The sequence below is a fragment of the Phascolarctos cinereus genome, unplaced genomic scaffold, assembly GCF_003287225.1.
Source record: "Phascolarctos cinereus isolate Bilbo 61053 unplaced genomic scaffold, phaCin_HiC Scaffold_5;HRSCAF=322, whole genome shotgun sequence".
NCBI lineage: Eukaryota > Metazoa > Chordata > Mammalia > Diprotodontia > Phascolarctidae > Phascolarctos > Phascolarctos cinereus.
In genome coordinates, this window is record NW_027555958.1 from 51,130,111 (window position 1) to 51,202,199 (window position 72,089).

Here is a 72,089-nt window from a genome sequence, read left to right on the forward strand (position 1 = left end):
CTACCTCAATGCCCCTCTGGTTGGTTAAACTCAGAATGTCTCAAACCCAATTCATAATTTTCCCTGTGAAATCTGTTCTTCCCCTAAATGCTCTCTCTGTTCCTGTTGATGGCATCAGCATCCTCTCGGTCGCCCAGGTTTAAAACCTCAGGATGCCCTTTGATCCTTCCCTTTTCCTCCCACATTTCCACTCAAACTGCCTCCAACCAAATGCAGGCCCCTCACTTGCTCTCTGAGTCTATTCTAATGATCCCACCTCCAATCATTTCTCCACACCACCACCAAAAGCATCATTCTATTATGTAGGTCTGACCATGTCTGCCCTCTGCTCAAACGTGATTTGATGTTGTTTACTTTAAAAAGGCTAAACTCATCATCCTGGCATGCAAAGTCCCCCATAAACTGCCTTCTCCCCACCTTTCCAACCTGACATCTTATTATTCTCACACTAAGGAGGCAGCCAGTGGATAGAGCTCGGGGTCTGGAGTCAGGAAGACCTGAGATCAGGACTGACCTGAAACAAATCACTTAGCCTCTGCCTGCCTCAGTTTCATCAACTGTAAAATGGGGATAATCACAGCATCTTCGAGGGCTGTCATGAGGATCACATGATATATTTGTGAGGTGCTTTACACATGTTGACTCATGTTAGTCATGTCCAATTTCATGATCCCGTTTTTTTTTGGGGGGGGGCTGGGGCGGGTGGCAAAGATCCTGGAGTGGTTTGTCATTTTCTTCTCCAGCTCATTTGACAGATGAGGAACTGAGGCAAACAAGTTAAGTAATTTGCCCAGGGACAAACAACTAGTAAGTTTCTGAGGTGAGATTTGAACTTAGGTCCTCCTGACTTGATTGCCAATGCTCTGGCCACTGTGCCTCCTAGCCTCCCCTGCTTGGCACATAGTAGGTACTCAATAAATATGTGTTTCCTTCCTTCCTTCCCCATATTTGCAACAAGCTCCTGCCGCAACTCAGTCTATTGACATTCCTACCTTCTTTAAAAACCAATTCCTCTCCCTTCTCAATTCTTTTTTTTTTTTTTTTGGTGTATGTTGGGCAATGGGGGCTAAGTGATTTGCTCAGGATCACACAGCCAGTAAGTGTTATGTGTCTGAGGTCACATTTGAATTCAGGTCCTCCTGAATCCAGGGCTGGTGCTCTATCCACTGAACCACCTAGCTGCCCCTCAAAGTTTTCATAGGCCCACCTCCCCACCCTCCATTTTAAGGGAAGAAGTGGGTATTTCAAAACTGGACAAGTGTATCCTTTTGGTTCCCTCTTCCTTCCTCCTCTCAGAGGATCCAGGGAGGCTGTGTTTCTGTCCAATTACACAGAAGAGAGGGCTATAAGATTGACCTGCCTCTGCTGTTCTATTCAGTATTTTTCTTTGATTCTCCTCTACCTGCCCCCCTTGGTGAAGCCCTCCCCTGTTACTCCAGCCCACACCCAGTACTCCCTTCTCTGGTCTCATAGTCCTTACCTGTGACACCACACAGCTCCCAGTTACATCTTGTTCACTAATCCTTTCTCAACTGATAACTCTTCCTTTCCCAATGAGACTACAAACATCTTCCTGGTGGGAACTGGGTCTGCTTCTTTAGAATTCAGCAAACAATCATTAAACGCTTATCTTGTATAGAGAGGCATCATGGGATGGTGGGTAGAAAGCTAATCTCAATGCCAGGAAGACTGTTTGGAGCTCAAGGCCTGCTTACTTAAGCCTCTGACATATAGCTAGTATGACTTTGGACGAGTCATTTCATTTCTTACTGATCTTGGCAACTCCCTAAGGCTAAACTGGGAGCTGTTCACCTGGTTTTCCTCACTCAGGGATTCCATACACTTGTGAAATCATGGGTCCAGTGCCTCTCTTTATCCTATTATGCACAAGGCTAGGTTCTAGAGATACAGATTAAATAAAAAACAGTTCCTATCCTCAAAGAATTTGCAATCTGTTGGGGGAAGGGCAGACCAAGGCATGTACACAATCAATTTAAATAGAAAGCAATACCTAAGAAATGGTAAAACAAAAGATCTGAAACCCTATGAGAAGGGAAAGACCCCCTTCAGCTGATGTGGAGAAAGCAGTTGTTTTTATTGTAGTTCATCCTTCATTTTCTGAAGAGTAATTGGATTTATGAATTAGATTTAAGTGAGGCAAAGCTTCACAAAGTCATCAGCCTCACTCTCTCCTCTGGAGTCATCAAAGTCCAGTGGCAAGGCAAAAGTCAAGATGACTCAGAGGTCAGATAGGTGATGCAGTGCATAGAGAACCAGACCTGGAGTCAGGAGGACCTGAGTTCAAATTCAGCCTCAGATACTTACTAGCTGTATGACCCTGAGTAAGTCACTTAACCCTGATTGCCTTAAAAAAAAAGAAAAGAAAAAGATGACTTGGAGAAGCAGGTAGTAGGGGGCAGGGAGGTGGATATATCCAAGATGGCTTTACCAAGAAGGTGACACCTGACATAAGCTTTTAAGGAAGAGGTGAATAAGTATTCATCCTTCTTCCTAGCATCCTGGGACCCTCTCAACCACTCACTGATTTCATTTTTCATCCCACTTGCTACCTACAATTTACTCCCTACTTCTTTCAACTCCAGGGCAAACTCTTACCTAATTATTCATGATATGATGGAGCACACAGTTGTTTCGGTAGGCTGAGAGACTTGAACTAAGTGGGCTTTAACAGCCAGGTGATTGTTACTAACCCTTTCATGTCTCTGAGACTTGGTTTTCTCATCCATGAAATGGGGATGTTGATATCTTGTGCTACCTACCTCACACAAATTGGTTGTGGAGGAAATATTTTTAAAACCATAAAATGCTACATAAATGTAATTTCTTATTTTTGCATAGGTATACGTCTGTGAGTATCCTGGATATATGTCTGTACAAATTATATATCTGTATATATACTTAGATGAATGAGTGTATGTATAAGTGAAACTGAGAAAAATGGTCCAAAAATAAACGGATTTGTTCATTTGCAAATTTGTAGAAGCTTTCTGTGGATTTAAAAGCAAAACAAAAATAGCTTGACTTAAGGCGTAAAAACAACAAAAGCAATATAAAATTAGTCTAAAATCAATGAAGTTAATAAGTTTTATCCTTTAAGATCTATACTTTATATAAAGTAGACTATAAATTGATTTCTTTTTTACATCAATGGACTAACTTAATAAAAGTGGCAAGTGGTTGTGAAAGAGAGGTAAAGGCAAAGGACTGGGAATCCCTAAGGGGGTTTCACTGCACAGAGTAGAATCCTACCAAACCCACTCCCAAAATATGCATACATATATGTATGTATATGTGCATATGCACATATATATCTGACATATAAAGCTATGGGTTCAAGCATCCAAGGATTCTTTATTTTGGCAGATAATTGTCACAGTCAGTAGAGAGAGCTCTAGCCTAGAAGTCAGAATGACCCAAATTCAAATTCTGCCTTAGCCACTTACTAACTGTGCGACCATAGGAAAATCACTTAACTTCTTGCCAACCTTAGTTTTCTCATCTGCAAATCTTTAGATCCCATATAAATGTTAGTTATGGGCTATACCTATTTTTTCTTTTAGTTTTACTGTTTTGTGGGCTTTGATTTGAATTTACTTTTGATGTACGCTACCAGATTTTAAGTTTCTTGAGGATAAGAATTACGTCTCATACAACTTTCCATTTCCCTCATATTTCTGCAGAGTACTTTATGTATAAATGTTTTGTATATATTAGTGAGTAATCTCTTAAAGAGATCAAAGAAAGAGGAAAAAGACTCATCTGTTAAAGAATATTTATAAAAACTCTTTTCTGTTGTTGCAAAGAATTGGAGACTATAGGGATATTCGTCAATTGGGAATTGCTCAACAATTATCATATATGAATATAATGTGCTATAAGAAATTATGAAAAACCATTTCTGAAAAACCTAGGAAGACTTGTCATGTAGGCATAAGAAGTATTATTATTTCAATTTATTTATAGATGAGGAAACTGAGGCTCAGAGAAATTATATAGACAGTAAGCAGGAAAGGCGTGATTTGAACCCATGTTCTGACTCTATAGCCAGTCCTATTTGCAGTGTACTATGCTGCCTGTCACCCTGCCAGTGAGTGTCTGAGTGTGTGAGATTAGATTTGAACCCAGTTCTTCCTCATTCTAAGTCTAGCACTCTTGCTACTTGGACAAGTTTTTCTCTGAGCATAACTTCCTCATCAGCCTACTTTACTATGTTGTTTTGAGATATTCCGTAATTAAGAAAGTGCTGTATTTGTTCAGTCATTTTCAGTCCCGTCTGACTCTTCATGACCCCATTTGGGGTTTTCTGGTAAAGATACTGGAGTAGTTTGCCATGTCCTTCTCCAGCTCATTTGACAGATGAGGAAACTGAGGCAAATAGGGTTAAGTGACTTGCCCAGGGTCACACTGCTGGTAAGTGTCTGAAGCTGGACTTGAACTCAGGTCTTCCTGACTCTAGGCCCAGCACTCTACCCACTGTACCACCTAGCTATATAAATGTAAACTAGTGTTGACTATATTAATATCTGGATACTAAATATCAAAAAACTTCCTACTTTATATAACTATTATTCACTATTATTTTATTACTATGGTTTGAACTATAATGAAACCATTACATCAATGTACTTAACTTCCCAGTACACTCTCCTATGGTTTCTCTACTTTGGCTATCACCTTCATCTCCTTCCCTCAGGTGATAAGGACTTCGAAACCCTTGGAGTTAGCTCTGATAAGTGAGCTTTTACTTTATCTGACATAGGCTGTTGCTTTATATGAAATATACAGTTCATCTCAGGCCAAGGCAGCCCATTGTTGACAGCCTACCAGGAGGCATACTTGCAGCTCTGTTTTCCAGGCCTGTTCAAGAGGAGGGAGGTCCTCTCAGAAAACACTGAAGGACTTCAAGGAGCCAGTCAGAACATCTTTATTAGGAATACATTGACCTTGACCATGACTGTCCCTCATTTGCTACATTTTTCAGGGAGGACCCCTCCCCACCCCAAATATGCCCCAGGCCAAAGATTCCTGGTATGAATTTCCACCACAGGGAGATTAATGGGAAGAATGCAGTAACACCAACTTCATGAAACCAGATCTCCCCCTTGGACTGAGCAGCTGTGCTGAAGTCAGTGGCATCTGAAGAATGGGTCATCGGTATGAGAAACATCTCGTACTATAATTCCCCCATCATCTTACTCACCTGTCAGGTGGACAACATGATCTTTAAAGTCCCTTCCGGCTCTGACATTCTATATTCTCTGGTCCCAAGGCCCTTCCACTATGCAAATGATGAAGCACAGGCCATTGGCACCTTCTCTAGGAGGACGCTGCCAGTTCCTCTGGAGAGGATGATACAGAAAAGACCTCATTGTACTGAGAGAGAGGATCATTTGGACATGGGCCCTGGAAAAATATTTAGCAGGCCATTCCGATAGGAGCAAAGGAGCACAGGTATACTCAGGAACCTTGATATATGCAAGTACAGATTAGAAGAGGATCTGGAGACTCAGACAACAAAATGTGAGGTAGCATGGTGCAGTAGAAAGCCTAAGGGCTTGTTGCAAGGGTTAGCTTCATGGGTAAGGAAGAGAGAGGGATGTATTTGGAGATAAATGTCAATAAAAACAAAACAGAGAGAGGAGAAAAAAGAAATCAAGGTATCTGGGGCATGAAGTCTGACAACTGACATGTCAGTTTTATACAGGGTTATCTCAAAAGTCTTAGTGTAGTTTTAACCATGAAAGTGAATGTATGTATATGTGCATGTGTGCCCATATATCCATGTATGTGTGTATGTAGGTATATGTGTATGTGTACATACATACATATACTGTTAAAATGTCCACATGACAGCATATAGCCAATTAGTTAATTTTTATCTTTTAAAATTCTTAACATGTTAAAAACAGTTTTTTAAAATTTATAAAGCAAGAGTAGTACAGGTAGACCTTCTACTTTTGAATAAGATCTTTTATTTGTTTTATGGGAACTGAGTCAAAACAGATATGAAAAATTTCAAATAAAGAAAGATGAAATGGACCCACACAAAGCCAACTGCACTAGGAGTCCAGTTGGCTTGGGTTTAGATTTTATCTCTACAACTAACTCGTGTGATCTTGGACAAGTCATCTAATAAGAGCAATGTAAAGTCACACTTAGGTGCCACTTTAGTTTACAAAGTGGTAACCTTAAGGTAGGCAGTGCAAAAAGTTGTCCCCATTTTACAGATGAGAAAACTGAGGACCACATTATGAGGTGTCTCACTCAAGGCCACATAGCTAGTTAAGTGGGAAAGCAACATAAATATAGCTCAGCTCTCAAGCTGCTTTCACTTTTCCTGAGCAGGCCAGACTAATCGATCTCTAAACACCAACCTTCAATGATTCTATGGGAAATGATTTCTTTTACTCAGGAAAACAGTTAAGTTAAGATGCACCTGCCTTCAAAATGGTCTCTAGAAAGCCAGCCAAGGCGTGCATTAGCATGAGGCCAACTGCATAAACTAAGGATTAAAAGCACCTAAGCTTTCATGCTTCCTAATCATTGAGCTGGGGAGGGAACATGCTGCAGCGCCTGGGGGCGAGGCCATTTGCCTAACTTTTCAGCTGTGTGTGCTTAATTTCCAAGAAACTTTCCGTGACCTGTCTAACTTTCCTGGGGTTTGGTTTGTCCTTTTCAAAGCAGAGCGCCCCGGGGGCAGATGACTGCTTCTGTTTCTTGGCCCATAAAACCAGTTTTCTGCCGTGGCTGCTCAGGCACACAAAATATTCCCCTTGCAGCTGAGAACCTTGGGATCTTCAAACCTATGCTGGATTGAATGAGTGATGATACTGCTTGGACTCCCAGTGCATGATAGTGAAAAGTGCCCTCTGCACCTGGATCTAGGTTCAGAATCTGCTCCAGAAACTGGCCACATGTCTCTTTATCTGCCAAAGCCTCAGTTTCTCCAACTGGATGATAGGGATAATAAAACCTCACAGGCTTGTTATAAGAAAGGAGTTTTGCAAACCTTCACATGCAATAGAAACGTAAATTATTATCTTCCTTTCTAAGTGTGGAAGCAGGAGAAAGTAAAATCATTCTGTTAGCAGAAGAAAGGAGAGTTCTAAGAATGATTATAATAGCTGGTTGTTAAGTGTTTATGTGTTGGGCTAGGTGCTGGGGACACAAAGAAAGGGGGGGAAAATCAGTCCCTGCCCTCAAGGAGCTAATAATCTAATGGGAGAGGCAACATACCAGCGGTTGTACCACTTGAAATGATCAGTTATGATTATTACAACTCTTGCTCAACCACTCTTATTAGTTCATGTCCATGCAAGCTTTAGGTTTGCACAGTGCTTTACAAAGTGCTAGGCAGGGCCTGACCTGGAGTAAGGACAAGATGTAAGGATGAGTTCAGATCTGGTCTCAGGCACTTACTAGCTGTGTGACCCTGGGCAAGTCATTTAACCCTTGACTACCTCAGTTTCCTTCTCTGTAAAATAAGGATAATAACATACCTCTAAGGTTGTTGTGAGGATCAAATGAGATATTTGTAAATGATGGTTATTGTTATTATTTTCTAGGGTGAACTTTGTAATGGGCCTGTGAATTGGGTAGTGTAGGATACAATCAAATAATTTCAGAGTGGAAAGCAGCCCCAGAGACCATTCAGCACAACTGAATCAGAATGGCTTCTACAAGAATTTGTTTATATAGCACCTACTATGTGACAGGGCTGTGCTGAGCACTTTACAAATATTATTTCATTTGTTCCTCACAATTCTGAGAGGTAGGTGCTGTTACAATCCTCATTTTACAGATGAAGAAACTGAGGCAGACAGAAGTTAAGTGACTTGACCAAGGTCACACAGTCAATAAGTATCTGAGGTGAGATTTTAACTCAGGTCTTCCTGATTCCAGTCCTCATGCTGTAGCCACTCTGCTTTTATAAGAAATGGTCATCCAATCTCCCCTTGAAGACGTCTTGTGATGGCTACACCAAGTAGCCCATTTCTCTTTGGGATGATTCTATTCATTAAGAAGCACTACCACGCATCAGGCGTGAGTCTCTGTGCCTGTAACTTTTACCCATTTTAAAAATAATATTTTATTTTTTCCAATGACATGTAAAGACAATTTTTAACATTCATTTTTTAAATAATGTTTTGAGTTCCAATTTTTTCTTCCTTCCCTTCTCTCCCCAAGAGGGCAAGCAATTTGATATAGGTTATATGTGTGCAATAGGACATGTTTCCAGATTAGTCATGTTGCGAAAGAAGAAACAGATCAAAAGGAAAAAAAATCACAAAGAAAGATAAAGAAAATGAAAATAGTAGGCTTTGATCTGCGTTCAGACTCCATCAGTTCTTTTTCTGGATGTATTATCTATTGTTTTTAGTTCTGACCTCTGGAAGCAAACTGAACAAGGCTAATCCCTCTTTCACATTTTGACCCTCCAATTAATCGTAATGATGATGATGGTGGAGATGATGATGATGATGGTTACCATCTAAATGCTTTGATGATTGCACTTTACACATTAACTCATTTGAATTACTTTAAAATAACCATAATGAATGGATGAATGAAAAAGTCCTTATTAAGTGCCTACTATGTTCAATGCAAAACAAGTCGGCCTCACTGGATCAGTAATACACCCCGAGGGAGAAACAGAACCCCTGAGCTGAGAGAAAAAGAGTACTCCTGGTATACTCCTTCTACCCTGGGTGGAGATCACTGAAATTCAAATCAATCCATATTTATTAACTAATTATGCCATACAACATGTGCCCAGTAAGTTCCTTAATCTTCCTGAGCCTCCATTTCATCATCTACAGAGTGAACATAGTAATATCTGCACTCCCTCCCTCCCTCCCTCATAGGATTGTTGTGAGATTGAAAAAAGATAACATGTGCAAAAGAGTTCTCAAATTGTAAAGTGTTATTTTTGTTGTTCTCAAATTGTAAAGTTTTGTTTTCTTGGCAAAGATACTGGAGTGGTTTGCCATGTCCTTCTCCAGCTCATTTGACAGATGAGGAAACTGAGGCAAATAGGGTTAAGTGACTTGCCCAGGGTCACACAGCTAGTGAGTATCTGAGGCTAGATTTGAACTCAGGAAAATGAGTCTTCCTGATTCCAACGCCAGTGCTCTATTCACTGTGCTGCCCACTTGAACTTCATATAAATTATATGAATTTCATTTATTACTCCTTTGGGGGCTGGTCTTAGATCCATGTGCTCGATGCAATATACTAAGAACTAACTTAGTAGAGATGGTATTGGAAGAGAAACCAGAAGGTCAGAGGGTGTAGCCTGGTCCTGACCGATGATCTATATGACGTTAAGCAAGTCACTATCCTTGTCTCCACTCTGTTTTCCCAAATGAGGAGAATTCCAGGCTCAGTCTCAAACTTTGTTATGATCATAAATGTAAAGTGTTTTGTGTAGTTCACAAGCCAGCCTATCTGTAAATACAAAATTGGACATGTTGGGAGCTGCCATATAACAAGAGCCCACAAATAATTATAACGAAAGAGAAATACACACACATACATATATGTATATACACATACACATGCAAAGGTTTTATACACGTGTGTATCTGTGTGTAAAATCTACATATCTATATATCTATCTACATGTATATATTTCAACTCATTCGGGAAAGTACCAGCAAGGATTGGGCCAGCAGGGTGATTCCTACCCTACTGAAGTATTATGCAGATTGGCCAGGCTTTTCATGAGAAATTCTCATTCATTATTCCTTTCCACACACTCTACTTTCTCTTCCTCACACGTAGGGCTTAATCCCCCTCTACGTATTGTGGCTGCTGTACCCTATGCCTGGAATGCTTTCCCTCTTCAGCCTGTGAGAATCCTTGGGCTCCTCCAAGACTTAGCTCAAGTGCCACCTTCTTCAGGAGAACTTTCCTGGTCCTTTCAGGGGCTGGTGCCTTTCCTTTGAAGGGTACCTTACCTCTACTCTGTATGTGTCTTGTATATATACCTATACATGTATAGGGCTCTCTCATTAGAATATAAGCTTCTTGAGGCCAGGGACAGTTTGGCTTTTGTCTTTGCGTCCCCAACACTTCACACAGTACTGGGCACATAATGAGTCCTTAATACATGCAGATAGGTGGTATAGCGGATGAAGTGTTACACCTGAAGTCAGAAAGAGTTGGAATTCTGCCTCAGACACCTGTTAGCTGCATAGCCTTGGGCACATTACAGCCTCAGTGTCTTAATGTGAAAAATGGGAACAATAACCCCTATATCACAGGATTGTTGTGGAGAAGCTGTGAAATAATATATGTAAGTTACTTTACATGCACATCTTAATGTGCTATATACATAAATGTTATCTATTTTTATTGGTTGGTTTTATCCCTCTTCAAAGCCTTGGGATGGGATATGGAGGGAGAGAGTAGGGGCCCTGAGCAGGAGGGGAAAAGAGAACCACTGGTAAACTCTCCCTTCCCACCCCCTATCTCCAAGGTGAAAATCACTGTAATTCAAATCAATGCATATTTATTAACCACCTTTGGTGCACAGAGCACTGTGTTAGGCACTAAGTACCTAGTCTTTGTTTCCATAGTGCTAAATCTAGGAGGGGCTGATACCCACAAATAATGATAACAAAAGAGAAATACACACACATGCATATATGTATACACACATATACAAAAGTTTTATACACGTATCTATGTGTAAAATCGACATGTATACATATATCTAGGTACATACACTGCATATACATATCTATATACATACACTGAGACACATTATATGTATATACATGTGTGTGTTTGTGTATGAAACTCTGTGTTGTGAAATCTGGGGTGTAACGGTGCACATTGACTTTGGGGAAAGTGTTGAGGGAAATCCAGGCTTTCTGGAAGACTTCACATTTGAGTCGGATTTTAAAAGATTCTAACAGTGCTGGGCCCAAGCAACTCCTGTGGTTTCTGGGGATAGGAACAGTGAAGTGCAGGGGGTGTTGTTCCATGGAGCTGGAGCGTGGAATAATACCTCAAGAGGAGCTGCTTAAGCTGGGTTGGAGAGGCCGAGTGGAACCAGACTGTCAGGTGCCCTGAAACACCAGGCTCGAGTTTCCCTCAGGCAGCTATTGGAAGCCACTGTAGGAATTTAACCCAAGAAGCAACAAGGACCAGAACTGAGTGAAAGGCTATTCTGACAAGGCTATGAAGCATGGGCTGGAGTTGGGAGATGATGAAAGCCAGAAAACATCCTAAGAAACTCTCGCAATTGTCTGGGTTGGTGTGTCTAGGCAAACTGCATAGAGGTGGCATCAAACTGGAGGCTGGATCCCATCATAAGGCAGCTTAGAGACCTCAGCCAGAGGGTGTCCTGGCAAGGGACCATTGTTTCAGAATAATGTCTTTAGGCCATCATTGACAAGGCTGAATCAATCTTGTGACAGAAGGAAAAAAGGCTAGACATAAGCAACCTTCTAGGCAACAGTGTAGATGGATAGAATGGAGCAGAATCATTCAAATTCCACCTCCAACACAGTCTAGCTGTGACTCTGGACAAGTCCCCTCTGTTTCCTTATCTGTAAAATGAGAATTTCTCCTCATGGTTGGATTAAATGGGGTAATCAAATTGAATGAGGTAAGCACAAAGAAAGTGCTTACTTAGCTCTATGCCTGGCCCATAGTAGGTGCTTAACAGTCTATTCCTTCCCTCACTTCCTCATAGTATTTTGCTCTGTTTTGTATTTTAAACCAGGCCGGTGATTTCATTGCCACAAGGAATACCTAGGGGTTTGAGACTTCATCAGATCCATCAACATGCATTTATTAAATACGTACTTTATGCTGAATGAAACAATGTGTTTAAAATGCTTTGCGAACTTTAAAATTCTCTACGTCACTATCATCATCTTAGTGTAATGGAAAAAAGTGAAAATGTGAGAAAAACTTAGTTTTTGTTCTAGGTCAGTGGTTCTCAAAGTATAATTTGGGGAGGCCCCAAGGTACCCAAGAAGACCCTTTCGGGAAAAAGCCTATGAAGTCAAAACTATTACATACTTATAATACCAAGATACTTTTATATTTCAAATGTGATAAATATTGATAGACATAATCCACATAAACAAAATCTCTAGGGGAGGGATCCCTCAATTTTGAAGAGTAAAGAGGTTCCTCATACCAAACTTTCGGAGTTGTCAGTCCAGAGTGAGCCACAATGCAGTCATGGGACTGGGCACTGCTATTCACTTCTCTTGGTCCAAGTTTTATCATCTATTCAATGGGAGGGCTTACAGCACATAACTTGTAAAGGTTCTTTTCCAGCTAGAATTTTCATGTATCCCAAGAATTCTAAAGTTTCCATCACCTTTAAGAAATTAACCTTATCTTTACAAAACTAATTTCTTCTGCAAAATCTACAGAAAGTAAAGGATTTTCTAAATCTCAGTCTCTCTGAAAAGGTAGGTTCAAATCTAAGGACTGGGTCCAGCCTCATTACTCTTATCATACTTTATTAGGTTATTCAGTTTAAGACCTTGCTCTTGAGATTAATAACAATCATTTTCTAGACATCTACTTGCCCCCTTGTAAGATTTTTTTTAATGTCCAGACCAAAATCATTTCTTCCTCATATACCCACCTCAATCCTTTTTTCTTCCTTCTTTGATAATGACCCTCCAATTGCCTACAAAACCTTGGAGTTGTCTTATTTCTCTCTCCTACACCCCCCTATCAGTCACTGTAAATCAATACCTATTAATCTTATCTTTAAAAATTTCCTCATACCCATCCCTACCACAATATAATTTCTTTGAGTACAAGAGCTGTTTTAGCCAGGAGAGCTAAGTTTGTTTTTTTCTAGTTCAGTGACATGAGGAAATCCCCTTACCAACAAAGAGTGGTACTGGCTTTGTAACTTCAAAGTTGGAGTTATCTGAGAGAGGAAATGACTTGTCCAGCCAGTATATGGCAGAGGCAGGGCACTGGACCAAGCTTAGCTCTTTGGTTGTATCCTTCCATGTCTATAAGCAGGCCAAATGCAAACATTCATTCCTGGAGTGTGCTCTGCTCCCTATTATCACTATTATCACCAAGGTGCCTTTGCTCATGCGGTTCCTTCCACCAGGAATCAGTGCTCCCACCTCATCCATCTCTTCCATAATTGACCACCTCACTATTTCAGGAAGGGTGCCAGCAAGGCTTCACTTTATTCACAACTCGAGTTCTCAGCAGATACTCTCATCCCAGCAGAGCAGATTACTCTTCCCAATCCCAGTTTTCCCACTGTTTTAGGTGGTGCAGTGGATAGAGTGCTGAGCCTGGAGTCAGGAAGAACTGACTTCAAGTCCAGAGATAGTGGCTTGTGACCTTGAGCAAGTCATTTAACCATTGTTTGCCTCAAGTTTCTCCAAATGTAAAATGGGGATAATAGGATCTACCTCCTGGGGTTGTTGTAATGATCAATTAAGACAACAGTTATAAAAGTGCTTAGCACAGTGCCTAGGACACAGTAGATACTATTTTTATAGTATATGTAATTTTTAATACTTTATTTATATACATATGCTATAAAAATAGAACATGCTATAGTCATTAAAATGTAAGCTCCTTGGGGGTAGAGACTGTCCTGCTTACATTTGTATCCATGCTACTTAACCGATCTCTGTCCAACTGGAAATGATCTCTGCTTTGTAAAGACACATTTTATATTCTGTGTTCTTCTTGGGCCCTTTGTGTTATTTCTGCTTATGCCCTAAACCAGGGGTGGGGGAACCCACATAGGGCCCTCTAGGTCCTCAAGTGCTGCCCTTTGAATGAATCCAGACTTCACAGAACAAATCACCCCTGCCCTAAACTCTTGAGCCAGGTGGTCATAGCACCTGTTGAATGAATGAGTTTTTTTCTACATAGTTAAAGCTTAGTTTCATCTGATTTCTTTCTTATGTAAGGCAGAGTGTGGTTCCTGAATAAAAGACATTCTTTAAAAGTCACTGTTGCCTAGGTAGAAAATGATAACGGGAAGCGTTCTGTGGTGGGCAGTGGACATACCGGAAATGAGGTTCTTTCTCCGCGATAACTAAAAAACACTCAGTTCCATGCATTCCAGTAAGGACATGATAGTCCCTCCTGGTATAAACACATCCTATACCTAGTCTTGGGCACTCTTGCCAACAAAGCCTGGTTACTTTTCATGAGAAACTCTTACCAATTCCTAGGGAAGAAAGGTGACACAGAATGGGTCCTACCTAAATGCTTGGGAAGTCAGGAATCAGAACGTTGATTCTGTTTTACTCCAACTGGGAAATCTGGATTACCATTTTCCTAATGTGCCTCATGTACTCTGAGTGGGTCATAGTCCAAAGATATTCTCTAGCTAGGATTCTTCTGTCAAGGAAGCAGATGTTTCTTAATGATTTCAGTGAAGTTTCTATTAGAAGTTACTTACGTAATGTGGTCAAGTGTGCTGCTAACCAGACATCAGACAATGACAAATAAAGCTAGTTCCAGCACTCAGTACGGTACCTGGCATATAGTAGGTGCTTAATAAATGTCCACTGATTTGCCTGTTCTGCTTAAAAACAATCAAATCAATGATAAAAACCCTAGGAGATTGGAATCCATAGTGAACAGTCCTTAATCCAAGGCCTATAAGGAACTGAGGGAAAAAAGTCAATGTGGTAGATATTCTAGGCTATTCAGATTTGGAAACTCCTTCTGCAAATTTCCTTTTGGGGCCACATGAGCCACATACTATGAAGGAATTTCACTCTTATAAGACTGAATGGATTTAAAGGAACAAATGAGCCCGTATCTCTTAAGACAAAGATGACAACCAAAAATGGGGTCAAGTGAACCCACCCATCTATCCAAGACAAAGTAAGCCAACTCCAAATCTTAAGTATTTGTGCCAAAATCAGGAATCTCTCCCCCCACCCCTAAAAAATAAAAAACAAAAAACACAGAAAAAATTCAGTTATAATCCATCTTTATTGTAAAAATCCAGATATAAAATGTATTCTTTCAGTCTTTCCGGTTTTTCCTTTTTTACAAAAACAAAAAGGCACATAAAAACCTTCCCATAGACGGATGTATACAGGCAGCCCCATCCCCCCTCCCCCCATATCTACATGCTTCATTCCAGGACACATTTGCTTTCCCCACATGCTTTGGTTCTTTCCTACCAGGGTAAAATTCTGAATTCCAAGACTGAATTACACAAAGAGGTGGGTGATGGATGCAGAATATGTGGAATGGCCCACGACATGCAGTACAGGGAGACTAGTAGTAGGTTTCTTTCTCCACCCAGCCTAGAAAAGTACAGGAGAAAACAGACACAGACACACAGACACACAGACACACACACACACGTGGAAAAAAAAACAAGAAAAAAAGCCATGTTAGCTATCTGATTTACAACTTTTGTTAAGTGAAAACAAACCACAAAGAATAGAGGATTATCAGCATAAATAAACAAAACTAAGCTTTAGGCATGGAGCTTTCCCCCACAAATTTAGAGTGCAATCTTAATCCCACTGTCAAATTTCATTTAAAAATAATGAGCTTTCTCTGGAAATAGGGTGTAGGCTGACTAGATAATTGTGAATTCTGACAGCTATCAAATTTTGCCTTGTAGTTACTTTGCATTTCAAAGCCAGTGGATGCTGAACATTCCTACAGATGAAAAAGCACTTAAGAGTTCGGTTGTGCTTGGACATCCTTATGAGCAAGAGTAGGGATTGGTTCCCACTAAACACCCTCAAATTGCTTAAGAGTCACAGGTCTTTGTGTTGAGAAAACACAGACCTTTTAAAGGCAAATCCAAGATGGTACCACCTGCCTCCCACTCGCCCACCATAATAATAATGATGTCCTCACCACCAGGGCTCCTTCTGATGATAAGCTTTCTGACTTCATCATACACGAAGATAAGAAGAGAGTAAGGGAAGGCACAGAACCACCACGTTGGTCTAGAAATAGAATCAAATAAGTTACACACGCTCTTGACTACATGGGGGCAAAGATGAGAGGAAGTGAGTAAGACAGAAGTCATGTGCCTCTGTCAAGCCATGATGAAATCCTTCCTCAGAAGGATACCATAACCACAATCCTAGACACACACAATGAAGAGTCACATTGAGATAGGGTCAAACAAAAAAACGAACAGAAATAAGCAGCGAGCCACATGCCTCAGGCCTGAAAGGATCTCATTAAAGGAAATCAGGTCACAGGGTTTCTTTAGCCCTTTTTGGTTTTATTCTTTTTTCGGTTTATTCTTCATGATGGGAAGAGATTTGGACATACTTGCTGTTGCTAATTTTGTGGCGATTCCACTAAAAATTTCTTGTTGGAAGCTGAACAATGACTTGCTTCATCTGCTGGCCTTCGGAACCTTGGACCTATGGCCCAGTCAACCCTAGTCACAACAGCCTCGAGGGACACAGAGGGACAGGCTTTCTTTCTATTTGTATCCCCAGTGCTAATCAGAGTGCCTGGCACACAGTAGGCATTTGTTAAATGTTCACTGCCTGGCGGGATCCAAATCTGAAGTCTGGACATGCTAAAAGCCATAGGAGACACTGGATGATATGGGAAAATTCAGCGGTGGGGTGTGTATGTGTGGTGGGAGACAAGCTGGTTCTCCATCTCATTTAGTTGGAGACGGCTACTACACCCTTACTTGGCCCCAGCAGCAAACCCTGTCCCTGGACAAAATCCTGGCCAACTTTTAAATGAATGTCCCTCTCTCCTCTATATAGATTCCAGCCAAAGGAGTCCATTTTTAAATAAATGCTGGAGAACTATACATTGTGGCGATAAAAACAATTTATCAGTGTCAGCATAGTAAGGACAGCTGACGTTAATATGGCCTACTGATCACACACACATTTGAAATTCCAGGTATCACTGCCTCCATTTTACAGTTAAGTGACTCATCCAAGGTCTCCCTTAGCAACATCAACAAAGTGAAGGACCTTGAAGGAGGGGTTTTGAAACTATTAATGTCAGAGAGGATTTTTATAATTTCAGAAAAGTGTGACTCCTTCCCCATGCTAGTACAAATAGAATTAGTTCAGGATGACTAAAAGGTTAAGCAAAGACTGATCTCTAATAGGGACCTGCTATTGGGTTCCCCACTCCAGTGCACAAAGACCACTGATACCGCTGCTGTTGATTTCCCATAAGAAGCTCTCCTACTTCTTTGGGAGTTAAGAACAGCAGAATGCTTTTATACTTAAGTCTTGAACTCCTCCTCCAATACCACTCCACTAGGAATTGCATTCGTACTGGCTGATAATCTAGGTGTGCCTCCATTTTGGTCAAAGGTTAAATATGTACCAGATTAGACAGCCTCTGGTTCAAGGAGCTAAAATGGCACTCTGCTTCTTCTGGCAGACAGATGTTCAGGGAAAACCTGGTTTTCTGTTTAGGGAATATGAGTGGCCCAAAGAGTGGCTAGCAGTCCTGTGTAATCAATCAACCCCAAGTTCTAAGTGAGGAGGTCTCAGAGACAATTTTAAGTCTCAGCCTGGGTCATACTCAAAACCAATGTAGTTTAGTTGAGACCATATCAACCTCTGGGTTGGTAGACCTGACAATTAACATTTGAAAGCACACCTGGAAAAACTTTCATAAGTTCTGAAAGTAATCACCAAAAGGACTGTATCTCAAAGCGTAAATTCTTTTGTAGACATCAAATGAGTCTAGCACTTACTTGAGGGGATACATCCTCAGGGCAACACCCATCCCAGGACAGTATGAAAGGAAGGCAGCAAGGGCAGTTTCTTCAAAGAGGCCAAATATTAAGATCTTGTTTCTGGAGAGAGAAAAAAAATTGAATGGGAGTAGGGAGACAATAAGAAAATACTTTTCTAGACTTGTTTTTCACCATAGTAAGGTACCTTAGAAAACTTGAAACTTTTCCCTTCCTGTTACCTCATCTTAGAGACAAGGAGGCATGATAGAAGAGTGGACAATGAAGCAGCTTGTCATTGTCAGGAGAATGCTCAAGACCAGTGGCCCGGATCACTTCAACCTTTGTGTCTAAGGCTGGATTGTGCCCAAACACAAAGGGCTGCTCCCTCAAACCTTTAAGCTATGATGTCTGAAATGTGGAGAGGGGATAGGCCTGGTAGCAGGAAGAGGGCCCAGTTGTTATGAAAAAGATTCTCTTATCCTGATGTACCCAGGGGATGGCTCAGCACCAGCAGAAGGCTGTATTCCAGTGAGGTACTTTATACCAGAGCTCTCCTTTCAGCTAGGACTGTTAGTGAGCTTGTGTTACTTACTTCATTCCCTGCTGGAAGACTGAATTCCTTCTGGTTTTACAAATGATCAAGTCAGCCCACTGCACCACCACAATACTGACGAAGAAGGCTGTGTGGCAAGTGAACTCTACTATTTTCCTCTGTTCATAGGTCTAAAGGAGAAAGAGAGACAAAAACACACGTTGAAACACACACAAGCCACCTGGGCCCTTCTTAATCTTCCCCTAGGCTCAGGAAAGACATTCAACAGGTCTTACCCACTGCTGGCCATAGCTGTCCTCCACATCATTCATCCATCGGTCATCCCAGTCCACTCGGATCCCTAATAGGCCTGAGGGTAGGAAACCATTCTCTGCCAGAATCACAAAATATGTAAAGAAGCCTCCAAGAGCTTGGATCATACCTGAGAAAGGAGAATAACACGCTCTTTTGATACCACACCTTGGTGCTTCACGGGGGTGGTAGCACTTTTACACAATGGATATTAACTTAGGTGACTGCCACTGAAGCCTTGAGAGGTTTGATGGGGGATTACTGCTCTTCCAGAGATAAGGAAATAAGGAAATGAAGTTCTCTTCTTAAGGAATGAGCTACACCTGGACTTTTACCAGCCCACCCTTCTTTTCACTATATCAAATTGCCATTCCAGACGAATCTATTTTCAGATGAGGATGCAGTGGTCACTTGACTTGTTCACTAATATGCACCTAGTACTTCACGACTTATCCAAAAAACATGTTAAGAGTTATGTCCTGGGTGATTTCACAAGAACAAAGTTATTCTCTGTAAGCAGCTAGCTATACTTTACGTGACTCACTTTTTGCCTTTTAAGCATGAGTAAGCTGACCTTTCCAAGCTCTATCATGTTCTTCAACACTCCACACCTCCTTATTCCAGGCATTTTCATGGGCTATCCTCCGCGCTGGAGGAATGTCTGCCCCCTTTGTTCTGGCTTCTTCAGCTTCCTTCAAGTCCCAGCTAATTTAGCACACAAGGAAGCCTTTCCTGATTCCCTTTAATGATAATGACTTCCCTCTGTCAATTTCCACTTTTTCATGTATGTACCTTGTTTGTGCAGTTATCTGTACGTTGTTCCTCCATAAGACTGCCTTTTGCCTTTGTTATCCCCAGTGCTTAATAAATTTTAATTGATTTAACCATAAGTCTGTTACATGTCTGTGAGTCGTCACCAGAAGTACTACTTTCTATTTTTTTCCCTTGGTGGTGGTGGTTGGGGGCTTTAAAGGTAAGGGGGTGTGTGTGTGTGTGTGTGTGAGAGAGAGAGAGAGAGAGAGAGAGAGAGAGAGAGAGAGAGAGAGAGAGCGAGCTTTCTGTCTTTCAGTTCTTAGTTCAGGATTCTGATCTCTAAGAAATGATTATCTCTCAACCTGACCAACCAAATTCTCCAGGCTTTGAAACTAATCTCTAGCATTTATTGGAAGCCTAAGGTCCAATTCAGACTAAGGCTTGTTATTTGAAGACTGCTCCTCTGGATGCCAGGAGATAGAAGTCCTTCTTTCCTGTGCTTCATGAGGTTAGGTTGTCCTCAATTTGCCAGAAAGGCAAGATCTCACCTCAGGAAATTATCAAATGGAGTAAAACCCCAAAACTTCTCTAGAAGTGACCTGGCAAGAATTAAATATTAATCTTGAGACACTTCCTGAGATAAGGAAGGGAAGGGATTCTATAAGGCTTTATAACAAGCCAAGACTTCAATCTCTTCAACTCTAAAAAATGGGGTGGTTGGCACCCAGCACAGACATGATGTTTGCTGCTTACCAATCTGTCCGTAGGCCATGCTGATCAGCCGCTCATTCACCAGTTTGTCGGTTTTAGGATTTCTGGGCTGTCTCTTCATGATGTCACTCTCAGCTTGCTCGTAAGCCAGGGAAATAGCTGGCACCTTGGTAGAAGGATAGAAGGCTTTCATGATTCCAGCTGTGACCAGCAAACGGCATGGCAAAGAGGTGCTGTGTATTTTTCTTGAGCTTTGAAAGGCTAAGGTAACCTCACTGTCCCAACCTGGTTTTAAGTTATTCTAAGAATGAGATGGTGCAATGATCTGGTTACCTGACATAATTTGTAAAGGAGAAAGACGTCTTGGTATCTGATAAAAAGACATCAAAGGGAAAGCTTTCACAATACAAAGTGTTTCTCCCATGCTCTCCCTTTGGGATGGAGGCATTCAAACATGTACTCAACTAAAAATAGAAATGGAGTAGATGACTTCTCGGGTCCTTTCCAACAAGGATTCTATGAAAAATGAGGATGGAGGGACATTATTGAGCCCCCTGGCTTATGTGACTAAGCACATTCTTTTCCCTATGGAGGAGCCATGAGGATAATCTGGACATTTCCCTGCAGTGGGTGAGGACAACACCAGCGCACCCCCCTCTCCCATGATGTTACACTCACCAGGAACAAAATGTTTGCTATGTACTACTTGGAAGTTGTCACCTGAACTCACCATGTCAGTGCCCAAGTCAATGCAGAGAATGGTGACAGTCCCCAAGGGCAGAGGGATATTTGCGATGATAAAGATGAGGAAAGGGGTGATTTCTGGAATGTTACTAGTCAGGGTATACGCAATGGATTTTTTCAGGTTATCAAAGATCAGTCGACCTAGGAAAAGCAAGATCATTCATTAAAAAGCCCCATTAACTAGTCCAAAGAAAAAAAAAAGGTACAAAACATAGGCATCAAAATGAAGCATCTTTTTCATTAGGGAAGATTTGCAGCACATGGCAGGAGCATCAGGGTTTCTTGTACCTTCTTCGACTCCCGTCACAATAGAAGCAAAGTTATCATCGAGAAGGATCATATCAGCAGCCTGCTTGGACACATCGGAGCCAGAAATACCCATAGCGACTCCAATGTCTGCTTTCTTAAGGGCAGGAGAATCGTTCACACCATCCCCGGTCACAGCTACAATAGCACCCTGCCCAGAGAAAAGAAAAGCATTAATGAAGGAGATGCTTCACCTTGGTGGGATGGAAGTAATCAAAAATGGTCTCATGCTTATCCGTTACTCTCCTGGCATCCTCAATGTACCAAAGTAAAGCTTTATTTTTGCCCTAGGAATGTGGTGGCATGGGTTTCCCTGGTCACCTTCATATCAGTTTTCTAAGGGGAGAGATTCAGCTGGGCAGAAGGAATTCCAGTCCAGGCATCCTGGTACTGAACCAGGCTTTCTTTCTCTATTTCCTGACAGCGGTTTGGAAATCAATAAACCAGAAGCATCCCAGGCTCACTGGTGCTGGAAGGGATCTTAGGTCATCTTCTGGCTCTCTTAGTTTGGTGCTCCCCTCCCCCCCTAGTCTGAGAAGAGAAGACATTATACTATGCAAGCCTGATGAACCCATAAGAAAACCTATCAGTGATTCCACCATAGGTACCATACTGCTGCTGTGAAATTTGACTTCTATAGGTGGCAAAGCCCCTGAAACGTCATTGTGAACTATCTGCTCCCCCCCCCCCCCCCCCGTTCTGCAAAGCCTGCCCTCTGACCTGTCTCTGGCAACCTTCCACAATAATGAGCTTCTGCTGAGGAGAGGTTCTGGCAAAGACAATCTCGGTGTGGTGCTTCAGGATGTCATCCAGCTGTTCAGGAGTCATGTCCTTCAAATCACTACCATGCACGACACAGGCCTTGGCATCTCTAGAATTCCAAACAAACATAGCACTTAAGTCCTCTCTGCCTCACTTCCCTCATCTGTAAATGGAGGCAATACCTATACACAGACAACAAATCATATATATAAAAAATCATACATATTTATTATACGTATAATTTAGTATCATATATTTATATATACATATTTTAAATATACACACATACGTTTATAATATAAATATGTAATATTAATAAGCATCAATAAATATCTACAATATTTACATGATTTGTTGCATACAAACACGTAATATATCAACTATATGCATATACATACACACAAAAGGATTATGTATGTACATATGTACAAATGTGATGATATCACACATATCTGTGTTTGTTGTAGATATGCACAAATGTGATATGCATCACATATTTGTGCATATCTACAACAAAATTATGTATGGAAATGTTTTACAAACCCCTAAGCAGTACAGAAATATATTATTACTAATTATTAGCTCACCTGCATGTATTTCCCAGCTCCCCCCACCTCCCCCCCAAAAAAGGCTGATTTGTATAGGTAAAACCAAGTTTCAATATCCCACTTTCCACAGCTATTATGCAGAAAATGGTTACAAGTGATGTTTTAGCTCCGGGGGAGATTCCGATTGGCTGGGGGAAAAAGGACAAACTGACCACAAGATGTCAGCAGCTAAGGAGGGCTATCTCTTCTCCTTCCAGATTTTTAACCAAACCTTCTTGGATGTTTCTTAGCTATGTGACCCAATTTAAAAGGCTGACAAATGAACCAAGCAAAATCAATATCAATGGATAAATGTTTCAGAAAGCTTATTTTTAAAGGATTGGGGATAGCATGGAAAGTGTCATGGAAAATAACATTGCATTGGGAGCCAGGAAATATTGGTTTTCTATAATCCTGCCATGCCTTTTCGGGTTTTTTGATTCTGGGCAAGTCACTTGGCAGCCACCCCTTTTCTCTACAAAATGAGGGGGCTTGGGGCAGCTAGGTGGCGCAGTGGCTGGAGTACCGGCCCTGGAGTCAGGAGGACCTGAGTTCATATCCAGCCTCTGACACACAACACTCACTAGCTGTGTGACTCTGGGCAAGTCACTTAACTCCAATTGCCTCAAAAACAAAAACCAAAAAACAAAATGAGGAGCTTCAGCCATGAAAAAAAATGTCATCCTGTGGTTTGCCTTTACTGATTTGGACTCCTATAACTCAACACCAAGTATTCTAACCAGATCCTGTTGTCTAATTTAGAACGTGCCTAAATTAGAAACAAAAGGGGCTTAGGCAAGTGATTCTCTTTCTAGATAACTCAAGGAAGTTGACTTGCTTTGGCTACTGGAGTATTTTTGTCCTAGAAGGAATTACCTCACTAGGGAGTTCCTATCTATCAACGCAGACCAGCAACTGCCCTCAGCAACTTATAGTCTTAGGGGCTGCTGTCTAGGCAGCCAAAGATAAGTGCCTTGTCTAGGGTCACCCACTTATCAGGAGCAGGACTAAACAGAGTACAACACGGCTTCCTGATTCTTTAGTCAGTTCTAGAATCATTATGCTATACTAGCTGCCTGCATATTTCAGGGAAAACTCAAACTCTCTTAAGGGCTAAAGTTATATGGATAACTACTTCCATTGCATTCTACTTTACTTTCTTATTGTGGTGGACTAGTATTTTTCCTTGCTATCTTTAAATAATGCTTAGGTTGCTTCAAAAATTGTTGCCCTGTCTTTCCCCAACTCCAACTCCCCAAGCAGGACTTATAGAAACGGAGGCAGTTTGCCTGGCTCTAGATTCTAAACAACTTGTCAATTTCTCATGAACTCTGGTTCCCATGTCACTTAGGAAGGTGACACCTTGGGGTTACCCGTGTCTATCCCAAAGATACTTCCAGTGAACAACTGGGAACAGCACTCATGATGATGTCCTGCCAGCTAAATTCAGGGTAACATTTAAGTACATCTGAGCTGCTTTTGGGAGACTGCTCCAAAACCTAGGATTTGTTCCCCACCGGGAACATATGGGGGTGGGGAAGAGAATGCACCAACTACCATGTGGCTGTCATCCTGGATTGCAAACTAGTGACTGCAAAGCTTCCTCCTCTAAACCTCTTAGGAAGCCTGTTCACCCCTGACTTTCTAAACTGCTAAAAGGCTCACTCAAACAAGAGCTAACCCCAGACATTGTTCAGTTATACTGTATGAAGGCTTGGAACCAGAGAGAAGCAGAAACCAGATTACTCGGTCTGATTTCACCAAACAGCCAGCCCAGCCAAAAGAGCTTCTGGTGTTACCTGGCATTCACTTGGCTCACGGGAATGTTGAGACGGGCAGCAATGTCTTCAACAGTCTCATTGCCTTCTGAGATGATGCCTACACCTTTTGCAATAGCTTTAGCTGTGATTGGATGGTCTCCAGTGACCATGATCACCTGGTAAGAGAAAAAGAGGAAGAAATCCATTTCTTATAGTTGCCAAGAGAACAAATGAGAAAATATCTACTTGTGATGGCCAAAAAGACCAATGAAAAAGCAGTACTTTGTTCCCAAGAAGGAGGTTTGGCAGAGAGGACAGCAGGCTGGCCTTGGGAGTCAGGCACAGGAGGGTTGATTCCAACCTCACACATAGCTAGCTGTGTGATCATGGGCAAATAAATCACTGAGACTCTCAGTGCCTCAGATTACTCTCCAAGTTACAATGAATTGTTTATTAGTCAAGGGAGGCTGGGACCAAACAAAAGGGTTATTTAGTAGGGGGTGGGGGCACAGCAACATTATTAAAAAAGAAATTTCCTGAATCAATAAATGTATGAAGCAAAACTAAAACACAAGAACCCTAAATAACAATCACACACAAAATACTCAACTCCACTAGCAATGAAAATTTTAATGGAAAGCTCGACTTACATGCTACACGTATTAAGCTAGCACAAGTTAAAAGCAAGAGATTTAAAAAGCTCAATGTTTGCATATCTGGGGGAAACACTGCCTCACTCCCACTTCCTCACCCTCCAGTCACGCAAAGTCATTTGTAGTGGATCTTTACTTGGGATGGTGGATGGGAGAAGACTACCAAAATGTGCAATCAATCAATGGCCACGCTGTAGAACATTAACACAATCGAATACCATAGCGTAGCAGTAAAGAATTGAAAAGAATGGAAAATATTAATACAAAGTGGGAGAAAAAAGGCAAAATGCTGAAACTGGACACTTACACTGACTATAATTATGTAAAGTATATATCTGCCTGCGTTAAAAAAAATTTCAAAATTTAGAAAGTATACTTTTTGCTCCATTCTCTATCCTTCTAAGACTATGAAAAAAACTCATACAATGGGGCACATGCCTCTTTTTACAGCAAAATGCGGATAGTAGGGACACAGAACAAAAACAACAGTAACTTTAAACCACTCCTAAGACATGGAACTTGACTTTTCCCTTCCCGTGGATGTAGTGAGAGCAGGTGAGGAAAAATACCTTAATGCCAGCACTTCTGCACTTGCCCACAGCATCAGGGACAGCAGCCCGGGGAGGATCGATCATGGAGATGAGCCCAACAAAGCAAAGGTTATCCAAAGGGAAGTTCACTTCATCCGTATCAAACTGGAACCCTTCAGGAAACTGTTCATCAGGTAGGTAGAGGTGACAAAAGCCTGTGGGGGAAAACGAGGCAACTGGAGATTCTTACGAGTACCAAGGTATCTTAGAATCACCCAACAGCAAAAGACCTTGGGTGACTTCAGTCTACAGCCTGATACATGAATTGTTTCTTCTCTATGAGGCCTTTGAATGGGTAACCTTCTTGGACCACCAGCACTTTTTTTAGGGGCTGGAAAGAATGCTGAATTGAGTCAGAGGTCGAGGGTTCATATCCAGATAGGGATATTTTTACTTGGAGCCTCAGTTTTCTTTTGCTATGAAAGGTAGGACTAGATGAGCTCTAACATTCCCTTCATAGTGCCAATTTATGGATGCCATGGAGGGATGGCAATCTCCAAGCACAGTTCTGTCACGGACCCCTTGTCATGGCGGTTTCTATAGTCTGCCTAGCAATATCCTTGGCTGCAGAAATAGGGACAAGCCTGCCCTCTGTCCACTCTACCCACCCACCTCAAGAGAACTGACCCAATTACGCTTTGTTCAGGCCAACATTTTAATATTTGTTTTCTCTGCTAACTCATTCATGGACAGGTGGGGAGGCAAGAGACTATTAGAAGATACCATTCAGGATGAACTCTTCAATGTGGATAATCCAGAAAACACATAATAACCGGCTATAAAATTCCAAGGAAGGGATGCTTAGGAACCAATTGTTGGTCTACATACATCAGGAAAGAATTTTTTGAATGGGTTTAAAATGTAAGTTTGTGTTTATTTATTTTAGATAAAAAGGAAGATTACCCTTGCCACACAGTTTGGGAATTCTTGCTACTCTTGATAAGGAAGGCCCATAGGACACTGTAACATACATAAATAGCAATCAGAGGCTAAACCTCTGAGATAGAGCAACATTAGGACTTTCCCAAAGACTGCCATAATGTGCTAGAGTCCCTCTCCTTCCCCTTGTGGAGTTTATACTTGGGAAGACAGGAACCCTATCCCTATCTCTTTACCTAGCACTCTTTCTCCAAGACCTCCCAGCTCCAGGTAGGCATTCTGAAAGGCATCTTTCAGTTCCTCATCCAGCTGCTGTTCTTTGCCATGGATCAGAATGGAGCTGCAACGGTCCAGGATTCTCTCAGGAGCGCCTTTCATCACCAATAGATGTCGGGGTTCAGATGTGTTCGGGTTCTTATGGATAGACAGCTGAAAGAGCATTGTCCAAGTTAAATTAGATGAAGCATGGAGAGGTGCTGGGCTCAAGTCCCACTCTGTGTATCTGACATATACCAAGTATGTGACTTTAGGTAAGTCACGGAACGTCTGAGTATGCTAAGACAGCTCAAAACCTGTTGCAGAAGGTGCTGACCTGGGAGGCTAATCTGGAGTCCCCTACACCAGTGAAATCATGGTTCCTACCCTCTTACCCAAGTTAGATATAGCATCTCTTATAAGGAGTGCATCAAGGATGTGCTATTAAGGTGGTGGTGATGGCATAGAACCACAATACTACAGATATTATAACCTAGAGAGCAGAGGCTGAATTAGGTCAATTCTTAAATTTTTAAATGAGGGCTCCAATGAGGGGAAAACCAAACGTGGCTTATGATGTGTTATAAACTCGCAGACTTAGAAACCTTATAAAATCGCCGAAGCAAAGACTTAAAAATGAAGTCCTAACAAATATCAACATCTAAAAGAAAAAGATAAACTTTGAACAATAATTTCCAGTATTAAAATTCAAAGCCACATAGCCTTGAAGCATCCTACTTTTCATCCAGGGCAAACCTGAATGCTTGACAATGCAGAGTGACATAATTGTAACTTGTTTTTTTAAGGGCAAAGCAGAAATGGAAAATACTTCCTCCCCAACTATCTTCCTTTTGCCCTCATCCCCAGCATCAACCCACACAAAGAAACCTTCTTTAACCTGGTATTTGTTGGTAGAGTTGAAGGGTATCTCTACAATTTTGGTATATCTGTCTCTCATTTCCTTGACAGAACCACAGCATACTTCAATGCATTTTAAGAGGGCTGATTCAGAAGCATCTCCGGCAACTGACCGCTGCAAACAAAAGATATTATCTGTTAATGACATGAAAAGATTTTAGCATTGAGTAAAGCCAGCCTTGAGAAATGAGATAAATAACTTCACAGACACACTACTGATTGTATTATGTTTCAGTGTACTGGGAGAAATGGAGGAAAGGGAGAGAGTATAGGTGGGCAGAAAATGGGAGAAACATCTCTGTACTGGTGGAATCTCCTGTGATTTTCACAGCTGTGGCCTTATCTGAACCATTCTCTGTTCAAAAGCTGTAGGACAGCTATAAAGGGAAGGTGCCATTTCCCCTTTAGGGCAATTTCTCACTCCATCTTTGACTCACCCTATTTCTAGCTACAGACTTGCAGGTATCCCATCCTAGGAAGTGTTGGCCTATACTCCAGTGCAATTCACATGGCTTTTTTTGGTAAGTGCTCTGAATGTCAGGTAAGCAAGCAAGAGTTCAAGGGCAGACTGAAGGACCTTGTAACTGAAGCATTATCTTAATCATGTAAATTTGTCCAGGTTTAAAGGCTTCAAGCCAAAAGAAAAAAACAAAACATAACCAAAAGGCCCCATGGCTATGCCAACATTTTAATTCAAGTCTAAGATTTCAGATTATCACCAAAGACATTAGGTCATGCTTATATGAGCATGCTGAAAACTTTCCAAAGCTGACTGGTCTGAGCAGAGTAAGAAATTTGAAACGATGGGATCATCTTATCAAAGAAACCTCTAGTTACTAAAAACAGTCAATTTGTGCTGTTTTCACTATTAACAAATTACTCTGATGTACAAACACCAGCATGTGTGATCTGGGTAGTATGTGAGCCATCAAATCTATTATTACCCTCTCAATGTTCTAGTCCAGAAAATTCTTTCCATAACAAAGGGTGTCCGAATAGATCTCTAAGGTCAAGAGTCTAGGAAATTTCCACTTTCTAAAAAAAGTGGAATCTCAAGGTTTATCCCAAGATCAACGGCCTCAACATTAACTTTAGTGCCAGGGGAAAAAAAAACCTCTTTTGTGATAAGGGGTGTCATAAGGCAACACTTAACATTGTGCACCATGCTAAGTGCTTTACAATTATGATCTCATTTCATGAAAATCAACAGCTCTAGGAGGTACGTGCTATTACAGATAAGGCAAACAGAGGTTAAATGACTTGCCCAGGGTCACACAGCTACTAAGTGTAAGGTCACATTTGAAATCAGGCCTGGAACTCTATCCACTGCATTACCTAGCTGTCTCCTAACTAGCTGACCTCATTCCATTATCTAGGCTACCTCTAAAACCCAGGTGGTTACTCCAAATACAAGCCTCAGCTACTAAAATCCCAAGAGGCAGTCTTAGTTTGGAGTCAAAAGTACCTAGGGGGTCTTTGGGGCCTTTTCAGACTAAGGACCCTGGGTCAATTTATGGCCTAAAATTTTCCCTTCTTACAAATAAAAAGAAATTCATGAGAAATCCACTGAACTGAGATGAAAAGACTAAAATAACTATATATATAAAGAAAGGAGTTTGACTAGTAAGCAAATGAAGGATGAGTAAAATGCTCTAACTTCTTAAGCTACTGTAATAGGTTTTCCTCTACCCCCAAGGGATCTAGCCATACCAATAGTTAATTTGTTGGGCTGGAAATCCAACCCGTCTTCAATCAATTCTAGCATTCCTTCTGCTAAAATCTAGTATTCTTTCTACTATACTACATATCAGTGGGGAAGAAGAACCATGGCAGGTCAGATAGAAAGATGGTCTTAGAGTGAGGAAGATCCACTTTCAAGTCATGCCTATGATAGATGTCTTGAGTGATTCTGGACTCTTGAGTGACTCAACTGTCCTAAGCAACTCTCTAATGCTCTAAGTTGTAGGGAGGGGGCTGACCTGCATCAGTAGAGGGTGCTTACTTACCTAAAGCAATGAAATGACAAGTTCCTCTATACTTGAGTATTAATGCTAGGTTTCTTTGGAAAAAGTTATCTTCAAGTCAAGTTTTTGCACTGAGACTGTCTCCATTCCTACGGTATTTTGATTTTGCTTAGTACTTTTTTAAAGGTATAGGAAAGGATTTCACCACACTTGGGTCAATGAAATGCGGTCCCGCCCTGCACCAATTAAAAAGCTATTTGAGGTCTTTAAGCAAAGTAACATCAAGTAGCTAGATCTGATACATTAAATACCCAGATAGTACTTCTTTTGAGCCTACACACTCCCTCAAAATAGGCTTCCCAATGTGTTAACTTCGGGAAGGCCCAGAACCTTCAAAGTATGCTGGGATCCCACAGTTTACCTTCAGAATAGGTAGGTTTTCCTGATTAGCCTGAAACACGGCACGGTTACACAACCCTGCAATTCTGGACAGGGCAAGCCAAGTAGCTGAAGTCTTATCGAAAGAGACACCTAAGGAAGAGAGACAGAGATACTGTATGTAGGTAAAAACTAAGTCATCTAAATGAACCTTAAAAAAAAATCCTGTTCTAAATACTAACTACCCCCTTCCTCTCTTTGGTAGAAGACACATGGAATGTTGCCCATAACCACATTTTGTATGTTTTTCTCTTGTTACAAAGGAGGGATGTTTGTTGGGGTCGAGTGGGCTATTCAGAAATGAATTGGTGTAAACATCAATAAGGTATAAATACAAGCAAACACAATACTTAATGATATGTAAATATAACACCTTCTTAGTTAAGGCCTTCTGAAAAAAGTCTCTAGGCCTACCTGGAATCATCCAAATGTCTGAATGACTTGGGATACTAGCCTAATTTCAGGCAACTTTACAGAAAGTTATTTTTCAATTGACACACTAGAATCCAAATAAGAAAACACATAATTAAAACTGTCATTAGCTTTGGGCAACTTTATTTTAAGATATTTATTTTAATTTTACATACACACACACACCCCAAATGATCTAATGGTGGCTATGGGTGGTGGGGAAAAAAATTTACATGATAATTTTGTATAATTCAAAAAGAATAGCAACTTGTGCATAACAGATTTGCAGTTTCACATACAATCCTCTTTCTAATGGCACGATGTTAGGAAAATGCTTGTTTTATTCCATAAATTAAAAATAAAAAATTTTTAAGGGAGAAAAAAATATAGATTTATCTATCTACCTCAACAATGAGTATGGCTTTTAAACCTAGCTAGGGTGATTGAACACGAATTACTGATGGAATGACTTTCTCTTACCACTCTGGTTTTCTGTAGTATCAGCTTCGTGGATTTGATTGTCAAACCACATGTGAGCTACGGTCATTCGATTCTGAGTCAGGGTTCCAGTTTTATCAGAGCAAATGGTAGACGTGGAGCCCAATGTTTCCACAGCTTCTAAGTTCTTCACCAGGCAGTTCTTGCGTGCCATTCTTTTGGCAGTCAGCGTCAGACACACCTAGGAGACATTTCAAAGAAGACTTAATTAACTTGCCCAATGGTCTGGGCTTGACTTCCCTGGGCTTTCCTTATCTAATAGAAATCTTTCAGGTTCTGCCCCTTTTCCAAGAATAACCATCAAATAACCAATAAAAATTGATTAAACAACCAACACAGTCATTTACTATATTTTTTTGGGCGGGGGAGGGGGAACCAGACCCCCTCCTCCCATGAGTTAAGCTTTCATATCTTATGCAGGAATACTTTGAGAATTAATAACTACCCTCAATACCTCAGAAGAAAGGTATTTTCTTTTTGCATGCTATGAATTAACCCAAAGGTCCGTGGCCCTCTCAATCCCTCTTACCGTGACAGTGGCCAGCAAGCCTTCTGGCACATTGGCAACAATGATACCAATGAGGAAAATGACTGCTTCCAGCCAAGTGTATTCAAGAATCAGAGAAAGGATAAAGAAGGTAACTCCCAGGAACACGGCCACACCAGTGATAATATGGATGAAATGCTCAATTTCTGCTGCAATGGGAGTCTGGCCACCTTCTAGCCCAGATGCAAGTGTGGCAATCCGTCCCATTACAGTGCGATCCCCAGTGTATACAACGATGCCTCGGGCAGTGCCTTAGAGAAGAAACATACCAGTTTGTATGTACTAGAGACCACAAATGTTCTGACCAATAAAAGTGCACTCATAATTTAGCACATGGCAAGGTAAGCACACCCCATGGATCCATTTATTCTTTATCTGTGCTTACAGAGAATTCAAAGGGCTGTTCACTTAAAAAAGTTTTCATAATCATGTTTTGTTGCTATATCCATTAACCGAAAGAAATGCAAACTTTCCATTAGGTCTGTGAAAATAAAGAAGTCATTTCCCCCCTCATCCAAAAGCTTAGAACTCCTGAAATAGATTCATGGGTCCACCTTAGGTGAGATCTAGATCACTAGTTCTCAATTTTTTTTGATCTTAGGACCCTTTGTGCTCTTAAAAATTAAAAGGACCCCAAAGAATGTTTTGTTTATGTGGGTTATATCTATTGAGGCAAGCTATTAACTCGGGTCTGTGTTCGTAGCTAGATGTTCATGCTCTGGAACAGAGTGTACACTTTTGGGAATAAGTGAAAAAGGCTATTTCTGACTGTTTATTATTATGCAAACAGTTCTGACTTCATGACCGCCTGAAACGATAGGAGGGCCCCAGGCCACTCTTTGAGAACTGCTGATTTGGTGATCAAAACCAGAATCCACCTGGATGAGGTTGGGGGAGTGAATTAGGGAAAGAAAACTAGCCACTCAGCATAACACCCTAAAGTGCATTTATTGGGCTGCAGTTACTTTATTCTAGATGTAGACAGAACAGTGGATTGTAATCATAAACCAGTTTCTTAGACAACTGTCAAGATAAACCTCACACTGTGCTTGAATATGTACAATTATTTACAAAACTGTCAAAATGGTCTACCTTCCACGCAGTTGGTGGAGAAAAAGGCAATGTTCCTTGTTTCCAGTGGGTTTTCATTAGTGAAATCAGGAGACCTGGTTTGTGGTTCAGATTCACCAGTGAGAGAAGAATTGTCTACCTGTATGAATGAAAGAGAAATCACTTTTTGATACAGCAGTTAAGAAATATATACCTCTTAGATTCTTGTAGTTCATTAGCAATGATCATTTTTAAAATGGTGGGCAATTTAACGAGATAAACCAAAATGTTGTATGTGAAAACGGTCAGGGTGTGAAAATCTATAGACATTTTGCCAAAAGCATCTGCCTAACTAACCCTAATCAAAAGAAATATGGAAGTGATTGGGGGTATAGGGTAGAGAAGAAGAAAACAAAAACTCCACCTACTTTACATCCATTTGCAGAAATGATTCGGAGATCAGCTGGGATTCGGTCACCTCCTTTCACCTCTACGAGATCCCCAACTACAACCTCTTCGGCATTTATGCTCAGTTTTTCCCCATTTCGAATCACAAGGGCTTGCTTTGAGAGGAAATGGTTTGTATCATTAAAAATGGGAAAAACTCACTGGCTTAAAAACATTAAAGTCAGCAAATTATAAGATCTGAATCTAACACTGTCTTCTGTAATTTCTTACCAAAAAGAGATCCTAAGAACAGATGTAACTGGTTAGTTCTCTAAAATATTTAACTGATGTTTACCCTCTCCTCACTCTCAGAGTTAAATAAATAATACATCTCACTTTCCTCTACAATCCTACTGCTGGGGAGAGTGCAGTAAGCAGGCTAGCATATCACTTTCCAGTGTTAAAGAAAAACAGACCTGGTTTGAAGTAATCCCTGACTATATCTTGGAATCAGTCATGCCTCAATACTTGGAGAACCAGAACGCCAAGGTAGGGAACATTCCTAAGGCTAATCACAGCCCCAGGTGACAGCTTGGAAATGGACTGTTAAAAGGACTGGTTACCTGTGGAACCATGTTTTTGAAGGATTCCATGATCTTTGAACTCTTTGCTTCTTGGTAGTAGGAGAAGCAGCCAGTGATGATGACGACGGCAGACAGCACCACACCAAGATAGAGCTGGAAAGGAATGAACCAAGTGAGCGGAGGGTGCTCAGGGACCAAGTATGTGGTAGCCTTCTGTTCAACTTACTGACAGTTATAAGGTGAAAGATGAAACTGATAGTTAGTGGACAAAACATGAACTAAGGGAGTCCCAAATTTCACTTTTAAGAAAATGGACCCGGTGGTTTGTTTCATTTAGCTGACAGCTTTGATTCACCCTCTATAGCTACAGGGTCCTTAGATGATCAAATCAGTAAGAACTACTTGCCCAGAGACGGCTTCACTATCTTTCTATGATATTTTGGGAAGTCACAAATGAGAAGTAGTGGGTGCAGTGGACTGAGAGCTAGATTTAAATCCCACTTCTGGAACACCTGCGTGACTTTTTTTTTGGGGAGGGGGGCTAGGCAATGGGGTTAGGTGACTTGCCCAGGGTCACACAGTTAGCAAGTGTTATATGTCTGAGGCTGGATTTGAACTCAGGTCCTCCTGAATCCAGGGCTGGTGCTCTATCCACTGCACCACTTAGCTGCCACTGTACTTGTGTGACTTTTGGTAAAAGACTTAATTCCTCTGAGCCTCAATTTCATCATTAACAAAATGTGGGGAATTGGACTAGATGATCTGAATTCTTTTTCTAGAGTTCTATCTCTAGTCCTACAAGCCCCTCCATAGCTCAGTTTCTTCCTCTGTTTTCTGAAAATGAGGGTCTGCTTCCCAACAATATTCAGGGTTTGGGAAGAATGACTGGCTGACTCCAAAAACAGCTGAGACTAAGTGAGATGCGGGCTACTATTTAATAGATGCTTGAATGAGCATAGCTCTTCGACCTGATCAGTGGAATAGCATCAACACCGTTGGGGAGCAGGGGCTGCCTCGCATGGGCAAGGATGCCAGGTTCCAAAGTCATAGTAAGCAGAATGGCTGGTTCACAATGGCAAAGTACAGGGTGAGGTGGAACTTTGTCCGTGCTTTGCAGGATGGGGACGGAAGGGAGTATATGAAGACAGTGATTAGAGGTAGAAGGCGAGAAGGAAAAGCTGAGGGGTCTGGCAGAGAGAGAATGAGAGAGAAAGAGAGCCCTGTAAAAAGAAAGACAGACAAGTTACTGACACTGGCTTTTCACAGAGATATATCACTAACAGTGCTTGAAAATGAGAAGGGAAAAGGGAAGGCAGGGAATAAAGAAACAGACACTGTGCCTTATATGTACCTGGGTCACCCCACCAGGAAATGAAGGGGAACTCACATTATCATTCTGAGGCTCCTCTTCAGTGGCAGCTAAGATCCCATAGGCCAAGAAGCAAAGAACAGCGCCGATCCATAGCAACATTGAGAAACCCCCAAAGAGCTGCCGACAGAATTTGATCCATTCGGGAGTGGTGGGAGGAGGTGTGAGGGCATTTGGGCCATCTCGGGCCAGAATTTCTGCAGCACGAGCGGTTGTTAGACCCTGAGAAGAATTGGAGATGGCATGTTTTTTAAGAGCCGAAAGCAGTCAGAGGACCTAGGTTCACAGGCAGCCTCTGACAAACACTACTTACAAATTATGTAACTTCCCTGAGGCTATTTCCTCAACTGTAAAATGAGAAAGTTGGAGCAAACAAACCTCAGAAATTCCTTCTAGCTCTAGCACTAAAAGGTGCTGAATCCCAGGCAAAATGCTAGGGAAACAACTCCATCACGAGTTCTTCAAATAATGTTAGCACTAGGCCTTGTGTCCTGATAACCTAAGACTAGCCGGCAGGGCTCATCCTTGCCTGTGGTGTCACTGAAGGGCCACCTAACATCAACAGTGATAGGCCTCCAGTACACAGAAAAGAGCCCTCTCCCATTTGTCCTGCTCTGATTTCAAATTATTCATTGTCTTCCAGGTTCTGGGTGAGGAATATCTCTTACAGAGTTGCCTGCTTGCAAAAGGCTCCCGAGAAGAATGCTATCATGTCCCAGAAGCAAAAGGTTGAAACTCCAGAGGCCTAAGGTGGTAACACACTATCCAGTACCTGAGAGAGGTGGACAGACTTAGGGTGCAGAATGAGACATTTTACTTATGACATATATTTGTATAAGGCCAATGAGAGAATTTGGTTTTTTCTTATTTTAGATAAGTAGGGAGGAAAAATGAGATTTTTGTTAATTAAGAAAAATTTAATAGGGAGTGACCAACAGGAGTGAAATACTGCTGGAGATGAGGACACTATCTTGTTAGATTTACTTAATTATTGTACATGGCTACAAGAGATCTCGTATGGCATGAGACTAATCTGTGGATGTGAAGATGTAACCAAAAAAAAAAGTACCAATAAAACTTAATAACATTGCTTCCCTTCCTCCAATGCATAAGCTCCTGGTAAGAAAAACCTCCATTATCAAAGTTAAAGTTATTATAGGCATAATAATTTATATAACATCTTTATTAAGCTATTGTTCTAACTATGTAGAAACAGAAAACTTGACAAATGACTAAACAGTCACTTATGCCTACTTTGTTTCTGGATGCACTTTGTGTTTCTCATATTAGACCAAAATGGGGGAATGGGAGAAGCCAACTCCCTAGAGTTTCTAAATACAACTTAAAAACTCACAAATTTAAGACTTCCTCCTACCAGTGTAGTCTTACTTAACAGTCTTCAGGTACATCTGCATTCTTAGAATGCAAGCTCCTCGAGGGAGGCACCACCCCTAGGACTCAGCACAAATCAAACTGATCTGATTCAGTACATTGGAGCAGGCTTATCTCTGATCTTTTTCATCACTGCAAGGTTTGGAAACATTGCCATGTAATAATACACTTCCAGCTTTTAGTCTGTACAGTCACAGGAATCATTGAGCTTTGAAATTTTTTTTTTCACTTTTGAGCTAATTAAAAATTTTTACTTAATAAGCAAAAGAAACCAAATGCAAAGCTGATTTATTTAAAATACTCAAATATTTTGAAAAAAGAACATATGATAAGAGAGAATATACCTAATAGAGCACTGACTCAAAGGCTGTACTTACCCGGCTCAGGTCTGTTCCATATTTCCGATGCAGCTCATCAAGGCTAAGTTTATGGTCTTCCTGAAAACAACAAAACAAAACAAAAAACAAAAACCAAGTAAATCCTGGGATACATAAGGAGCAAAAATCACTACACAAAACACTGATGAGCTCAGCTAGCAAACTTCCCTCATCCATTTAAAAACTAAGGCTTCAATTTCATGGAAAAAAAAAGTTTATGATGTCAAAGTTGATCTACGTAACTTGTCAAATGAAATATGGTCAAATCTTCTTTCTCAACTGAAACTTGGATCATCCAGAGAGATGCCTTAGAAGTTCCCCCCTATACAAAGATCATAGGGTGCTTAATCTCTAATAGAATTAACTTAGGATGAGAGCCTGAGACCTTTCCAACCCATACATAGAAGAAGCACCCTGGAGGGGTAAGCCTTCTAAATGTTCATTCAGGTACCCAAGATCAATGGCAAACTGCAGTGTATTGGCCAAAGTTGCCATTTCTACTCATAGAGCAATCCTCTTTTTGCCATAATTTTAAAAGTCTGCAATGTGACCTCTAAACTTGAGGGTCCCTTTCCAGGTTCTAAAAGCCTGCAATTCTATTAGAAGCACAGAAACTACCAACTTGGTAGGGATCCCAGAAGCCATCTTGTTCAAGCCATCCATGAAAGGGAATTCCCTGCCTGGACAAGTGCTAATCCATACTCATCCATTCACTAAGAATGCCATACATAAACCAGCTCTGTGAACTGGAAGACGATTTTAAAGGGGGATTTTAAAAGCAGGAGTGTACAATGTCTGTATACCAACCTCCAAAGAATCTTACCATCGAAACTTCTTTTTTAAGTTCATCCATGTCCTTCTCCTTCTTGGCCTTTTTTTTATCTCCATGCTCTGACACCGCTGCGGGCTCATATTTATCACGTCCAACCTATTTTGGGGTAAGGGAGAGAGGGAGAAAAATGTTTTAAAATTGGTCCTCTGGCCAACGCCAAATGGCACCTCACACAGAGGATTTCAAAGTGAACAAGTCCTGTAGATTTTTACAACAGGCTCAGAGAGGCCAGCATGGTGGGGTATAAAAAGGCTGAAATGGTCAAAAGGCCTAAATTACAATCTTAACAGAGTATTGGGTCTCAATTTACTTTGCTCTGGTTTGCTCATCTATCTGTCAAACAGCAGAGTAGATTACAGTCTTGCTATGTTCAATGGTTTATCATCTGGCATCCTGTTAGAAAGAGGTGAGAGTAGCAAACATCCTCTCTTCATTCTAAAGACTAGGACAAGCTGCATGGTCCTCACTTTCCAATTTTGAGCATTGTAGCCATACTGATAGAAGAAATCACAAGTACCAAATAAAAGCTTTTTTTTTTTTTAGCATTCACATGAGAGCAACGTTGTTACTGAAGATAGACTTAAATTAAAAAAAAAAAGAATGATTGAGTCTTTTTCCCCTTATGAAAAGTTTGGAGGGAGAAAGAGGTTGGGGGGGCTGGTGGAGGAAGGAACTCCCCTGCCAACCTGCAGAATGAAAATAAAACCTACAAAAAGGAACATGTTCACTGCAAATGTTTTGACATAAGCAGGATGTAGAAAAGTGTGTGCACTGTCACACAATTCACAGGATCCACCTACATCACTTAAGAACTTAAACAATTTTTAGATGTTGATTCTATAGTTTAAATTTAGAATCTTCCTACCCATCCTTCCAACCCCCCAATGTCTGAGTCTCTTCAGAGGATGTCAGAACCTTTGTCCTCAGCTAAAATTGGAGCAATAGAAGTTAGGCCAAATGAACGTTAGAAGAACTACTTTGGCCTAGGAAGGTCCCTGTCATTGCTCAAAGTTATAAACAAAACCCAAACTCTAAAATCTACACAATAGGGATATATTAAGTATGTGGTAGGTGCTGTAGATATAAGACCAAAAAAAAAAAAAAAGAAGAACCTGCCCTCAAGGAGCTTATGCTCCACTGGGGTGGGGAAGGGGAACAAGGACACATGTACAGGTAAGAAAATACGGGGTGTCCCAAAAGTCTCAGTGCAGTTGAGAGGCAACAGGTAATTTGGCTAGAGTACATGAAGAATACGAAGTCACTCTGAAATGACAGGCCCAAGCCAGATTTGTGAAAGGTTTTATACATCAAACAGGGGAGTGTGTGTTTAACGCCAGAATGGAGAGTCACTGAAACTTCTCGAGGGGAAGGTGAGAAAGACAGGCCAGGTCTACACTTCAGCAATAATCACCAATTGGGCTGCTGTGTGGAAGATAGTTTGACAGGGGAGAGAACAGAGGTAAGGCATGTCAACTAGGAAATTACTTCAGTATCCTGGGCAAAATGTGATGTGTCCCAGAAGGAGAACTCACAAAGCTTAGTGGCTGACTCAACATGGGGGAAAGGAATCCTTCATGGGATGGGTCTACTGCCTATCCGAAATGTAGACAAACTGATTTTAAATGACCAATATTGGCTTGGTTTTAATGAAAAGAGTGCATTCTGATAAGAGCAATCATTATATTGCTTGTGAAATAATCATTAAATTATATTACATGTGAAACAAATATTTGTTGGCTATAGATATATTTTCAATATAAAACCTAGTCTGGAAAAATATCGTGTGGAAGTGTTACCTATTTGAACTTGAGAAAAATCCCTGTATAAATAACCTATGTTCAACAGTCAATAGCCACCCCCCCCAACCCTTTAAGAAAACCAAATCAAAGGGAAAAAGGCCTTGAACTATGCATACAACAAAGACAAGTTAACATCAAAGGGCTTTTACATTTTAAAGGTCAGCAGCTGGGAGTGAAAGTACAGGAGAAGGCTCCTTCCAAAGGAGAGGCCACTTCTCTAGCTCAGTGTCTATCTTATCTGCTAAGAATGAAATGGGTCTAAAGATAGAGGAAACATTCTTGACATTCTTTCCTACAATAGAGCACTGGGGAATTAGGAAGTGAGGACAGCAGTGGGAAGGAATGATTAAGGCAGGATCTTTGGGAAGCCCTCCTGGAGCCCATTGCTTCAAATCACCTGTTCAGAGACAGTTTGAAATAAAAAGTACAATTGAAATGTCTTTAGAAATCTCCAAAAAAGTCAAAATTCTGGTACTCCAATTAATTTTGATGATCTGTTTAATTACTGGGTCCTCCCACCCCCATCTCTGCTGCGAAATGAGGGGAAAGTATTTCAATATCTAGGTTCTAGAAAAGCTGTGGCTTATAGGACTAGGACACAGAGCTGAAGGGAACCCTGAAAATCTAGCTCAGCTGGGTTTTTTGGCTTTTTTTGGTACTATTTCTATTTGGTATTATTTCTATCTGTCTCAGACTGTAAACACCTAAGTAAAGTGGATGGAGTGCTAGACTCTGTATCAGAAAGACTTGAATTCAAATCCTGCCTCAGACTCTGCAAGTTACTTAACATCTCTGCCTCTCAGTGTTCTCATCTGAAAATGGGGATGATCACAGTACCTATATGGTCTTTGTCAGGATTAAATGAGATAACACTTGTAAAGTGCTTTGCAAACCTAAAAGTGCAATAAATGTGACCAGTAGCTGATAAGACACTGGTAGCCTTTACATAAATATACACTCTTTCATTTTAAAGATGAGTAAAATTGAGGCTCAGGGAATGAAATGAACTTGCCTAAGAGTCCTCTGACTCCAAAGCCAGTGCTCTGAGGCTTCTTGGATTTTTAGATTCATTTATAAAATAAGTGACTCTCTCCCAGGATCAGTGAGAAAAATGAGCTCTGAATTGGAATCCAGGAAGCTGTTGTAGCATTCCTCCTTTTCTTTGGCCAGTTCTGCATATTTAAAAAAAGAATGCTTTCCGTAAAACCATTTAAGAAAACAACAGAGATGATTTAGAGGAAAATTGAAAAGTGGTTTTCACAATTATGATTTCTTCCCCTTTCCAATTTAGGTGTATGTCTTATTTAAGTAGATTGGCTCCCAGAAGAAGGGCTGGACAGCTACTCCACTCTCATTGCTTTAGTCTCTGCTCTGTGGCTTGGGGGAAGAGATGAGCAAAACGGATTCTCCATGTTATAAGGATGTCAGTCTCCCAGCATCTCAGACCTACTGGATCAGTCAGCTTGAGGATCAATTGCAAAATCTGAACCAAGGTCTCTCCCCACCTATTACCCAGAAAACCCACCATCCTATCCACTCAAAGCACACCAATGTGTTAGTGTTGGTTTGGGTGGCCATCTCTTACACCCTCTTCTCTCCTGTTTATAGGAGAGGATGATGGGCAAAGGAATGCAATAGAAAGGGAGCTTCAGACAAGTCAGGGTCTAGAATTTGTGAAGGGAAGCTAATTTAGTCAAAAAATTCATTTAAAAATATATCCTCCCCCTTAGGAACTTATATTTTATTAGTAGATATAAAACCCTTATTGTCTTAGTTGTTTGTGGAACATTTCCAGACTGGGGAAGAAAGGGAGAGAGGGAGGAAGGGAATCAGAGAAAGCTCAAGCCTGCTTCCCCATTATGCTGAGAACTTGACAGTCCAAGGTCCCCCTGACCCTCATACTGCCTCTCCCCCAACTCCAGATGGAGGTGGGTAAAATAAATTTATCCAAACAAGAATGTCTACAGCACTGAAGGGAAGAATACAACTAGTACTGAATGAATTAAAATTTGCCCTGACTTTTCATTCAAAGGTCAGTAGTCATTTCTTACTCAATCTGTGCTTTAGTTCTCTCTCATATAAAGGAGGGAGTGTTCCCCAGTTTCTGAAGGATTCATATCCTTAGTTATTCTATGGGATTATTGATTTAGAGCTAAACTCAACCTTTGAGATTTTCAGGAAGAGATTAAGGCCTAGAAGTTAAATGCCCTAACTAAGGTCACACAATTTAAATGACTGTACCAGAATTTGAACCAGGTTGTTCTGAAGATTTACAAGAATAATTCAAGAAATATGAATATATATACAAGACTTAACCAGGGACCTGAAGGTCAAGAAATAGCTGGGGGGCGGGGTGGAGAAAGTAAAGGGCTTGAGATTTCTTCATCTGCAAAATGGAGAGAAGACTTGTAAAAGTGTAGCAAAGAACTCTGAAAACCTTAAGAGTTCTACAAATGTGGATTACTCTGTAATTCTTTATATTCTAAGCCCCCTTTTGCAAAATCACTAACTGCACTTGGCACAAAATTTCTCTCCTCTATAGATGGGGTTCCCAGGACATGCCATCAAGTCCCCATTCCCCCCCCACCCCCAAGAGTGTCCTGGGGAGGATAATCTGGTAAACTCAGAGTAACCTCCCTTTGTTTCACACCCATACAGTATCTCCAGACTTGGGTGTCAGCCAGTCACCCAGCAGGAGACAGAGGGAACAGTAGCTGCCCCAGGGAAGAGAGTAAGCCTTTACCAGCTGGCCCCTCATCCCTAAATAAACATGGTTTATACACAATAAAAATAGTTTGTCTTTAAATTCTTAACTAGCAGGCTCTAACCCCCTTTTGGGGTTTATCCTCCTTAAAATACCACCCCTCCCAAGATTCAGGTTAATTTCCCTAGAGGGATTCTTTTTTTTTTTTTTAAAGAATATGTACTAAAGTAACTACTAAGGGCAAAGTGCTCTGCTACTTGTTGGGCCTACTAAGATACGGCAATTCTAACTCTTCAGGTGCTTAATCATTCTATAACAGGCAAATCAAACTTCTCTTAGAAGAGGTAAATTGTCCCCACATTCTGAACACTTGGCTTCACTGTTTTCCAGATACTCAAAGAATAGTTGAGGCTTATGCAAAGAATGCCCACTGTACACTATCTGTTTGGGACAGAGTTAAGTCAACAAACCTTCAGCCTTCTCTTGGAGACTCAGTTTGCCCTCCTCCCCACCTTTCTCTCTATCTCTTTCAACTTTTGACTGATGCCCAAGATAGCTGCTACTACTCTTACGTAAGAAGACAATGAATCTGTCACTTTCTCAAACGTACTTCACAGAAGATCAGTTTTAGAGCTTCAAGGAACATCAGAAACCATCTAGTGCAACTCCCCTCCCTTCTCCAATGAGGAAACTGACACCCAGAGAGATGAAGTGATGTCTAAAGCCACATAAGGGACCGAGGTTTAGGAGATTTAAGGCTAAATAAATCTTTAACAAACAAACAAAAATAAAAGACAAGGACGTCTGCTGCACTGGATGCTAAAGACATGTTGATACCATGACTCATTACACTAGGCATATACCCCAAGGTCAAAATTCAAAAATTTCATAAACCCTCCCAATATTCATAGCAACAACTTGTGTGGGAACCGTGAAATGGAAGATAATTCATCAAGTGGGAAACAAATAGACAAATTCTAGTACATGTAATGGGCTATGTAAGAAATTAAGAATATTGAAATTCTGAGAATCATAGAAAGACTTATATGAATCAATGTAGGGAGAATGAAGCAGAACTTAGAAAACACTACACATAATGACTATGGTGATGTAAATGGAAACAGCAAAAACAAAACCAAAACAACCCAAAAGAAACAAAACAAAAAAGCAAAAACAAGGATGATAACCAAGCTTGGTCCAGAGAAAAGGAAAAGAACCTTTGCCCATTTATTATAGAAGTGGAGAACCAGTCTCCTCCCTTCCCCAAGGTGTTTAGTTGAACTGCTTCCCCCTTTCTTTAATCTTCAGTACATGGGATGGCTCATTAGGTAGGTAAAGCTGATAAAAAATGAATGTAAAACCAAACAGCAACAGTAAAAAAAAAATTAATTACCATGGATGCTCCTTGGCACCTGGGCAGAAATACTGGGGTGGGATGGGGAATGCATACAAAGCAGTCTCAATGAAAATACACAAGAGAAACACAGCCACGTTCGGCCCTTAGGCTTCTGGGAAACATCCAGCACTATGCAAACACTCTGCCTTGATGGTCAAAAAGTTAAAGACTATCAGAGCAAAAAAAAAAAAAAAGACTAAAGTCCAAAACAAAGGGTTTGTCCAGAGATTGAAATTTGTAATTGCCAGCAGAAATTAACCAGATAATCTTTCTAAACAGACTGCAAATAAAACCTGTTGACATAATTTGTAACACTCAGTTCCATTTCATTCATTCAACACTTTTTTTTTTTGCTAGAAACCAGGGGAGGCAGTTGCTGCAGGATCTGGGTTCTAGATCTGACTCTACTCCTACATAGACAGGTGACCTGGGAGCCAGTCCTTTCACCAACTTCCCTCATCTGTAAAAGGAGCAGTTGGGCCAATGATCTAGGTTCCCCCTCCAGGACTAATATCTTACTAATCTAGGCCAGTGCCTTAGGATCAGAATGTGAAATGAGCCCAGGGGTGGGGGGACGGGTTAGGATGTTCTGGTACCTTCTTGGTTCTATTAGTTTACCCACCCCCAAGTATATCACAATAGATCAAAGAAATGAAAAGACTTATTTTCCAGAGCCTTGAAAAATTTTTTAGTACAACTAATTAGGTGAGTCATATGCAAAGAACATTTTCTCTGCTGACTTCTGCCAAAGCATACACTTCCTCTCATCCAGTCAATTCAAAGCAACAAGAGAAAGTCCAAACTTTAGTTCTCCTTCCTCTTACTCCGGAAAGAAAGAAAACTGAAAGGTGGAGAACAGAAGGATGTTTCCTGAAATTAGAAACTCTAAGCCATTTTTAGAATCCACACCTGAGAACCCATTAGGGCTTGCCATGTACCAAGCAAAGGTATTTTGGACCTTAAGGAGGTGGACTCAAAAATGGGCAAGGGAAAACCTGGATTATGTTTTCCATGAAGCTTGGAATATGGCATATACAACTGAATTCACAATTTAGTGTCCAACCCCAGAAACATAGACACGAAGGCAATGGGAGGAAAAGACTTTTTTTTTTGCTGAACGTTCTCTCCTTGACCAAGTGTAGGCATACCAAATAATTATTAGAGAGGTTCAACTGATCTGACATTAGTGCTTCTTCTCATTCCATTGCAGAAGGAAGCTATATAAAAATATGCTGGCTTATATTCCCAATCTGGAAAGCTGAACAGGTAGCTAAAAAAAAAAAAGAGGGGGGAAGTTTTGCAGACATGTTTGCAGGGGACTCAGCCAGTGACAGAAATACATTTTTAAATCAAGAAATTACCATATCTGAAAATACAAAGATTCAAACCTAAGATATTACTAATAATGATAGGGTGAGGAAACATTAGGCTTTGTGGTTACAAATTGCCTCCCATATCATTTTACTTGATCCTCACAAAAATCCTGTGGCACAATGGGAAAAGAGTATGCATGGGATTTGAGAATCAGGAGAACTGGAATTCAAATCCAGCCTCAGGCAATTACTAATTCTGTGACTCTGTGGCAAGTCACTTAACTTCTCTGTGCCTCAGTTTTCCCTATCTATAATGTGGGGGTAATAAAAGCACCCACTTCACGAGATTGTGGAGGACCATATAAAAATGCAAGTGTTCTGCCCATCTTAAAATTCTATATACGAGCTAGCTATTAAAGTAGGTAATAAGTATGATCAAATGCCTTACCCAAGGTCACAAAGCCTAGTGGCAGAAGAGACTCAAACCTAGGTCTTCTAACGTCAGTTTTTTTCCACTATACTCCTGGATGCTCTTTGAGGTAATGAGAAGCCCAAAATTATCTTCAGGGTTAGGATTTTACTCTGGCCTGACTGACTCTTTTTCCTTTTGCTCTCTTTATCCCATGATGTCATCCTCGTAAAAATCATAAATTTCAGTTAAAAATGAAAGTCCCATCCATTCCTGACTTATGTAAAAGACTGATTATAAACCAGTATCTCCATTTGTTTCCCTCTCCCAAATAGTCTTTTCTGAGTCTGGATCATCCATCCTTCCACCCTTCTCTACATACATTTTTTTTTCCAATGTGGATTAGAGTTTCCAGGGATTATAGATTATAGCCGGAACCTTAGTGAGGTGTGAATGTAGCCAAATAAACTCACAATTAAGAATTTAGTGGTCAAACAAGTTTGCTGTTATTTTTTATTTTAAAGGGCAGGGGCTGAGGAGGAAGTAAGGATGAGTGCCAACTTGAGGACACTTTAGTATTCAACCTTTGAAATGACCAAACTTGTCCCCAGAAGATTCTGCTATGATTAGCATCATCCCTGGGGGCCACAGGGGGTGAAGTCTTATAATGTAGAAAGGGGATGGTACATTAACTTAGATAACCTTCAGATTTTTTATTTTAGTAATCTCTCTATAATCTAGAGGAATTGTATGAATTTAAAGAGGGCTAGTCACTTTAGTGCTACCAAGTTACTGGCAAGCAGTACCACAAAACAGCCAAGGGTAAGTAACCCAGAGCAGTTACACCCTTGCAGAAAGGTACACGGAGAACCCAGGAGGCCAAGGGGCTGTTACAATGTAACACACTGAATAATCACCAGGCAAGTGTGTGATGCAATCTGGAACTCCGCTCCCCTCCACCCCTCAAGTTTGAATGACTAGTTCCTGCCATAACTCAGCTTGCATGTGGCCAGGCCCAGGCAAACTTTCCACTCAAGACTCCATTTACAGTTTTTAGAGTCTAAAGTACCAGGTTTTATTAACAGCCAGAGGGTATTTAGTCACACTTTCAAGTTACGCTCCAAAAGGGCAGCTGATAATGTTACAATACAACCAGGATTTCTGCTGACTCCTAGTCAGCTTGCTTTGGCAATCTTCATAGAGATTTTTTAAATCACTCCTCATTTGGGTAGAATACTTTTCCAGTTAATTATCTAAGTTAATATTCAAACACATAGCCAAGAATTGCAAGGAAGCTCTAACCAAGACCAAGGAATAAAAAAAAGAAAAAAGGCAACCTTCTATAGACCTCAATGAAACATAAAAGATTTTTTAAAAATTCAGTCCCTAAAGGCAATCCATAAACATCTCTCATGGATTTTTTTTACGAAGGGGGGAGAAAAAGAGAAAGGGAGGAAACGGAAAAGTGGCATAGACCTGGTAAGGTAATAGGATCACAGATTCAGAGCAGGAAGGTACTTAGGTCACTGAGTTCAACCCTTCATTTTACAAATAAGGAAATTGAGGCCTGTAGAGTTGTGTGCCCAAGGTCACACAGGTCAGAAGCAGCAGGGCTTGGATTTGAACCCAAGCCCTCTGCTTAGGGCAGAACTATTTAGCCCAAGAGTCCAAAGTAAAAACTTGATAGAATTCAATTTTTATTTGTTTAGGGAATAATGATTCTGTCCTCCTCTAATGGGTAAACCTATAACAAAATCCAGTTCATTGGGAGGCTGGGCATTATACTTGCATGTAAATATTAAGAGCCATTATCTATATACCTTGACCTTTAAAAAGTGGGGCATGGGGGGGGAGAACTGAGAAACGCATAGCTAACTCAACAATGACCTTAAAAAAATTAGCTGCCAGCCCAGGCTTCCTGGTAAACCAATTATCAACAGGCCTTTTAGTCAACCCCTCCACCCACATTTTAATCCCCATATGGAAAAATCCCAAAGCTTCTTCATGAAAGTCTTCTGAACATTTGGATTATCACATTAAATCACTGAGGGGTGGGGGGTGGGGAGGGAGAAGTTGGGGTAGATGATACAAAAAACCTTTTATGCTATCTAACTAATCAAGAACCACCACAAAAAAAAAGTGCCAGTCCAAACATCTCATTCAACTTAGCAAAGCAACAAAAACATCTATTAAAATTCATGGGCCTAGGATCTGATTATCTTCCTATTTAAGAGTTTGGTGTAATGCAAAGAGAGGCTACTCATAAGACACCTGGAAGGAAAACAAGGTAATTCTCCAGCTATATTTTGAAAGGTCTTTTGACACCGAATACTCAGGATCTAAACCTGCAAGGGTGTGTCAGAAAGAACACGGAACATTTCCTGAATATTTTCCTCAAATCTTTAAATTTGTGACCTTTCCAAACATAAACTGCCTTTTGGAGATTAATAATTATAAAGATCTGCTCTTTAAAAAATGCCAAACTTATACCTAGACTTTCGGGGAGGTGCTCATTTACAGGATGACTTGGACACTGGTGTGATATACTAGATAGACAGACAGATAGATAGATAGATAGATAGATAGATAGATAGATAGATATAGACAGATATACAGGCATCCATCCCATCCTCCATGGAACTAGAAAGCAAAAGAGTTTGTTTGTTTTTTGGGGGGAGGATCAGAATTTTTGCCTCTTTGATATGGCTATAATATGTTGTAAACTCCTTGAGGACAGGATTCTACTTTAACTCATCTTTTTATCTCCCCCAGGGCTAGCATGGTGCCCAGGAGGTAATTAGTAGTTGCTTAAGGTTTGCTGAATTGAGCTAAGGATTCGAAAGAAATCTTGGTCATACAGGGCAAGAGGTAGATTCAACAAATTAGAATTCCTTATCTAAGGCTATTAGGACAGATTGGTGCATTCTATTCTTAACACTAGGGATGTCTTTTCCCTAGCCTTGTCTTTTTACAGGCTGTCCCCCTGTGCCTGAAATGTACCCCCCTTCTCACCCCAGCATCCTCTACGGTGCCATATTCTGCATCAGTCCCCACTCCCCCATCAGGAACTCCTTTCCTTAGAGATTACCTGGCATTTATACTGTATCTAGCATGCACATACCTGTTTGCATATTGTCTTTCTCCTCAGAACTTGAGCTCTGTGGCCAAGAATCAGGTGTTGCCTTGCTTAAAGGCAAAATACTGGCACACAGCAGGCACTAAATAAATGCTTAATGAATGACCCATTCCCAGGCACAGCACTGCCTTCCAAATCTGATTGAAAAGGCATTTTTCTGAAGGAATGCTGCTCTAATTAATCTCACCTAATCTACATGCTCCCAACACTCAACAGTCACTTTTGTACTTGTGGGGATAATTCTGGGAGAGTGAAGTTGTTTCACCATAGGTCACAATTAGATGGGAGTAAATTCCTGGAGGGCAGAGACCGAGATTTATCTTTTTTTTTTTTAACTTAATCCTCTCTTCTCCCCAGGGCCCTTATCTCCGCCAGAGGAACGTGGCTAGAGGAGTAGTCAGAAATTGGAACGGAAAGTAAGCTACCCAACGAGTGCAAGGAAGGGAGGAAGATTCATATACAGGTTCTCAGAAGCTTAGACAAGTAAGCAAGCCCACCGGTGTGCCAGCCCCATCTTCTTAGAGCTGCACCTTAAAAGAGATGGTGCCAGTGGGCAGGTCCTGGGTTAGCAGTAAAAGCACTCGGTTAAGAGTCTCAATAAGTATACCTTCCAGGCCACTTTCGGGCGGTGAAGAAGGCACACCCGAGCTGGCAAGAGCCAGAAGCTAGGGCCCAGGGGTGGGGGAGGCTCAGCAGGAAGGGAAAACCCAGAGGTTGTTTTTTTTCCCCCAGGGAGCTGGGGGGAGGGAGAAGGCCTTCCAGAGCAGTTAGCTGGTTCAAGGGGAGAAACGGGACTCCCTCCACTGCTGCCCTCCCTCTTCCCGCTCCATCCAAGCAGCGCCGGGGAGGGGGCCGCGCGTAAAGGCGCGGCGGATGGGGAAGCCAGCTCCGGCCGGCAAGTCAGGCGTCCTCGGGGTAAGGTGGGCGGTGAGAAAGAGAGTTCTCGCCCTCTGGGCGCACCGAGAGGGAAGGGGCGGAGGGAGAGTGGAGGGAGGTGAGGGCGGGGAAACTGGTCATTCAGGGATGGAGGGAGCTGGCAGCCGGCTCCTTCCCTGGGACCGCCCTTGGCCGCCTCACCCGGGAGGCCCCCCTCCCAGCCTCCCGGCCGCCCGGCCGCCTCCACCAGCTCCTAGCCCTGCGGCTGCCCACTTTTCCTTGCTCTCTGGCCCCAGGGCCCCTAGCGTATCCTGCTCTTCCTTCAAGTTCCCACTACCTCCAACCTGCGCTCCCCTTTTTAACTCCTCTCCCCATCTCCATTTCCAAAGCCCTCTCCATTCAAGAGCTACCGCTTTCCCGTTCTGCCCGGTCCCAGGCTCACATCATCTTCCTCTTCCTCTTCCCCCTCTTCCTCCTCCCCCTTTCCTTCTCCCACCCCTCCCCCTTTGCCGCAGTCTCCCTCTCCTTCTCCACTTCCTTCTCCTCCTCCTCCTCCTGCGCGGTAGCTCTGCGTAGCGCTCGCTCCCCCCCTCTTCCTCCTTCTCCTCCCCCGGCGGCTCTGCTCTGCTCCGGGCCGGGAGAAAGGAACGCCACTTACCCCCTTCCCCATGACTGTGGTGTTCTGGTGCCCGCTGTGCCGGGACCTGTCGCCTCTGAATCAAACAGGTAAAGGGATCAACTCCCGGCGCCGGGCCGAGAGGAGCTGGAGCCGGGGCCGGGGCTGGCTAGGGGGCGACCGGGGCGCGGCCCGCTCCCGCTCCGGCTGCCTGCTGCTGCCGCCGCTGCCTCTGCTGCAGTTGCCACGTGTCCGCCTCCTCCTCCGCGCCCCAGTCCCCACTGCAGCTAAAGCTGGCGCCTACTCCTCACTTCCTAAAATATGCAACCTGCCTCCTTGCCCCGCCCACGGCCCCGGCACGTCACAGTTACCGGAGCAACCCGACACCCGGGCTCCGTTCCCTGTCTCCTCCTCCCGGCGCCGCAGCTCCGCCCCGGGCTCCTCCTCCACCGGCGCTGGGCGGCCCTGCCAGGGTCTCCAAGGGCCTGGACCCCCAGGAGCCGCGGTGTTGCTGTGGATGCGAGGGTGCGGATGTTTAAGCTGGCTGCTTCGTTCGGCAGCGGCGCAGCCGCCGCAGATTGCTCGGGCGTGAGCCGATCTCTCTGGGTTAGATTTCAATGGGGGAAATTCATTTCTCCTCCTCTGCCTCTGCTCCCCCTCCTCCCGCTCCCGAATGGCCCTGTGTGACGGGCATACGTATGAGAAAATAGCTGCAGTGGGTCCAGTTAAGCACTTAGAATTGAGGTGCTTACCCAGGAGCTGTGGGAGCCACCCACACCTCCGACGTCCTCAGAGCTGGGATGGAAATCTCCCACGAGCAGGCGGCTTTTTTCCACATCTAGGCTTGGGAAGATCCGTACTCCTTCACCCGGTGTTCTGGCTTCACCCCCGTCTCTAAGTCCGTGTGTGACCTTGGGGAAATCACCTTTTTGCGCCCCAGTCTACTCATCTGTAAAATGAGGAGGGGGGTGTTTTGGTTAACTACGGATTCTTCCTCTTTGAATCTTATGGTCTATGCCATCTCTGGGCCTTAGTGTCTTTTTTTGTAAGTGGAAGGGGTGGAGAGGAAGGGTGTTAGAGGAGCTGATTTCTGAAGGTCTCTTCCTGATCTGATGGCACTTATGATTCCCTGAATCGAATTTGGAGGGTAAGATAGGTTTGCTGCATGACTACTACCCACCAGGGCCAAAAGGAGAAACTGGGAAGGAAGACATTCTTCAGCTCCTTCCCTGTCCTCTTGTCAAAGCTACTGTCAAGTTTCTGATGCCTTCCTCTAGTGCTGTCTAAGATCAAGTACCCGAATGCATCCTACTATGGTGACCTATTTAGACCTTCCTTCCCTAGGCAATTTGGGACCCACTTCCTACACTCTGCTCCTACCACCCCCATCAACACCACTATTTCTCCAGTGTCCCGAGCTCAGCATTATGAAAAAAGTGATATGACAAATTCATTCGCAATACTCACTCGAGTTTGTTCTGGGGATATTTTCATTTTAAAGAGAGGATGCTTGTAAAAAGCCCTGCATTTTTAATGGTGATTCTGGCTGTGACACGACTGGCTGCCTGTATGACCTTGAACAAGGTCACAGCCTCTTGGGCCTAGTTTCTTTATCTGTAAAATGGGAATGTAAGAGGAACTGTCTAGAAGATCTTTAAGATCTCTTCTAGCTTTAATATTGAACAAATTTCAGGCAGTATGGGAGGCTGGTGCTGTGAGTAAAGTTTTTTAAAATTATTCTTTTTTTTTCAGGGATGGAAGAAAACCTCTTTTGGTGCCCTATGAACTATACCATATAGATTGTAACCTACTCTGGTGATCAGTCAAACTGGTAGGCAAAGAAGGTGGTAGCCTATTCTATCTGAATTGGTACCAACTGCTGTGAAAAAGCCTCTGCAAAGCCTAGAGGCACAGAGCCAATATGATATTTCCCTCTTATTCTGAGATTCTGTTTGTTAGCAAAGGCTGTGGTAGCTAAATGCTTTGAGTAAATGCTGGAATGCTGGGACAGCTGAAATAATTATTTAAAATAGTTTTAGGAAGCCTACAAATTTCTGTGGAACATATGAATATAATGGGATAGAAATCCTGTGGGGGGGGGCTGAATTCTCAAATGGAAGTGGGGAACCATTAATTTGCTAAGGATTATCTTCTTAGAATTAAAGAATGTTAATGCAGAAAGGAACATTAGGTCTCATCCTGTACAACCGTCTTAATTTACAAATGAGGAAGCCAAGGCCCCAAGAAGTTAAGTAAGTACCTAAGGTCACATAGTGAGTTATTAACATGATATAGGGAGTGTATTACTGTTTTCGTTATTAGGCTAAATTCTTAGTTCTACTTGATAAATAGACATTTATTTATTGCTTTACTCTTGTAAATGGATACATATTTCAGAAATGGAAAGCAGGATTGTCATCTCTTTGTGGTCTGCTATACTTATTCCCACCTGTCACCATCTAACCATGCTCTAGGAAGTTGAATTCGAGTTTTTCAGTCTTGATTCCTTAGACAAAACCCTGGCACACTTTGAAGAACTCCCCTAACTGCCAATTTAGTGAAGGATGTTGGCTGTGTCAGTAGGGACCCTGAAGACTTCAGAAAGTATTACATTTATACATGTATTGTACTCACTACAATCAAACCTTCCAAATTTGCGTCATTAGTGTGTCGAGAGTAATGTTGATAAATTAATAAACATGCTAAAATGTTGATAAATCAGCCTGTGGTCTGAATGGATAAAGTCAAAAGGCAGTGGAGGGTAAGTACGAGTCTGAGCAGGGAGAAATCCCCTGCCAACTAACTCTACTTTCCTCATAAAAGTCATAAATAATGGGCAAATGGCACCTGAAGTGCAGGACCATGTGGACCAAATGAGGGTACCCAGATTACTTAGTTCTCTTCATTGGGAACCTTCGAATTGGCATTTTGAATTGGATTTCCTATAAGCACCTCAAATTCACCATATCCAAACCAAAATTCATTCTTCCCCCCAAACCTACCCCTCCTTCTAAATTTTCCTGTTTCCATCAAGGGCATCACGGTCCTTCCAGGTCGCTCAGCTTTTCAGACTTGTAGTTATCTCCCACTCTTCAGTGTTCCTTACCCCCAATCGAGTTGCCGAGTCTTGTCAGTTTGACCGCTACAGTTTCTCTTTCATCCACCCACTTCTCTTCGCTTCAGTCCAGCTACACCACCGTGATGTTCCTCCGGGATGATGTCCATTTCCTCTCTCTGTGCCTTTGTATAGTATACGTATAGTCATACTATAATAACCTGTTCCTCTGCGCCTGGAATACACTTCTTCTTCACCTCTGTCTCTTAGACTCCCTAAAATGAACTTCAAAGTTCAGCTCAAATGCTTCTTTCTGTAAGTGGCTTTTTTGTACCCACACCCTTTCTCAGCACCCATCAATTTACCTTGCATTCATTTTGTGTGTATATTTTATAATGTAATTACTTATATGTAATATACATCTTGTTTTCCCCTACAGAATGTAAGCTGCTTGAGGGCGAAGACTTTCATTTCTGTCTTTGTTTCTCCAGATCCCAGCACAGGGTCAGGCACATAGTAACAAATGTTTGTTGCTGGTTTGATTTAAAGCGCTTCCATTCTTCTGGGGGGATATAACATGTTCACAGATTAATAAATGCAAATTAATACAAAGTGATTTCAGAGGAGGGAGCACTAAGAATTGGGGGAAATCAGAAAAAGGGGCCCTTTCTGAAATTCTGCTTGGGTATTCTGGAGTTCTAGCTGTATCCCTGCTGGACGATGTGGAAGAATGAAGCAAGCTAGCCACAAACATTGATCCTGTGTCTGATGAGTACAGGCACTTGTTCGGTGCTAGGTGGACAAACAAAAATGGGACAGACCATGTTCTTAAAGAGCTTGTGCTCTAAAAGAAGAGGTGTGTACACATATAAATATATACAATATATGTGCCAAGTAAATCTAGATAGTTTTTAAGGGAAGAAGGCATGTCTCAAATCAGAGCTTACCTATGAGCTGAATTTTGAAAGAAGTTAAAGATTCTAAGAGACAGGGAAGAAGGGAGTGGATTCGAGAAGTTGGGGAAATACTTATGTAAACGCACAAAGACAGGAGGTAGAGTATTATGTGGAAGGAGCAGCAAGACATCTTAGCTAGAATAAAGAGAGGGTGAACTGGAGTCATGTAGACAAAGCCCAGAAAGGTAGGCTGGAAATAGGTAGTCAAAGGCATTAAATGTCAAACAGAGGAGATTGCTTCTGATCATAGAAGCAAAAGGGAGCTGCTGGAACTTCCTGTGCTTTAGGTATGTCACTGGGGCAGCATTGAGTTCTTCCTGAGTCCACATCTGGTCTCAGACACTTACTAGCTATGTGACTCTGGGCAAGTCACTGTCAATTGGACAATGGAACCAGCCTCTAATCTGTGGGTGGCTGGAGCCAAACAGAGCAGGCTAGAGACAGGAGAGTCAGGAATCGAATAGAAGTTTAATTTTAAAGTGAGGGAAATGTCTTGCAAGCAAGGAAACATGCCCCTAGTGGGGTGGGGGGGAACCCAAGGCAGTGTGGGGAGATCTCCATTCTTATATCTGTGGCTATACAAGTGAGCTATAGCCCTGACAGTGAGGGGTAACAGCAACAATGAGGCAAGTTTGATTCATAGCAGGGCTTCCTAACCAGAACATGGGTACAGCCGGTGCTTGTCCGAGCTCAGAGAACACCTGGTGTTGGCCAAAGCAAAGCAATAATTTTATGAAGCAATTCTGGGATTTTGCTGTGGCTGAGATCATCTGGAGGGTGAGCAACAAAGATTGTTGTTATGCCAAGCTCAGGGCACAACTTGCTTGCTGGGCCTTGGCTCTGGAAAAAAGGGTTTTCTAATATCTTGACATCACTTCACCCTGTTTGCCTCAGTTTCCTCCTCTGTAAAATAATCTGGAGAAGGAAATGGCAAACCACTCCAGTATCTTCGACAAGAAAACCCCAAATGGGGTCATGAAGAGGTGGGCCCGACTGAACAACAACGACAATAATGGCAGTTGTGTGGAGATAGAATGGGAAAGGGGGAGGAGATCATTGTAACAGTGTAGATGAGAGGTGATGAACTCCTGAATGAGGGTGATGGCTGTCTGAGTGGAAAGAAGTGGAGTGAGGTAAGAGATGTTGAAGAGTAGAATTGATGAGATGTGGCAACTGATTGAAAGTGGAGAGGAAGGACTAGTGACTAGTGAAGGATGATTCAAAGGTGGCAAACCAGGATCCTAGAAAGATGGCGGAGTTTTTAATAGAAATAGAGAAGCTTGGAAGCAGGATGAGTCTGGAGGCAAAAGAATGAGTTCTGCTTTGGACCTACTGAGTTTAGATGACTCGGGATATTCACTCCAAAATGAGTAATAGGTGGCTAGTTATGTGTGATGAGAACTCAAGAGAGAGACTGGGGTTGGAGCTATAGAACTGAGACTCAGTGTAGAGATGATGATCGAACCTATAGGAGCTGGGCTTCACCAAGAAAAAAGAACAGCTGCACTGGGCCAGTCAAAGAATTTCAAAGCCAGAAGAGAGGGTAGAGATCACACAATCTAAACACCTCATTTAAAGGGCCAGGAAGGCAAAGCAGTTTGCTTAAACTCACATAGCTAGGCCCTAATCAATACAATGATCTGAGACAGTTCCAAAGGACTTGTGATGAAAAATGCTATCTACCTCCAAATGGTGAATAACTGATGAACCCTGAGTCCAGATGGAAGCATACTTTTAAAAACTTTCTTTTTCTTTCTTTCTTTTCTTTTCAACATGGCTAATATGGAAATATGTTTTGCATGACTTCACATGCATAATGGGTGTGGTATTGCTTGCCTTCTATGAGTGGGGGCGGGGAGTACAGAAGGGAGAAAATTTGGAACTCAAAATAACCCCCTCCCCCAAATCTTATAAATAAAGAAATTAATACATGATGATAAAAACAACAACAACGAAGATCACATAAGTAGCTAGTGGCAGAGTCAGGACCTAAACCCAGTTGTAAACTCAGAGGTCATTAATCCAATCTGTACCCAATCAAAAACCACCTCTACAACTTCCAAACAAGTGGTCATTCAGCCTTTACTTGCAGATTTCCAATAAGAGGGAAACACTACCCTTCCAAGGCATGCTCATGCCACTTTTGGATAGCTCTGAACGTTAGGAACTTTTCCTGTATATCAAGCCTAAATTTGCCTTTTTGCAGTTATACAGTTACCAAGCTATGGACACTCATTGACTCCTCTTCCTCTGCTCTCACTGATCTCATTGCTTGATTGGAACAAACCCTTTCACATCCAATATCCAACTTGATCCTAATTCAAGGGAGGGAATTCCTCTCCTCATCTCATTTGATGTAGTCACAGAAGGCCGAGAATGTAATCATAACGTGTTAATGAGGTGTTAAACTGACTCTAGAGATGTGTCTAAGCCTAGATCCCTTTATGAGCTGTGAACACCTCTCCACTGAGTCAAGAAGGGAGCAATATGATTGGCTGAACAAATTATCCTGCCTTAGAGGGCTTTAAATAGCTAACCCTGGACTAATTTTAGAGTTCCAGAGTTAGAGTAGATGAGAGTTTGTGAGCTAGGCAGATACTTGTAGTGGCAACTCCATGAAGAGGGTAGTGGGAAGAATTTTCTTTCTCCCTCCTATTCCATTAACTATGGAGCTTTGAAAGGGAACTCTTAGACCAGTAGAAGACACTGCATACTGTAGGGAACACACACACACACACACCAGACAAGATGGATACAGAGAGATAGGAAGGAGGAAATAGCTTTGAAGAACACCCTTGGCAGCAGAGAAAAGAGCCAGACACACACACACACACACACCTGGGGATCACAGTTGAGCACTCTACCCAGAAGAGCAGCACACCCAAGGGGAGCTCTGTGAGGACTCTGCTAAGAAAGAAAGGACTTCTCAGCCCTATAGTACCAGAAGTTATGAGTTATCCTTGCCACGTGTATAGCACATATCTAGGCCTCATCATCGTTATATTCTAAATTTGAGTTCACTCTTTCCATAGATAACTGTGCGTATTTGTGGGAAAATGTGTTCCAGATTTTTGTTTTTTGCAGGGGGAGGAAGAGATGTTTTGTAGCTTTATTTTTTTTCTTATATAATGTTAATAAATGCCTTTACTAAGAACTAATTGAATCTGCTGGCTGATTGTTAGTAGGAAACAGTATCTGGACTGAAGCCTAAGTCTCTTGATTCCTAGGTTCATACTCTTTTAGTAATGCTTTCTCCCAGGAGAGGTAAGTTTTTGTGAATATAATAGTCTTTAAGCTTAGGGAAAGTAGGATGTAAATCAATATTTAAGCCAGCTACTCCAGCATTTTAAAATATGCCTTTGCCAATAATGGCTTTAAATGTTAATTGATTCTATACTAAGTCAGTCACACTGGAACACCAGGAAACAAAAGTTTAGAGACCCAGAGCTCAAAGGTGGAAAGTCATGAGTGCTACCTTTGCTACCAGATAGAATGGCAAAACCAAAACAAAACAAAAAGCAAAAAATGAAAAAAAGCCCCATCTCAAACATATACATCCTTTATTTATTTTTGAAGATCTCTGGTGGCGATAGCCTCCTTCCCAGTACCTAATCAAATGCCAATACTTCTTATTATCCCAAAGTTCTCCTTTTAGCCAGTCTACAAGATCATCAGGCAAGTTTTTTTTTAAATGCCATTGGTGATAGTATCAATTTTAATTTCAATACTATGTGCTCTATTTAATGCTGAAGGATTGCTGAAAATAAGTGCTAAATTGATCAAGGATTAATAATTTCACTCAAACTATAACTTAGACAGTTCTTAGAGAGTGATTTGCTCACAATTATGTAGCTTGGATGGTTTAGTATGGCAGGCTTTAAATCCACGTCTTCCTAACTCCACGTCTTCTTAACTCCACGTCCAGCATGTAATTTTTGTTTTAATGTGACCATTATGAGGATATGAGGATCCTTATAGCAATTCTCACTCTTACTGATGAATCAGGTTTGCAGAACTTAGCTAGCTACATCTTGTCCAACAGGGTGTTAGGGATGCCCTAAAGTGTTGGGGTAATTCATGCTCAAGGCCCCATTGATTATCAATTGAGCATCAATTTAATCAGCCTGTCTTCAGTAGCTTTTAGAAAGTGGTATTGTCTAAGGTGGCACAATAAAACTGGTTGGCACAAAATACACCCCAAAAGTTGGTTACATAGACTTAGAGAGCCCAGGGGGAAATGGGTTCAAATTTAGAGAGCATGTGTGACAAAAGAGAAGGGATAATTTGCAGATCCTGGTTTCTGGAAGTTCTTTTCTCCTGTTTTTGGGGTGCTCAAGAAATTTTCCTTAGGCAAGGTATAGTTTGTGGGTTCTTTGTTGATGCAATTCATTTGTTTTTGACTTTCCCTTCCCCCAAGCCACTGCCTCCAAACATTATAAGAGTAGTGGCTAAGAGCTCAAGGGAAGGTGGGAGGTTCAATATCCTACAGACCCCTTTGAAACTCCTTCTCTGATCGAAGGAGGAAGTAAGGAGTAAGAGGAGGAGACAAGGCCAGAGATCAAGCCAGCACCTTCCTGTACCCCTTTCTCTCTCTCCTACCCCCTACAAAATGGTGCCCCCCTCAGGGATGTACTCAAAGCTATACTTGTTTTAATTGCTGTATTTCCCCCATTCTAGCTAACTTGATGCTTTTTAAAAAGTTTTTTATTTTTTAACACCAAAATTTCTTCCAGTATCCCTCCTCTTTTCCTTCCTCCTCCCAAAGGGACATACTATGTAATAAATAGTATTTTAAAGGTAAAAATAAAAGAAGAAAAGGAAGAAGGAAAAATTAGTAAGATTCATCAATACATTGAAAAAGTCTGAAAATATATGCAGTATACCACACTTGTGGATCTCCCATCTCTGCAAAGGGGTGGGGTTAGGATGTGTTCTTAAATCTCTTCCTTCAAGCCATGCTTGTTCTCCATAATTTTGCAATATTCACTTTTGACTTTTTCATTATGGTTGCTTTTTCCATTTACATTGTTGAAAGTCATTGTATGTGTTGTTTTCTTTTTTAAATTTTTTTCTTTTTTATGTAAAAATCTATTTTTTCCCATTTTGACATGTAAAAACATTTTTAACATTTGTTTTTTAAATTTTGAGTTCCAAATTCTCTCCCTCTCTCCCTTCCCCCCTCAATGAGAAGGCAAGTAATTTGATATAAGTTATACAAGTGCATGCATTATTTTCTTGATTGCGTATGCCACTTTGTATCAATTCATCAATTTGCATCAATTCATGTATCATTTCTTATAGCCCAGTAAAATTCCATTATAATCATGTACCATAATTGATTTAGTCATTCTCCTGTCCATGAACATTTACTTTATTTCTATTTCTTTGCTATTATAAAAAGATACTCTAAAGATATTTTTGTATAATTGGGGATTTTCTTCTTGTCTTTATGACCCAATGGCGTCCTTGGCATATAAATAAAATAGTGGAATCAAAGAATATGGATATTTTAGTCATTTTATTTGCATAAATTCAAATTGCTTCCCAAAATGGCTATACTGATTCTTCCCTCCACCAACAGCTCCGCATGTACTAGCTACTAATAACAATCTACTAGCTACTATATAACTGTCCTCCTACAACCCCCATCTAACACTGACTTCCCATCTTTTGCCAGTTTGCTGCGTGTGGATTAAAACTTCAAGGTTGTTTTGATGTGCATTTCTCTAATTATTAGTGATTTAGAGCATCCTTTCATATGGTTAATAGTTTGCAGTTCTTCTTTTGAGCACTGTTGCTTCATCTCCTCGGACCATTTATCTATTAGGGATTGACTTTTGGTCTTACATATATCTGTTAATTGTTTATGTATCTTGCATCCCAAATTCTTATCAGAGAAATTTGATATAAATCTTCTCCCCTGCCATTGGACTATTCCCTTTCTTATCCTCAGTGCAAAAATTTTGTGTGGTTTCATGTCATCAAAGTTATCTTTTTTACCTTTTGTAATTGTATCTATCCATTGTTTGGTTTAAAATATATCTACTCAAAGCTGGGAGAGACACATGATCTGCTTCTCGTTTTTGTTTATGGTATCATCTTTAATATTAAAGATCATGTATCTGTTTAGAATGTATAGTGAAATATGATGTAAAGTGCAGGCCTAATTTGTGTCAGACCACTTTCCAGGTTTCTTAATCACATAGGGAATTTTTTCCTAAGTAGTTTATGTTTTCCAGTTACTGGGTTCCAGGGGTTATTGAGTTCCATTGTTTCTGATTGTCCCTTGTCTAGTTTGTGTCATTGATCTATTTCTTTATTGTTTAAATAATACCAGATGGTTTTGGTTACTGCTGCCTTATAACGTAGTATGAGGTTTGCAAATGCTATTCCCTCTTCATCCCTAACTCTTTTTGTTATTTTCCTTAATATTCTAGAGATTTTATTTTTCCAAGTGGATTTTATTATTATTCTATTGAGTTCTATAAAGTATACCTTTGGTAATTTGATTGGTATAGCATTGAAACTGTAATTAACTTTGGTAGAATTGTTATTGTTATTATATTGGCATAGCCCAGCCATGTGCTCTGAGTATTTCTCCTCTTACTTCGGTTCCTTCTCTCTTTTTTTTTTGTAAAGTTTGATAGAATCATCCTGAAAATCCATCAGGACCAGAAGTTTTCCCCCTTACATCTAATTGTGTTTCTTTTTATGGTATCTATTTGGTCTTCTGTTAGAGTGGGTATTTTCTATTTTTCAAGGTATTCCTCTATTTCTTTCATGTTCTCAGTTTTAGTAGCATGTATGACTGGATGCATTTATATAAAACCCAGAGGGTATAACGATCCTCTTCCCTGAGCTCCTCAGGCAATTGGAACAGACCTCCGCTTCAAAAGTTTTCGAGGACTTTCAGCATTTATCCAAGGCCCATTAACAAAACCAATTGATTGGGCATCTCATCATGCATTTCAAGAGAAGGGGGCACGGAGTAAAGCATCCCACCTTCGCATTAACAAATTTTCACATCTACCGCTGACTCTATAATCTTGTCCAGGTCACTTAATGTCTCAGTTTTTTTTCATCTGCAAAGTGATACTATGGACTAGATAACCTCCAAGGTTCCTTTCAGGCCCAAACTTCTATATTTCTATAATAATCTTTTATCTTATTTCATCCTTAACATCCTTTGAAGATAAGTGGTGTGGCCCTTTGCTGTTGTTTTTAGGAGAATTCATTGATTTCTTTCATTAATAGGTAAAGAAACTGAAGCTTAATTAGGTTACTTGCCTCAGGTCAAACAAACCAGCTCTTACTTCCTCAGGGAATGTTAGAATGACCACTTCACAAGAAGAACTCAGAACTTCCAGCTTCTTCAGAACTTCCAGCTTCTATTCTCTGTCTAGCTAGCCCTTTAGTCTTTCTACTAGGCAACACTATCTGCGGACAAGCTGGCTATGGCTCTGCTCTATGAATGTAGTTACTCAGGACTACTCTTTCTTCAAGAGAAGTAATCCTGCTTCCGGCTTCCTGCATCTTTCTTCATAGGTTCCATTTTGTTTTTCATATTCAAAGTCATCTGTCTCTTCTCCTTAGCATTTTCTTTAAATTCTCCAAATTCCCCTGGGTTCTCATATGTTTCCTCAAGCTCACTATCTTTTTTAATTAATGACTATTGAAAGATATCAAAAACTGGCAATGGAAATTTGGAAAATTTAGCATGTAACTTGGGATTTTTCATAGGTTAGAAGTAACAGCCAGTGCAAAGAGAGCACCTCAAGGCTTGCAAAGAGCTTTCTGTAAAATACTGAAAATGGCGCCCCCCCCCCCCGATTTTGCTCATGCTCCATTTTAGCTTCGACTTCTGCTCTTCCTTGCATGTCCTGTGTTCATATTATTAAGAATTTATACTATTTGTGCATGCATGGTTTGGTAAAAAGGCTTTTGTAGTTGTCTCATGTCTCTCTTCCTACCTAAAACACAGACTTCTTTTTTTTTTTAGGCAATTGGGGTTAAGTGACTTGCCCAGGGTCACACAGCTAGTAAGTATCAAGTGTTTGGTCTGAGGTCGCATTTGAACTCAGGTCCTCCTAACTTCAGGGCTGGTGCTCTATCCACTGCGCTACCTAGCTGTCCCCATGGACTTCTTAAAGGTGGACATCCTGTCTGCTGTTTCCTTTGTATCTTTTCCATTAGTTCACTCTGTTTCTCTGTCACTGGTCCTTATCATTCATATATACATGATGCCAACAAAGTTCAACTATGTCACTCCCTAGTGAGAGGCAGCATGTTATAGTGGTTGAGAACTTCCTTTGGAGCCAGGAAAACCTGGGTTCAAATTACATATTAATATAAAAACTGGAGTCTCAGCTCCAGTCTCAGACCTTAACCATATTCTACTACCCAATAAGTTAAACCTCATTTCCTACAACTCATTAAATATTGGGACAATCTCTCTTATATGGACACCAGCGATATGCTTCTTCCTTTTTCAACTTAAGCCTACAGTCTGCACTGAAAATATATCTGAGCTCCAAAAGTTCCACACAGTATCCTAAAAGTTTTAGTGCAAAAAAAAAAAAGTCTTTTAAGTTATTAAAATTGCACTGACTTTTGAAGCACCCCATATAATGGCCTTGTGACCTTGGGCTAATCATTTAATATCTTAGTGATTTAGGCCACATTAGTCCAGGGAGTTTCATTACCTGAGAGTTCCCTATAGAAGAAGAAGTAGTAGTAGTAGCAGCAGCGGCAGCAGCGGCAGCAGTCCTAGACGTAGAAACATTAAGTCCTGAGTCTGAATCTGGCTTTGGTTGCTTGTTAGTTGTACGACCCTGGCTAAGTCACTTAACTTTTGTCTGTCTCAGTTTCCTCAATCTGTAAAATGGGGATAATAATAACACCTACCTCACAGGCTTGTCATTGAGGATCCAAAGAGACTTTAAAGTACTATATAAATGCTAGGTAGCTAGTAGTAGTGGTGGTAGTAGTAGTAGTAGTACCTTGCATTAATTCTACAACTCATTAATAATACTATTACTAGTATGTTAGAATTACTACAACTACTACTACTTTGCACTAATCCTATAGCTATTAGTAGAACTACTACAACTACTAGTATACTAGTAGTATTACTACTACTACTACTTTGCACTAATCCTATAGCTATTAGTAGAACTACTACAACTACTAGTATACTAGTAGTATTACTACTACTACTACTTTGCATTAATCCTACAACTTATTAGTACTACTACTACTACCACCACTATCACCACCACCACTACTACTAGTTATCTAGCATTTATATATCGCTTTAAAGTCTTTTGGATCCTCACAACCATCCTCACAACAATAGGTAGGTGCTATTATTATCTACATTTTAGAGATGAGGAAACAGACAGACAAAAATTAAGTAACTTAATTAGGGTCACACGACTAGTAAATGTCGGAACCAGATTCAAACTCAGGACTTACTAGTTCTAGGTCCAGGGCTTTACATACTGTACCACCTAGAGCTCTTCTCTTTCTTTTAAATATTCCTGGTTCCTGAACCTTTCTTTGCAGGTCCTATTGTCTGTATTTATAGAGTGAATTTCCTTTTTTTCTGTGAGTTCTTTTTTTAAAAAATAGATTTAAAATTCATTTTTGGTATTTATATCCTCTAGATTTCCCTCGGTATTCTCCCCCTTTTCCTTCCAGAGAGCTATCATATATGCACTGACCTCTGCAAAGCAGGGAGGAAAAGAAGGGGGTTAAGTATGTTCTTACATCTTTGCTTTGGAGCCAAAATGATTCTTTTTTTTTAATAATTTCACAACACAATTTCAATTGGTTTTATGATTATTGCTCTCTCCATTTCCATTGGTGTAGTCATGGTATTTGTTGTTTTCTTACTTTTCTTGCTTCACTCTACTTATTTTACTTCAGTTTATACAAGTCTTTCTGTGAATCTCTGTATTCAACACGTTCATTAATATGCCACTGCATTCATGTACCGCAGTTTGTCTGCCTTTTTCCAGTGAAGAGACTTCTATTTTGTTTCTAGTTCTTTGCTACCACAAATAGTAGTTCAAGTGCCCTATAAAAGCTGGAGTCTCAGCTCCAGTCTCAGACCTTAACCATATTCTACTACCCAATAAGTTAAACCTCATTTCCTACAACTCATTAAATATTGGGACAATCTCTCTTATATGGACACCAGCGATATGCTTCTTCCTTTTTCAACTTAAGCCTACAGTCTGCACTGAAAATATATCTGAGCTCCAAAAGTTCCACCTGATTATAGACTGAGTTCAGTAATATGCCAGGAATACGTATTCATGATTGCTAAATATTCATACTAAGCAAACACCAAGGAGAATTCTAGTATTATTATTTATTATATTTTGTAGCAATCATAATCATGAAAGCCCTCCCAATCTCTACCTCTTCCCTCCTCTGAGTGCAATCATAGAAATAAATAATGATGCTCAGGGGAATATCTCTTTTAAAAAAATGGAAAAAAAAGAGATTTGCTTTTGTTGGCATTAATAATTGCCATGGAAAAACAATATCCCAGTAGCTCTGTGGTAGCTCGTTAACACCAAGAACAGCTCTTCATGATTTATTTTGCCATGGAATGGAAGGGCTGTAGTGCTTTCACTTTCCAAATTGTTAGGATCCACCTTAACAGGAGAGACTATAAAACTTATCAAAGGGAGTTTGGTTCATTTACAAAAGTCTAGAAGTTTTTGCAATTGCAAAAGAGAGTACGAAAGAAAAAAGAAAAAGAAGTAGATCAGATACAAAAATAGTAACGAGCTCAATTCATTTTTAACAGCTTGGATTTTACTCTAGAGACCACCATTTTGATTGGTGAGTGACCTACACATACATATGCTCTAACGTCTAAACCCTGAAAGAGGAAGATATTTAAAATCCCCTAACTTTCTTCCATCCTCTTAAAATCTTAGTTCCCTACTATTCTCTCTGTGTCTTAACCTTTTATTTTTACATGACTATTCTCCCCCTTTGAGAAATCTTGAAAAAAGTCTTTTAGAATGTAGACTAAGAGCTACTTGATACAGAAATAGAGTGAACTTACCTCCTTTTTGTTCCATTTTGGTGGAGTTGCAAATTTAGAGTGAAAAGATACCATACTCATTCAAACATCACTGGATTCGGATTATCCCAAAAGAAGAAAACTGATAGAGAAGAACTAGTTCAATCAAACTAGTGTTCTGAGAAAAGCCTCTCTGTTCACAAATCATTACACGTCTTCCAAGTATAGGGTATTTCCGCAAAATCTCAAGGCATAAGACTGAAAAACTGAGAGTTGAAAGGGATCTTAGAGGTCTTCCCTCATTGCACAGATGGGTAAACTTAGGTCCCAAAGAGGTTAAGAAATTTGCCCAAGGTCACTGACAGAGCTGGGCCACAGGAGCCTTGGCTCCTAAACTGGCATTTTGCCAGGTTATGATTTCCAAACCTATTGCCACATATTTTAGATAAGTGGGATTGTATCTGTAACTGAAACCATGTCTTAGTTGTTATAATTCACTTCCATAATGGTAGTGTTATTTAGGCTTTAGGGCTTTCCTTCTAACCAATTGATGAAGTAAGTGATATAAGCATTCTTATCATTTCTGTCAAGTGATTTGTCCAAGGGCATACAGCTAGCATCAGTGCTGAGATTCAAGCCCAGGTCTCATGTGATTCTTGGACCACTGATCTTCCCACTCTGTCATACATATCTTCCTTACTCAAGTAGGATAATGGCAGTTTCCCCTTTAATCTGCTAGTTATGATGAGTAGGGATTTTATGTGTATTTTATCATTCTAATACCGTAGTGAGCTGCCATACCATGTCCTGCCTCCAGAAATGTCTGCCCATATTTTTATCCTCGTCTTCTAACCTTGCCGCCCAACTGGATTCTAAGTAACCCAAGTATTTCGTTGCCTCCTACTTCCTTCAAAGGAAGAAAGGGTGAGAGCATATTAATGCTTACTCAATGATAGTAGGACTAAAGAAATGTTAATCATTGTGTTTCCCTTTCTTCACTCAAAAAGGCCAAGTCTGTAAAAGACAAAAGCAAGGGAAAGAGTTAGACGATTAAGTGGATAATTTAGCCTCAATTACCCAGGTAGTTCTGGTAAAAATTGGCCTTGCACACACAAAGGTCTTATCTCTACCTCTTCTTTATTGTTCTTTGTGGAGGTCAATTTTTAGCATCTTTCAAAAGTGCCTCAAAAGAGGGAAACCTATGAGCATCCTGACTCTTCTTTGTGGAAGAGATGTCACTTCTTTTTTCTCACTCTCTCTTTATAAAGCCTCAACTTTCCTCTAGCCTGTCCCTAGCAAGCACCCATCTGGATTATCATCTGCCTTATCCAAGAACATAATTTTAATGTTCTTATGACCAAGCCAAGATTGTCCTTGCTTCTAGAATAACTAAGGAGAAACCTGGGAAGGAAAATGGTCCTGCAAACAGAATGAATGAATGCTAACATATCCCATGTTCTTTTCCCAAATTTTTCTTCTTAGCAGTAAGGAATCGCAAAGGAGGCAATGTGTATTTGAGCTCAATGAGGAGTTGTTCTAGCTGAGCTGATCTGGTTCCTGCAAAGCACTATTGTATGTGTCTGTATCTGGACAGGCCTTTCTCCTGTGGGCCCCAGATCAACCCTGGTTCTGAAGACTCCAAGGATATAGGTTTATTGATTTTCATCCCAGGTCACAAACAAAGAGACAGAGTTAGGCTATCTTGAAAACAGCTTCTTAAAGATTAGGACTATTTAAAAGTAGAATGGTCTGCCACAGGAGATAGTGGGGTCCTGATTGAAGGGTAGAGCTCAGGCCAGGGATGTTTTAGAGGGGATTCTCAGTCATAGAAGGTATTGGCATAAGTGGCAATGGGGACCTTTTTGAGCTCTGAGGTTCTGTGACTTAATGGATTTTCCTTACCAACCATCCACCTACATGTCTCCACCATAGCTAATGGCACCATGGGCATTTTCACTCTGTCCCCATGCTCGAAACTCTCTCCTTCCTTATATCATCTTCCTGGTTTCCCAGGCTTCCTTTAAGTCTTACTTAAAGTTCTATCTTCTGCAAGATACTTTCTCCAGTCCTCCTTAATCTTAATGCCTTCCTACTGAGATTATCCCCAATTTATCCTCTATATATTTCATTTGTATATAGTTGTTTGCTTTTTGTCTCCCCTATCAGACTGTGAGCAACTTGGGAGTAGGGACTGTTTTGTTTTGTTTTGTTTTGTTTTTGCTTTTCTTTATATTCCCAGTGCTTATCTCAGTGTCTGGAACACAGTAAGCACTTAATAAATCCTTGTTGATTTGACCACTACTTCTCTCCCTCCACATTTTTCTCTGTCTCAAAAAAAATTCTATTTCAAAGAAAGATAAGGCATTATAATACCTCAAGTATTCATATCCCCACACTCATAGAGGAAGGATTGGATGGGATCTTCAGGACCATGTAGTTTAAAACCCTCCTTTTACATATGAAGAAACTGAGGGCCAGGGAGGCAAAGGTTAGGTTAGTGCCAGAGATGTGCTGGAGTCAGCTTATACCACTGGGGTGAACCAATGGCTAAATGTTCAGTATCAGTATTTATACTTCAGAAACCAGCAAATATTGATTGTCTGACTTAAGAAAATGTTGGAGAGGGGGAAGCTAGATGGCGCAGTGGATGGAGCACCGGCCCTGAAATCAGGAGAATCTGAGTACAAATCTGGCTTCAGACCAAACGCTTGACACTTAACTAGCTGTGTGACAGTGGGCACGTCACTTAACCCCAATTGCCTAAAAATTAAAAAAAAAGAAAATGTTGGAGAATATGTTATTAATACAGATTAAGCTTAAAAGTGAGGTATAGGTACTTTTTTTTTTTCTGGAGAGCTGGTTGCTAAACATTACCAACATACCACACAGGTAGTAATTGGCACAGTCAGGATTCCAACGAAGGTCCTCTGGGTCCATTTGTCACTCTTTTTGCTTCTGTGCTGCCCAGAAGAACTTGGGGGGAAATGCACTAATACACAAGCTAAATTAAAGCTGCAGAAATTCCACTATCAGAATAAGTATGAAAATACAGTTTCTCTCTTCTGTTTCCAGAGCAAGAGGAAGGTGGTGAGGGTGATGAGGTGGTTGGTAACCTGGACAGACTTCAGGTACTGCCTCTAAATAAACTTGTAACATCCATGTTTATATTTTGTTTTTTTTCCTTTGCTGAATAGAAAACACAATTTAAAAAAAAAACAGCCCTGTAGACTTTAATTTAATTTCTAATTAGTGAGGGAGAGTTATTGCAGCTTCCCAAGCACAGATTCAAGATGGAGCTGGGTTTTCAGACAAGTGCGCCTCTTCCTGGAAGAGCTGGCTTAGTGCCCAAACAGACTGCAGGCTGCAGGATATCAAGCAGGTGCAAAGTGGAAGAGGGAGGAGGATGAAGAGGGAGGGTGGGCTCTGTGGAGTTTGTTGGATGGAGGTGTCGCTGAAAGAGGTTCAAGGAATAGCTATCCTTTCTCATGATTTTAATCTTATAAATCACAATATCTCAAGTTACCGTATGTGCCTTCATTTTTTCTTTAACTTTAAAGAAAAAGTATGATGAAAAAAAGCCACCTTAAACTTTTAAATTAAGAAACAGTCACCATCTGGGTAATTAGATTCTGTTTGAAATAGGCCACCTGGTTCACATCAATAGTGCTTGGCATGCATTGAAGTGTCAGCTAAGGTTCTGCATCGATTTCCCAACAGACCTTTGCAGTTCATGACTTGTGGGGAAACCTTCATTTCTTCATACTAGGTCCATTTATATCATATTAGCTTAATAAATTAGCTTAATTTCACAGGTTATAAATAGTGAGCAGCAGGCCACTTATGGTCAGACCCATCCGGTCATAATAAAGTGCTTCCGTTGGACTGGCATCCTGGCATGGTGGAAATAGCAGTGAACCTTGAGTTGAGACTGCAGATCACATTAGAACTCAAAGGGAACTCAATGGTTTTACCAGGGAGGCCTGGAAAAGTTAAGGGACTTCTCCAAGTTGAACAGAGAGTGAGTGGTAAGTCTGGGATTTGAATCCAGTTTGACTCCAAGTGTTTCCTGAACTCCAGGAAATTAATTCTACATACTGCAGTGATATGCTAAGGATTCCAGACAAGCAATAATTGTGATATGGTTTCATTTTGTGATAGTAATGGTCACTTGTGGGATTCTACTGAGATTAGATCAATTCAGAACTTCTAATTTTGACCAGATTTCTCCATCTTGTCAGTTGAGTGCTGTATTTCCTGACATCTGCCAACATTTCATTGGTCTTTTTTGTTGTGGTTTAAATTCTGTGTTTTTTTTTTTTAACAATGGGTATTACTTCAAGGAAACATGCAAAATGTGATGCTTTTAAAGAATATGCTTTGGTGACTATTAGAGATAGTGCAAAAGCTATTGGCATGACAAAGTCAATCATCTCAATAATCATTCAAGAGCCAAATGAAAAAGGACAATTACATTGAAGCACAAAGGAAAATGTGATTTTAAAAAATGAAAAGCAATGGCAAAAGCTGACAAATTAGTTTTGTGAACTAACTTAATGAATGCTTAGAAAATAAGCAAAACTCTCTCAGAGGGATGTGTCAACTGGAGGAGTTCTTATTGATTCTTCTACCATGCAGTATAGACTTCTAAAAGTTGGAAAAATAGCAAAAACAAAACCAAAAAAACAAACCAGTGAAAAAACAGCTGCTAATCATTCCTCCCCTCTCCTCATCTTCCTTTCCCTTTCTTCCTATTCCCTTTCTTCCCTTTTCTAAGCAAAATTAGAGAGGTATCTTCAGTTTTTATCAATTTTTTTCAATTAACAAGCATTTTTTTTATTCCTTATAGTACCCACCCACTAGGAAAAAGAGAAAAACAAAAACAAAACCCTTGTAACAACTATGCATAGTCAAACAAAACAAATTCCCACTTTGCCATGTCCAAAAATGTGTGTCTTCCTCTACATGTTTAGTCCATTACCTCTCTATCAGGAGGTGGATAGCCTTCTTCATCATCAGTGCTCAGGACATGGTTGATCATTTCATTGATCAGTGTTCTTAAATTTTTCAAATTTTTTTGTTTTTCTATGCCCAAAGGGCTATAAAATTGTGCATACCCTTTGACCCAGCAATAGGGCTATATCCCAAAGAGATCATAAAAATACAAAAAGGACCCACATGTACAAAATATTTATAGCAGCTCTTTTTGTGATGGCCAAAAATAAGAAATTGAGGTGATGCCAATCAATTGGGGAATGGCTGAACAAGTTGTGGTACATGAATGTAATGGAATACTATTGTGCTAATAAGAAATGATGAGCAGGCAGACTTCAGAAAACTCTGGAAAGACTTCTATGAACTGATACTTAATGAAATGAGCAGAACCAGGAGAACATTGTATACAGTAACAGCCACATTGTTCGATGACTGACTTTGATAGACTTGGCTCTTCTCAGCAATGCAAGGATCTAAGACAACTCCAAAAGTCTCATGATGTAAAATGATATCCACGTCTAGAGAAGGAACTATGGAGTCTGAATGCAGATGGAAGCATACTTTTTGCTCTCCTTTTCTTTTGTTGTTTTGTTTTATTGCTTCATTCTCATGGCTCCTCCCATTAGTTCTAATTCTTCTTTACATCATGACTAATGGGAAAATGCGCTTAATATGAATGTGTAAGTAGAGCCTATACCAGATTGCATGCTGTCTTGGGAAGGGGTGAGGAAAAGGAGAAGAAGAAAATTTAAAACTCAAAATTTTATGGAAATGAATGTTGAAAAAGAAAAAATAAATAAATTAAAAAAAAGGAAATTATGAACAAACATGGACAGAAAGAAAAAAATTGTTTTTACCATGTTGTTGTTATAGTATAACTTATTCTCCTGATTCTGTTCACTTTACTCTGCATCAGTTTATATAATTCTTCCTAAGTTGCTCTGGAACTTTATATAATTTTTTATAGCTCAAACGTATTTTATTACATAATAATAATGTCATTATTACTATTATAGCTTACAATTATATGTAATTTTAAGATTTACAGAGTGCTTTATAAATATCATCTCATTTATCCTCACAAGAATCCTAGGAAATAGGTGCTGTTATTATTCTCATTTTACAAATGAGGAAACTGAGACAGACAGAGGTTAAGTGATTACTTAGGTCTTCCTGACTCCAGGCCCAGTACTCCATCCACTGTACCACCTAGCTACCTCATAATACCATATACAATAATTTTGTTCAGCCCTTCCCTAATTTATAGGTACTCCCTTAGTTTCCAGTTCTTTGTCATAGACATATGCTTTCTAAAGGTATGTTTGTCCTCCATTCTCAAAGAGGACCATGACATCATGGAGGAGATGCTGCAAGTGAATTGGATTTAAGTGAAGGAAGGCTGGGCAAAGTCACCAGCCTCACTTTCTCCATTGGAGATGTCTGAGTCCAGTGGCCAGATACACATCAGGATGACTGGAGATGGCCTCAGATGACCTTTTAAAGCTAAGGTCTTTAGCAGGTCTCAGTTTAACTGAGGCAATCACCATTCAGTGATTAAGGCTAGGTTGAAAAAAAAAAGAGGCAAAGAATGGCCTCTTTAACCTAGTGCAGAAACAAACAAACAAACTGGGAGGGGAAGACCTTCTGGGTTTCTGGTCAAAACAAAAACAATTCCTATTTAAGTTCACTCTGTGTCAATCAGGCCCAAACAATGACCAAGCAGGGTTTAACCTGGGACCTATTATTGACCAATTGGGTTTAAGGCCTGGTCTTTAAGAAAACAATCTAGCTTGTAAATCCCAAAATATCTTGTGATGTTTCCAAAGGGAAAGAAAAAAAAAGAAAGAAAGGTATTAACAGCAGTCATGGAACATTTTCTGTGTAGAGGACAGAGAACTGGGAATCCCTGTAGATGGTGAATCTCTCCAGAGACTCTGGATTACAGATAACATTGTTGTTAATTGAGTTGAGCCTTGGGACTATAGTGCCTTCTCACTGAGGTCCATGGAAAGTTGAAAGAGATTGGCCTAGCAACCCACATAGGAAAGTATTCATTATCTAGATTATGGTATGCATTTGGATGGGCAGCCCATTGATGTAGTCTGCTAGTATATATATCGGAAAGATACTAAAGACATAAAATGAGTGGGACATAGCACTGAATAAGAGGAGGAGACATGATAGCTATCATGAAGTACATGAAAGGCTGCCATTGGGAAGGGTCTCAGACTCCTTCAGTTTGGCCTCATTGGGCAAGACCAGCAGAAATGGGTAGAAGTTGCAAAGAGGACAATTTAGACCGAATGTTCACATTTAGGGCTGTCCCAAAGTGAAATGGGCTTCCTTGAAAAGTGGTGGTTTCCCCTTGCTTGGAGGTCTTTCAGTAGAGGCTGGGTGACCAAGATTTATTGGATATGTTAGAGTAGGGGCTCCTTTTGGGTACAGGTCAGACTAGACAGCTATTGAAATTCCCCCCAGCTCTCCAATTCAGTA

At 40.8% G+C, this 72,089-nt stretch overlaps 1 protein-coding gene across 1 annotated transcript; it reads right to left on the reverse strand.

Annotated features, from left to right (window-relative positions):
* Positions 1–14,966: 14,966 nt before the first annotated feature.
* On the reverse strand, positions 14,967–49,850 carry ATP1A1 (ATPase Na+/K+ transporting subunit alpha 1). Its single transcript, XM_078154937.1, has 23 exons — positions 49,595–49,850; positions 37,295–37,399; positions 36,472–36,531; positions 34,721–34,924; positions 33,373–33,486; positions 32,787–32,925; positions 32,405–32,518; positions 31,295–31,563; positions 30,748–30,946; positions 29,840–29,949; positions 27,435–27,569; positions 26,518–26,710; positions 25,382–25,557; positions 24,199–24,335; positions 21,771–21,921; positions 21,033–21,201; positions 20,731–20,885; positions 20,043–20,166; positions 18,521–18,666; positions 18,285–18,415; positions 17,711–17,812; positions 15,874–15,965; positions 14,967–15,305 (listed from the first exon to the last, which is right to left on the reverse strand). The coding sequence occupies exons 1-23, from the start codon at positions 49,604–49,606 to the stop codon at positions 15,277–15,279; spliced, it is 3,066 nt and encodes a 1,021-aa protein (XP_078011063.1). The 5' UTR covers positions 49,607–49,850; the 3' UTR covers positions 14,967–15,276.
* Between the last annotated feature and the right edge of the window lie 22,239 nt (positions 49,851–72,089).

Coding starts and splice junctions, on each gene's coding strand:
- ATP1A1 (XM_078154937.1), bottom strand. Junction 20,886..21,032: donor TGTGACGGGAGTCGAAGAAG/GTACAAGAAACC, acceptor TGCTTTTCCTAG/GTCGACTGATCTTTGATAAC. Junction 15,306..15,873: donor CATCAGAAGGAGCCCTGGTG/GTGAGGACATCA, acceptor GTACTTTTCTAG/GCTGGGTGGAGAAAGAAACC.